We start from the raw sequence: 72,089 nt of genomic DNA on the forward strand, positions 1-72,089 counted from the left end.
CCTCCCAGCCTTGGGGAAGGAAAAAATTTCCAACTGGGGGGAAAAGATCATTTGCTAGCTCCATCAACTGCGGGAGCTCAGGACAGAATCGTCTCCTGTCCAGGCATAAACCGTCCGTGGACCTTGAGCACCTTTCCCTTCTGCATGGACCTGTGTGGGCCTATTTCAGGAGAATAGGCCCTTGTTGGCAAACTCCAACCGTTTCAGCGGTGCGGTGGAGAGGTGGGTGTTTGACGTTTGACATTGCTTTGCCTATTAAACAAGGTCCTCACCTACACAACAGGGACCTAAAGACTGGTGGCTCCACTTGGGTCACCCAGCCACCTGTGAAAGGGGTCCAGGGATAACTGATACGTCCCAGTCCTTACAACAAGATCTTTGGGTGCCCGTGGTACCTCTGCAGAGCCTACCCACCAGCATGATCTAGGGAACAGAGACGCGTTTTCCTCAGAGACACCTGGGGGTTGGTTCTCAGCCCCCTGCCTTGTTCAGAGCGTGACCCCCTGCTGCAGTCAGATACGGGTATATACGCCAACCACCCCTGCCCCTCTAAGACTGTAGGACAGAGCCTGTACCACACACTTGATATCGGCTGCCTGGAAACCTGAGCTGAATTCATACAAGAAAGCCGAATGGACTCCTAGACTGATACACTTGATAACAGCTCTAGCCAGCTGGGAACAGGATACTAGACCTCCAAAGGCAAAAATAATCAAGCTAGCTAACTGAAGAAACCCAAAGGGGTATACCAAAAGAAAACAAAGCAAGCAGCTATGACACAGTAAGCAACAATAAACTAATACAATAACTTATAGATGGCTCGGAGACGACAGCCAATAACAAGACACATAAAGAAATAGGCCACGATCACCTCAACAGGCTCTCAAAGAATCCAGGGATCTTTTAGATGAAAGTGCATTCCTGGAATTACCAGATGCAGAAAATACAAAAGTTCAATATACAGAACCCTTCAAGACATCAGGAAGGAAATGAGGCAATACGCAGAACAAGCCAAGGAACATACAGATAAAGCAACTGAAGAACTGAGAAAGATTATTCAGGAACATAATGAAAAGTTTAATAAGCTAGAAAAATCCATAGACAGACAGCAATCAGAAATTCAGAAGATTAACAATAAAATTACAGAATTAGATAACTCAATAGAAAGTCAGAGGAGCAGAATTGAGCAAGTAGAAGCTACAATTTCTGAACTTGAAGATAAATCACTTGGCACTAATATATTTGAAGAAAAATCAGATAAAAGAATTTTAAAAAATGAAGAAACCTTAAGAATTATGTGGGACTCTATCAAAAAAAAAAATTTTTTTTTTCTATCAAGAGAAATAACCTATGAGTAATTGGAGTACCAGAACAGGGAGGGATAATAGAAAACACAGATAAAATTGTTGAGGATTTGTAGGCAGAAAACTTTCCTAATATTGTGAAAGATGAGAAGATATCTATCCAAGATGCTCATCAAACTCCACATAAGGCAGATCTTAAAAGAAAGTCACCAAGACATGTTATAATCAAGCTTGCCAAAACCAAAGATAAGGAGACAATTATAAGAGCAGCGAGGAATAAAACAAAAGTCATCTACAAGGGAGAGCCAATAAGAATAAGCTCAGACTACTCAGCAGAAACCATGCGGGCAAGAAGGCAATGGGATGACATATTTAGAAAATTGAAGGAAAGAAATTGCCTGCCAAGAATCATATATCCATCAAAGCTGCCTCTTAAATATGAAGGTGAAATTAAGACATTTCCAGATAAACACAAGTTGAGAGAATTCGTAAAAACCAAACCAAAACTACAAGAAATACTAAAGGGAGTTCTTTGGCTAGAAAATCAATAATATCAGGAATTGACCCAAGACTAGAACACTGGGCAGAGCAACCAGAAGTCAACCCAGATAGGGAAATCAAAAAAAAAAAAAGCCCAACACACGGTAACGGCGATGTTATTATATATATAAAGAAGACAACATTAAAATAATAAAGAGGGACTAAGAAATGTAATCATACACCTTCCCTATGGAGAGGAAGATACGGCAATACAACGAAATAAAAGTTAGTTATAAATTTAGAAAAATAAGGGTAAATAATAAGGTAACCACAAAGAAGACAAACTATTCTACTCATCAAAATAAAATACAAGGGAAAAATACAGACTCAGCAGAAACAAAATCAACAACAACAAATATGAGGAAAGGACAACATACAAAGAAAATCTACTCAGCACATAAAATCAAGTGCGAAAAAGAAGCTGTCAACACACAAAAAGAGACATCAAAATGATAGCACTAAATTTCTAGGTATCCATAATTACCCTGAATGTAAATGGACTAAAGGCACCAATAAAGAGACAGAGAGTGGCAGAATGGATTAAAAAACAAGATCCGTCTATATGCTGCCTACAAGAGACACACCTTAGACTTAGAAACACAAACAAACTGAAACTCAAAGGATGGAAAAAAATATATCAAGCAAAGAACAATCAAAAAAGAGCAGGAGTGGCAATATTAATTTCTGACAAAATAGACTTTAAAGATAAATCTATCAGAAAGGATAAGGAAGGACACTATATAATGATTAAAGAGACAATACACCAAGAAGATACAACCATATTAAATATTTATGCACCCAATGACAGGGCTGCAAGATACATAAAACAAACTCTATCAGCATTGAAAAGTGAGATAGACAGCTCCACAATAACAGTAGGAGACTTCAACCACCACTTTCGGTGAAGGACAGGACATCCAGAAAGAAGCTCAATAAAGACACGGAAGATCTAAATGCCACAATCAACCAACCGGACCTCGTAGACATGTACGGAACAGTCCACTTAACAGCAACCAAGTATACTTTCTTTTCTAGTGCACATGGAACATTCTCTAAAATAGACCACATATTAGGTCATAAAGTAAGCCTTAGCAGAATCCAAAACATTGAAATATTACAAAGCATCTTCTCTGACCATAAGGCCATAAAAGTGGAAATCAATAACAGGAAAAGCAGGGAAAGGAAATCAAGCACTTGGAAACTGAACAATACCCTGCTCAGAAAAGACTGGATTACAGAAGACATTAAGGATGGAATAAAAAAATTCATAGAATCCAATGAGAACGAAAACACTTCCTATCAGAACCTTTGGGACACAGCAAAAGCAGCGCTCAGAGGCCAATTTATATCAATAAATGCACACATCCAAAAAGAAGAAAGGGCCAAAATGAAAGGACTATCCCTACAACTTGAACAAATAGAAAGACAGCAACAAAAGAAACACACAGGCACCAGAAGAAAACAAATAATAAAAATTAGAGCAGAACTAAATGAAATAGAAAACAGAAAAACAATTGAAAGAATTAACAAGACCAAAAGTGGGTTTTTTCAAAAACTCAACAAAATTGATAAACTGCTGGCCAAACTGACAAAAGAAAAACAGGAGAGGAAGCAAATGACCCGAATAAGAGATGAGATGGGCGATATTACAACAGACCCACCTGAAATTAAAAGAATCCTATCAGATTTTTTTTTAATTAATTTTTATTAAGCTTCAAGTGAACATTTACCATTCCAATCAGTCTGTCACATGTAGGTTTACATACATCTTACTCCCTTCTCCCACTTGCTCTCCCCCTATTGAGTCAGCCCTTTCTCGTTTCGTGACAATTTTGCCATCTTCCCTCTCTCTCTATCTTCCCATCCCTCCTCCAGTCAAGAGTTGCCAACACACTCTCCAGTGTCCACCTAATTTAATTGGCTCACTCTTCATCAGCATCTCTCTCCCCCCCGCTGACCAGTCCTCTTCATGCCTGATGAGTTGTCTTCGGGGATGGTTCCTGTCCTGTGCCATCAGAAGTTCTGGGGAGCATTGTCTCTGGGATTCCTCTAGTCGCATTCATATCATTAGGTATGGTCTTTTTATGAGAATTTGGGGTCTGTATCCCATTGGCCTCCTGCTCCCTCAGGAGTTGTCTGTTGTGCTCCCTAGCAGGGTAGACATCGATTGTGGCCGGGCACTAACTAGTTCTTCTGGTCTCAGGATAATGTAGGTCTCTGGTTCATGTGGCCCTTTCTGTCTCTTGGGTTCTTAGTTGTCGTGTGGCCTTGGTGTTCTTCCTTTGCCTTTGCTCCAGGTGGGTTGAGACCAATTGATGTATCTTAGATGGCCGCTTGTTGGTATTTAGGACCCCAGGCGCCACAATTCAAAGTGGGATGCAGAATGTTTTCATAATAGAATTATTTTGCCCGTTGACTTAGAAGTCTCCTCAAACCATGTTCCCCAGATCCCACCCCCTGCTCCGCTGACCTTTGAAGCTTTCATTTTATCACGGAAACCTCTTTGCTTTTAGTCCAGTCCAATTAGGCTGACCTTCCTTGTATTGTGTGTTGTCTTTCCCTTCACCCAAAGCAGTTCTTATCTACTGATTGATCAATAAAAAACCCCTCTCCCTCCCTTCCTCCCTCCCCCCTTTGTAACCACAAAAGTATGTGTTCTTCGCCGTTTTTTCTATTTCTCAAGATCTTATAATAGTGGTCTTATACAATATTTGTCCTTTTGCCTTTGACTCATTTCGCTCAGCATAATGCCTTCCAGGTTCCTCCATGTTATGAAATGTTTCAGAGATTCGTCACTGTTCTTTATCGATACGTAGTATTCCATTGTGTGAATATACCACAATTTATTTACCCATTCATCCGTTGATGGGCACCTTGGTTGCTTCCAGCTTTTTGTTATTGTAAACAGAGCTGCAATACACATGGGTGTGCATATATCTGTTTGTGTGAAGGCTCTTGTATCTCTAGGGTATATTCCAAGGAGTGGGATTTCTGGGTTGTATGGTAGTTTTATTTCTAACTGTTTAAGATAACGCCAGATGGATTTCCAAAGTGCTTGTACCATTTTACAATCCCACCAGCAGTGTATGAGAGTTCCAATCTCTCCGCAGCCTCTCCAACATTTATTAGTTTGTGTTTTTTGGATTAATGCCAGTCTAGTTGGTGTGAGATGGAATCTCATCGTAGTTTTAATTTGCATTTCTCTAATGGCTAATGATCGGGAGCATTTTCTCATGTATCTGTTGGCTGCCTGAATATCTTTAGTGAAATGTGTGTTCATATCCTTTGCCCACTTCTTGATTGGGTTGCTTGTCTTTTTGTGGTTGAGTTTTGACAGAATCATGTAGATTTTAGAGATCAGGTGCTGGTCTGAGATGTCATAGCTGAATATTCTTTCCCAGTCTGTAGGTGGTCTTTTTACTCTTTTGGTGAAGTCTTTAGATGAGCATAGGTGTTTGATTTTTAGGAGCTCCCAGTTATCTGGTTTCTCTTCATCATTTTTGGTAATGTTTTGTATTCTGTTTATGCCCTGTATTAGGGCTCCTAGGGTTGTCCCTATTTTTTCTTCCATGATCTTTATCGTTTTAGTCTTTATGTTTAGGTCTTTGATCCACTTGGAGTTAGTTTTTGTGCATGGTGTGAGGTATGGGTCCTGTTGCAGTCTTTTGCAAATGGATATCCAGTTATGCCAGCACCGTTTGTTAAAAAGACTATCATTTCCGCAATTGACTGACACTGGTCCTTTGTCAAATATCAGCTGCTCATACATGGATGGATTTATATCTGGGTTCTCAATTCTGTTCCATTGGTCTATGTGCCTGTTGTTGTACAAGTTGCCAGGCTGTTTTGACTACTGTAGCTGTATAATAGGTTCTGAAATCAGGTAGAGTGAGGCCTCCCACTTTCTTCTTTTTCAGTAATGCTTTGCTTATCCGGGGCTTCTTTCCCTTCCATATGAAATTAGTGATTTGTTTTTCTATCCCTTAAAATATGACATTGGTATTTGGATTGGAAGTGCATTATATGTATAGATGGCTTTTCGTAGAATAGACATTTTTACTATGTTAAGTCTTCCTATCCATGAGCAGGGTATGTTCTTCCACTTAAGTATGTCATTTTGAATTTCTTGTAGCAGAATTTTATAGTTTTCTTTGTATAGGTCTTTTACATCCTTGGTAAGATTTATTCCTAAGTATTTTATCTTCTTGGGGGCTACTGTGAATGGTATTGGTTTGGTTATTTCCTCTTCGGTGTTCTTTTTGTTGATGTAGAGGAATCCAAGTGATTTTTGTATGTTTATTTTATAACCTGAGACTCTGCCAAACTCTTCTATTAGTTTCAGTAGTTTTCTGGAGGATTCCTTAGGGTTTTCCATGTATACAATCATGTCATCTGCAAATAGTGATAGCTTTACTTCCTCCTTGCCAGTCTGGATACCCTTTATTTCTTTGTCTAGCCTAATTGCCCTGGCTAGGACTTCAAGTACGATGTTGAATAAGAGTGGTGATAAAGGGCATCCTTGTCTGGTTCCTGTTCTCAGGGGAAATGCTTTCAGGTTCTCTCCATTTAGAGTGATATTGGCTGTTGGCTTTGCATAGATGCCCTTTGTTATGTTGAGGAATTTTCCTTCAATTCCTATTTTGGTAAGAGTTTTTATCATAAATGGGTGTTGAACTTTGTCAAATGCCTTTTCTGCATCTATTGATAAGATCATGTGGTTTTTATCTTTTGTTTTGTTTATGTGATGGATTACATTAATGGTTTTTCTGATATTAAACCAGCCTTGCATACCTGGTATAAATCCCACTTGATCAGGGTGAATTATTTTTTTGATGTGTTGTTGGATTCTATTGGCTAGAATTTTGTTGAGGATTTTTGCATCTATGTTCATGAGGGATATAGGTCTGTAATTTTCTTTTTTTGTAATGTCTTTACCTGGTTTTGGTATCAGGGAGATGGTAGCTTCACAGAATGAGTTGGGTAGTATTCCGTCTTGTTCTATGCTTTGAAATACCTTCAGTAGTAGTGGTGTTAAGTCTTCTCTGAAGGTTTGGTAGAACTCTGCAGTGAAGCCGTCTGGGCCAGGACTTTTTTTTGTTGGAAGTTTTTTGATTACCGTTTCAATCTCTTTTTTTGTTATGGGTCTATTTAGTTGTTCTACTTCTGAATGTGTTAGTTTAGGTCGGTAGTATTTTTCCAAGAATTTATCCATTTCTTCTAGGTTTGCAAATTCGTTAGAGTACAATTCTACGTAGTAATCTGCAATGATTCTTTTAATTTCATTTGGCTCTGTTGTGATGTGGTCCTTCTCGTTTCTTATTCGGGTTATTTGTTTCCTTTCCTGTTTTTCTTTAGTCAGTCTGGCCAATGGTTTATCAATTTTGTTAATTTTTTCAAAAAACCAGCTTTTGGCTTTGTTAATTTTTTCAATTGTTTTTCTATTCTCTAATTCATTTAGTTCAGCTCTAATTTTTATTATTTGTTTTCTTCTGGTGCCTAATGGGTTCTTTTGTTGCTCACTTTCTATTTGTTCAAGTTGTCGGGACAGTTCTCTGATTTTGTCTCTTTCTTCTTTTTGTATGTGTGCATTTATCGATATAAATTGGCCTCTGAGCACTGCTTTTGCTGTGTCCCAGAGGTTTTGATAGGAAGTATTTTCATTCTCGTTGCTTTCTAAGAATTTCCTTATTCCCTCCTTGATGTCTTCTATAACCCAGTCTTTTTTCAGGGGGGTATTGTTCATTTTCCAAGTATTTGATTTCTTTTCCCTAGTGTTTCTGTTATTGATTTCTAGCTTCATTGCCTTGTGGTCTGAGAAGATGCTTTGTAATATTTCGATGTTTTGGATTCTACCAAGATTTGTTTTGTGACCTAATATGTGGTCTATTCTAGAGAATGTTCCATGTGCACTAGAAAAAAAAGTGTATTTTGTAGCAGCTGGGTGGAGAGTTCTGTATAAGTCTATGAGGTCAAGTTGGTTGATTGTTGTAAGTAGGTCTTCCGTGTCTCTATTGAGCTTCTTACTGGATGTCCTGTCCTTCTCCGAAAGTGGTGTGTTGAAGTCCCCTACTATTAATGTGGAGATGTCTATCTCGCTTTTCAATTCTGTTAAAATTTGATTTATGTATCTTGCAGCCCTGTCATTGGGTGCGTAAATATTTAATATGGTTATATCTTCCTGATCAATTGTCCCTTTTATCATTATATAGTGTCCTTCTTTATCCTTTGTGGCAGCTTTAAGTCTAAAGTCTATTTTGTCAGAAATTAATATTGCTACTCCTCTTCTTTTTTGCTTATTATTTGCTTGATATATTTTTTTCCATCCTTTGAGTTTTAGTTTGTTTGTGTCTCTAAGTCTAAGGTGTGTCTCTTGTAGGCAGCATATAGATGGATCGTGTTTCTTTATCCAGTCCGTGACTCTCTGTCTCTTTATTGGTGCATTTAGTCCATTTACATTCAGCGTAATTATAGATAAATAAGTTTTTAGTGCTGTCATTTTGATGCCTTTTCATGTGTGTTGTTGGCCTTTTCATTTTTCCACATACTTTTTTGTGCTGAGACATTTTTCTTAGTAGATTGTGAGATCCTCATTTTCATAATGTTTAACTTTGTGTTTGTTGAGTCCTTACGTTTTTCTTGAGTTATGGAATTGATATTCCTTTTTGTGGTTACCTTATTATTTACCCCTATTTTTCTAAGTAAAAACCTAACTTGTATCCTTCTATATCGCCTTGTATCACTCTCCATCTGGCAGTTCAATGCCTCCTATATTTAGTCCCTCTTTTTGATTATTGTGATCGTTTATCTATTGATTTCCATGATTTCCTGTTATGTGTATTATTTCGTTTATTTATTTATTTTTTTGAATTAATCTTACTTTGTTTGTTTTTGTGCTTTCCCTATTTGAGTTGCGTTGATATCAGGACGTTCTGTTTCGTGACCTTGTATTGTGCTGGTACCTGATATTATTGGTCATCAGGCCAAACAATCTCCTTAAGCATTTCTTGCAGTCTTGGTTTAGTTTTTGCAAATTCTCTAAACTTGTGTTTATCTGTAAATATCTTAATTTCTCCTTCATATTTCAGAGAGAGTTTTGCTGGATATATGATCCTTGGTTGGCAGTTTTTCTCCTTCAGTGCTCTGTATATGTCGTCCCATTCCCTTCTTGCTTGCATGGTTTCTGCTGAGTAGTCTGAACTTATTCTTATTGATTCTCCCTTGAAGGAAACCTTTCTTTTCTCCCTGGCTGCTTTTAAAATTTTCTGTTTGTCTTTGGTTTTGGCAAGTTTGATGATAATATGTCTTGGTGTTTTTCTTTTTGGATCAATCTTAAATGGGGTTCGATGAGCATCTTGGATAGATATCCTTTTGTCTTTCATGATGTCAGGGAAGTTTTGTGTCAGGAGTTCTTCAACTATTTTCTCTGTGTTTTCTATCCCCCCTCCCTGTTCTGGGACTCCAATCACTCGCAAGTTATCCTTCTTGATAGAGTCCCACATGATTCTTAGGGTTTCTTCATTTTTTTTAATTCTTTTATCTGATTTTTTTCCAGCTATGTTGGAGTTGATTCCCTGGTCCTCCAGAAGTCCCAGTCTACATTCTAATTGCTCAAGTCTGCTCCTCTGACTTTCTATTGCTTTGTCTAATTCTGTAATTTTATTGTTAATCTTTTGGATTTCTACATGCTGTCTCTCTATGGATTCTTGCAACTTATTAATTTTTCCACTATGTTCTTGAATAACCTTTTTGAGTTCTTCAACAGTTTTATCAGTGTGTTCCTTGGCTTTTTCTGCAGTTATCCTAATTTCATTTGTGATATCTTTAAGCATTCTGTAAATTAGTTTTTTATATTCTGTATCTGATAATTCCAGGATTGTATCTTCATTTGGGAAAGATTTTGATTCTTTTGTTTGGGGGGTTGTAGAAGCTGTCATGGTCTGCTTCTTTATGTGGTTTGATATGGACTGCTGTCTCTGAGCCATCACTGGGAAACTACATTTTCCAGGTAATCAGCTAAAAAAAAATGCAGTCAGATCCATATCTGAATTCTCCTTCTGGCTCAGGGTATTCGGATGTTAATGGAGCCTCCTGGGGAGGGTGGGGGAGGGATCAGAGAGTTAGGCGTGTAGCACCACAGAATATAGAGCTGATCCCCGTGTTCACGCTCCGCCCCTGTCCGCCAGAATCCCGGCAGGACGGCTCCCCGGGTGGGACGCTACTCTCCCCGCTCCAAGATCAGTCACTTCCTCCCGGGGATTTCTCCCTCCGGTGCACCGCACCGCTCGCACGAACTGAGTGAGCGTGGCCCTCATGAACAGCTGGGCCCGCCCCCGGGGTCTATTCAGGGGAATGTGCTCACACCCCGCCCGCTCTCGCCAAGATCCCAGCGGGACGGCTCCCCGGCTGGGACGCTACTCTCCCCGCTCCGAGACCAGTCACTTCCTCCCTGGGATTTCTCTCTCCGGTGCACCACACCACTTGCGCGAACTGGGTGGGCGTGGCCCTCAGGAACGTCTGGGCGCCCCCCCCCCCCGGTGTCGCTTTAGGGAAATATAGGTGATCCCCACGCTTGCGCCTCGCCCGCCTCCCACCAAACTCCCGGCGGGACAGCTCACCAGCTGGGACGCTGCTTTCCCCACTCCAAGATCAGTCACTGCCTCTCGGGTGTTTCTCCCACTGGCTGGGACGCTGCTCTCCCCGCTCCAAGATCAGTCACTGCCTCTCGGGTGTTTCTCCCACTGGCTGTGCCGCTACGCCGCCCGCGCCAACCAGCTAGACTCCCTCCCGGGATGGGTTCGGGGGGGTAGGGCTGGGCCCCTTGTCTATGCCATCTGCCCCCCTGGGCTCTGCCCTAGCCGGGGCTCCAAAGGTCACCTGCCTGGTACGCTGGCTCTTAGTTCTGAAAACGATCGCTGTCTGCCCATATTTGTTCGTTCTCCGTCTCTAAGTCTGTGTTTGTTGTTCAGAGTTCGTAGATTGTTATACATGTGATCGATTCACTTGTTTTTCTGAGTCTTTGTTGCAAGAGGGATCCGCGGTAGTGTCCACCTAATCCGCCATCTTGGCCCCCCAGATTTTTTTTTATCATGAAAAACTATACTCAAATTTGAAAACCTAGAAGAAATGGATGAATTCCTACAAACACACTACCTACCTAAACTAACACAAACAGAGGTAGAACAACTAAATAGACCCATAACAAAAGAAGAGATTGAAAAGGTAATCGAAAAACTCCCAACAAAAAAAAGCCCTGGTCCGGATGGCTTCACTGCAGAGCTCTATCAAACTTTCAGAGAAGAGTTAACTCCACTACTACTAAAGGTATTTCAGAGCATAGGAAAGGATGGAATACTCCCAAACTCATTCTATGAAGCCACCATATCCCTGATACCAAAACCAGGTAAAGACACCACCAGAAAAGAAAACGATAGACCTATATCCCTCATGAATGTAGACGCAAAAATCCTCAACAATATTCTAGCCAATAGAATTCAACAACATATCAAAAAAATAATTCACCATGACCAAGTGGGATTCATACCAGGTATACAGGGATGGTTCAACATTAGAAAAACAATTAATGTAATCCACCACATAAGTAAAACAAAAGACAAGAATCACATGATTTTATCAATTGATGCAGAAAAGGCATTTGACAAAGTTCAACACTCATTCATGATAAAAACTCTCAGCAAAATAGGAATAGAAGGAAAATTTCTCAACATAATAAACGGCATTTATACAAAGCCAACAGCCAACATCACCTTAAATGAAGAGAGCATGAAAACATTCCCACTGAGATCGGGAACCAGACAAGGATGCCCTTTATCACCACTCTTATTCAACATTGTGAATAGCCAGAGCAATTAGGCTAGATAAAGAAATAAAGGGCATCCAGATTGGCAAGGAAGAAGTCTAAGTATCTCTATTTGCAGATGACACGATCTTATACACAGAAAACCCTAAGGAATCCTCCAGAAAACTACTGAAACTAATAGAAGAGTTCAGCAGAGTATCGGAATATAAGATAAACATACAAAAATCAGTTCGATTCCTCTACACCAACAAAAGAACATGGAAGAGGAAATCACCAAATCAATGCCATTTACAGTAGCACTCAAGAAGATAAAATACTTAGGAATAAATCTTACCAGAGATCTAAAAGACTTATTAAAAAAAAACTACAGTACACTTCTGCAAGAAACCAAAAGAGACTTACATAAGTGGAAGAACATACCTTGGTCATGGATAGGAAGACTTAACATTATAAAAATGTCTATTCTACCAAAAGCGGTCTATACATTTAATGCAATTCTGATCCAAATCCCAACGACATTCTTTAATGAGATGGAGAAACAAATCACCAATTTCATATGGAAGGGAAAGAGGCCCCGGATAAATAAGGCGTTACGAAAAAGAAGAACAAAGTAGGAGGCCTTACTTTACCCGATTTTAGAACCTATTATACCACCACAGTAGTCAAAACAGCCTGGTACTGGTACAACAACAGATACATGGACCAATGGAACAGAATTGAGAATCCAGACATGAATCCATCCACATACGAGCAGCTGATATTTGACAAAGGCCCCAAAACAGTTAACTGGGGAAAAGACAGTCTTTTTAACAAACGGTGCTCGCATAACTGGATGTCCATCTGCAAAAAAATGAAACAAGACCCATACCTCACTCCATGCACAAAAACTAACTCAAAATGGATCAAATACCTAAACATAAAATCCAAAACGATAAAGATCATGGAAGAAAAAATAGGGACATTAGGAGCCCTAATACATGGCATAAACAGTATACAAAACATTAAGAATGCAGAAGAATAGATAACTGGGAGCTCCTAAAAATCAAACACTTAGGCTCATCCAAAGACTTCACCAAAAGAGTAAAAAGACTACCTACAGACTGGGAAAAATTTTTAGCTATGACATTTCTGATCAGCGCCTGATCTCTAAAATCTACATAATACTGCAAAAACTCAACTACAAAAAGACGAATAACTCAATTAAAAAATGGGCAAAAGATATGAGTAGACACTTCACTAAAGACATTCAGGTAGCTAAAGGATATATGAGGAAATGTTCACACGATCATTAGCCATTAGAGAAATGCAGATCAAAACTACAATGAGATTTCAGCTCACTCCAACAAGGCTGGCATTGATCCAAAAAACACAAAATAATAGATGTTGGAGAGGCTGTGGAGAGATTGGAACACTTCTACACTGCTGGTGGGGATGTCAAATGATACAACCACTTTGGAAATCGATTTGGCACTTCCTTAAAAAGCTAGAAATAGAACTACCATAGGATCCAGCAATCCCACTCCTTGGAATATATCCTAGAGAAATAAGAGCCTTTACACGAACAGATATATGCACACCCATGCTTACTGCAGCACTGTTTACAATAGCAAAAAGATGGAAGCAACCAAGGTGCCCATCAACAGATGAATGGATAAATAAATTATGGTATATTCACACAATGGAATACTACGCATCGATAAAGAACAGTGAGGAATCTGTGAAACATTTCATAACATGGAGGAACCTGGAAGGCATTATGCTGAGTGAAATTAGTCAGTTGCAAAAGGACAAATATTGTATAAGACCACTAGTATAAGAACTTGAGAAATAGTTTAAACTGAGAAGAAAACATTCTTTTGTGGTTACGAGACGGGGGAGGGAGGGTGGCTGAGAGAGGGGTATTCATTAATTAGATAGTAGATAAGAACTACTTTAGGTGAAGGGAAAGACAACACACAGTACAGGGGAGGTCAGCCCAACTGGACTAAACCAAGAGCAAAGAAGTTTCCTGAATAAACTGAATGCTTCGAAGGCCAGCATAGCAGTGGCAGGGGTCTGGGGACCATGGTTTCAGGGGACATCTAAGTCAACTGGCATAATAAAATCTATTAAGAATACATCTGCATCCCACTTTGAAGAGTGGTGTCTGGGGTCTTAAACACTAGCAAGCAGCCATCTAAGATGCATCAATTGGTCTCAACCCACCTGGATCAAAGGAGATTGAAGAACACCAAGGACACAAGGTGATTACGAGCCCAAGAGACAGAAAGGGCCGCATGAACCAGCGACTACATTATCCTGAGACCAGAAGAACTAGATGGTGCCTGGTTACAACCAATGACGGCCCTGACAGGGAGCACAACAGAGAACCCCTGAGAGAGCAGGAGAGCAGTGGGATGAAGACCCCAAATTCTCATAAGACTAGACTTAATGGTCTGACTGAGACTGGAATGACCCCGGTGGTCATGGCCCCCAGACCTTCTGTTGCCACAGGACAGGAACTATTCCCGAAGCCAAATCTTCAGACAGGGATTGGACTGGACAATGGGTTGGAGAAGGATGCTGGTGAGGAGTGAGCTTCTTGGATCGGGTGGACACTTGAGACTGGGTTGCCATCTCCTGCCTGGAGGGGAGATGAGAGGGTGGAGGGGGTTAGAAGCTGGCGAAAAGGACACAAAAAGAGAGAGTGTAGGGAGAGAGTGGTCTGTCTCATTAGGGGGAGAGTAATTGGGAGTGTGTAGCAAGGTGTATATGGGTTTTTGTGTGAGAAACTGACTTGATTTGTAAACTTTCACTTAAAGCACGATAGAAATTATGTAAAAAAAAAAAAAAAGAAAAGGGAAGTGAGCAGAGATGTGGGGATCTCGCACCACCAAGAAGGCAGCGCCAACAGCAGAGCATGTCCTTTGGACCTGGGGTTCCTGAGCAGAGAAGCTCCTAGGCCAAGGAAAGAAAGATGGCAAGGACCTTCCTCCAGAGCCAACAGAGAGAAAGCCTTCCACTGGAGCTCACGTCCTGAATTTGGACTTCTAGACTGTGAGAGAATAAATTTCTCTTTGTTAAAGTCACCCACTTGTGGTATTTCTGTTATAGCAGCACTAGATAATGAAGACAAACACAAATGACTGAAGATCAGACGAGTTGTGGAATGACATCAAGGACATCATATATGAAGAAACCAAGAAGGTCATTAAAAAGACAGGAAACTAAAAAAAGACCAAAATGGATGTCAGAAGAGACTCTGAAACTTACTCTTGAACGTAAAGTAGCTAAAGCAAATGAGGAAATGTTGGAGTAAAGAACTGAACGGAAGATTTCAAAGGACTGCTGGAGAAGACAAAGCAAAGTATTATGATGAAATGTACAGAGACGTGGAGATAGAAAACCAAAAGGGAAGAATATATTTGGCCCTTCTTAAGCCGAAAGAACTGAAGAAAAAATTCAGGCTTTGAGCTTGCAATATTGAAGGATTCTATGGGGAAAATATTAAATGACACAGGAAGCATCAAAAGAAGATGGAAGGAATACACAGAGTCATTGTAACATAAAAAATTGTTTGACGTTCAACCATTTGATGAGGTAGCATATGAACAAGAACCTATGACACTGAAGGAAGAGGTCCAACCTACACTTAAGGCATTGGCAAAAAACAAGGCTCCAGGAAGTGCCAGAATACCAATTGAGATGTTTCAATAAACAGATGTGGTTCAGGATGCACCCAGTCATCTGTGACAAGAAATTTGGAAGATAGCTACCTGGTCAACCAAATGCAGAAATTATCTAACAATATCAGTAATATCACACACAAGTACAATTTTTCTGAAGGTCATTCAAAAGTGGTTGCAGCAGTACATCTACAGGGAATGGCCAGAAGTTCAACCTGGATTCAGAAGAGGACATGGAACCAGGGATATCATTGCTGATGTCAGACGGATCCTAGCTGAAAGCACAGAATACCAGAATACCTGTGTTTTATTCGCTCTGCAAAGGCATTTGACTGTGTGGATCGTAACAAATTATGGATAACATTTTGGAGAATTGGAATTCCAGAACACTTTATTGTGCTCATGAGGAACCTGTACTTAGACCAAGAGGCATTCGTTTCAACGGAACAAGGGAATACTGCATGGTTTAAAGTCAAAAAAGGTGTGCATCAGGGTTGTATCTTTTCACCATACTTATTCAGTCTGTATGTTGAGCAAGTAATCGGAGATCCTGGACTATGTGAAGAAGAACGGGCGATCAGAATTAAAGGAAGACTCATTAACAACCTGCCTTATGCGTACGACACAATCTTGCTTGCTGAAAGTGAAGAGGACTTGAAGCATTTACTGATGAAGATCAAAGACCACAGCCTTCAGTATGAATTACATCTCAACGTAAAGAACACAAAAATCCTCACAACTGGATCAATACGCAACATCATGATAAACAGAGAAAAGACTGAAGTTGCAAAGGATTTCATTTTACCTGGATCCACAATCAACACCCGTGGAAGCAGCAGTCAAGAAATCAAACGAAGCATTGCATTGGGGAAATCTGCTGCAAAAGACCTCTTTAAAGTGTTAAAAAAGCAAAGATATCACTTTAAGGACTAAGGTGCGCCTGACCCAAGCCATGGTGTTTTCAATTGCCTCGTGTGCATGTGAAACGTGGACAATGAATAAAGAAGATAGAAGAAGAACTGACACCTTTGATTTATGGTGCTGGCGAAGAATATTGAATATACCATAGACTGCTAAAAGAATGAACAAATCTGTCTTGGAAGAAGCACAGCCAGAATGCTCCTTAGAAGCAAGGAAGGTGAGACTTTGTTTTACATACTTTGGACATGTTATCAGGAGAGACCTGTCCCTGGATAAGGACTTCATGCTTGGTAAAGTAGAGGGTTAGTGAAAAAGAGGAAGGCCCTCCAGAAGATGATTGACATTGTGGCTGCAACAATGAGCTCCAGCATGGCAATGATTGTGAGGATGGTGTGGGACGGGCATTGTTTCATTCTCTTTTACATAGTGTCAATGTATGTCAGAACCCACTCGACAGCACCTAACAACAACAACGATGATGACTCTACATGAAAATACTTATCTAGGAGAGATAAAAATGACTGAAGTTTTAAAGAAATACCAGTGGGGAAAATTTTTTGAGTTAGCTGAGCATGTGGCCATCCACCGCTGTGTCTGACGTTGTTGTAATGCTGTGAAACATCTTAAGACTTTCCCTGACAATACCCTTTGCCTTCTGGGCTCATGCTTGCATGGCAGTTAGATTTTATCCATCTTTCACCTTTGAGTGGTTATAAACATGTCTTAGTAATGGGTAGAGGCTTTTCCCTGCTTTTGTGTCAAAGAAGATCCTTAAAAACATAATATCTACTTGGGGAACACCCAAAATTCTTTGCAGTGATCAGGGATCTCATTTTACTGGACAAGTTATTCAGGGGTTATGCCAAGTTTTCCCCATATATCAGAGATTGCATGGTGCTTATCACCTGCATTCTTCTGGACTTGTAGAAAGATCTAATGGTACAATAAAAACTCAACTTGCCAAGCTTTCTGAGTCCCTAGGTTTATCTTGTACCAAAGTTCTCCCTTCAGTCCTTTTAAATTTAAGAAGCACTCCTTTTGAATCTGATAAACTTACACTTTGTGAAATAGTTACTGGAAGGCCTATGAACCTTCCTTACACTTCCTCTACTGATCTTAACTTGGTATAACCTGAGTTATTAAAATATCGTCAATCTCTGATGCAGTAGTCTAAGAAATATTTTTCACAAGTTAAAGAGGCATTTGAAGAGTATTAACCTGCTTCTTCTACCTCAATTAATATTACCACAGGAGATTATATTCACTGGAAAAAGGTAATGACTAAAATATTCCTTGCAACTCTTTCTGCCTTATTTAGTCATTTTAACCAACCCTTGCTCAGTTAACTGGAAAGAATTAATGCTTGGATTCATATATCACAGCTAAAGAAGGCTAAAACGCCTATTTGGACTTGCCAGCCAACTGGATATTTGAAATTCAGACTGATGCAAATCCCCAGCAGTAAGAAGCAAGCAACTTCAAAGCCAAGTCGCTGACTCCAAAATCATACAGTGAGATCATATGCAAGCTGCTGAAATCTATGAACTCTGGCTCTTAACTGTTAGTATTTTAATAGTCTTGACTATTTTTGATCACTTGTGGAATTATTATTTTTATTAGCTTATGTATAGGGTCGCTATGAGTCGGAATCAACTCGATGGGAACGGGTTTGGTTTTTTGGTTTTATGTAATCATTGAATATCTTTAACTTTAAACCCAGAAGTTAAACTTTTTTGTTCTTTATTCCAGTACCTGAAATTGTTTAATGCTTATAACTTTTTGAAAGAATTTTATTTTACCTGCTTAGGTTCATTTCGTAGTGAATTACTAGAAAAAACAAAGAACATGTTTTATACTCATTAATTTCTCTTTTCTGTATTACTTTGGTCAAGCTTTTCTCAATTATGAAGCTTATAAGTTTTCTCTTTCTGTTTGTTATAACCACCACGGATGTCTGGAAAGAAAATGCTTTCATCAGGTTAGCTCAATCAGTTCCCAGCACCAGCAATTTAACAGACTTTTGGGTATGTCATTTGGCCCCATGATAGACACAGGACAATATTGAACCTCTTGCTGTTTCAGTCCTACACTATAAGTTCACACATAATTTTACTTTTGATTTTGGAAAACAATTTAAACGAGCCATTTGGATCAAACTATTGCTACCCTCAGTATTGTCCATTTATCCATAAGCTCACTGCTCCAATCTTACCTGCGCATAGATGGAATGTTCTACTCTGTCCACACCATGTGAAGCTTTTGTTAAAGATGCTCAATGTTATCACTTAATAAAATAAAACTGTATTAGAATTAATCCAAATCTCCCTATTGGTGCCTGACTCCAAGACCCTCTAAATTTTGGAGAATTATCCATTTGTGATGATTTGCTAACCTCAAACTGACTGAAAAAAGCCAATCTGTATATTCTTTTTTTCAATATTCTAGCCAGAAAAGGCATGTTATGTAGTCCATCTGGATATGTCTTTTTATTTTTTATGTTAGAATCTACTTATTTAAGTAATAAGGCTGGTGACTCACCTATACTTGGGTTTTACCATGTTTAGACAGTTGGAATATGATAGGCCGACATACTTTAAGGACCCTAGGAGTTCCCACGAGTATCTACTCATACAATGACAGCTTGATATGGAACAGTGTTTTGAAATTAACATCCATACAGAAGAGAGAATTTGTCCTTTTAGGCAATTCCATAGCTGATTACTCAGGATGGAGATGGTCCTTCTTACACTCTACTATACCATGGTTTGGCATTGGGCCGTTAGAAATGTCCATTCATGATCTATCTGTCACTATGGCTCAAACTGCTGATAGTGTTACTGATGGAATGGCTGCACAACAAAAATCATTAGAATCTCTTGTAAAAGTTGTATCAATTTATATAATTGCTCTAAATTTTATTTTAGGTCAGCAAGGAGGGGTTTGTAATGTCACCAATACTTCTTGCTGTTCATGGATAAATACTTCTGGAAAAGTAGAACAAGATATTTCTTAAATACACCAAAGGCCTCTTGGTTACATACCATTCCTCCCATGACTGTTCCTTCCTTCCTTGATATTTTTAACTAGTTACCCCAAAGCATCGGGTCTGGGATATGCTCCTTTCTAGTAGCCTGTCTCCTTCTTCTAATCAGTGTAATTACTACAACGCTTGTTAAATGTATACCACATTGTGTTTCTCATTGCCACAGTCAACAGTCAGGGAATATGACCATGAAACAAATTATGTATTTAGAAGACACTGATTTTACTGAAGAAAATGAAGTTTAGTTCTGGAATCAAACCCTTTTAAAACTGTCAAACTGCTCCCCTAATGTGACTCTGTTTGCAACATTTACCCTGACCAGAGACCAACACGACCTAAAGACAAGACCTCAAGCAATGGCAGGGTGAAATTGGACAATGCTTGGCTGCTAAAAAGTCAAATGGTGCCTGGCTTTTAGAAGATGGGGGTCTTGAGATATTAAAGACTGTCTAAAGAAATCAGCCACCTAGAAATTGTAACACCTAAGGACTTAAAGGCTCATAAAAGGCAGCAATTCCAGTGACTCCAGAAACTCCAAGTCTTTACAGAAGACAGGCAACTTCATTGTGAATATTATTTTAAGTGATTTGTGCCCCCTAGTGATGGCTTGATCAAAAGGGGGGAAATGAATAAACAAACCTTAAAACTGGTGCTGCTTGGCATGAATGAAATGGTTAACCTCAGACCTAAATTGGAATTCTCTCTTAAATTATGCTACAACTAGGTTAGAAGCCTGCCTCTGCCTTCTACTAAAGACAAATAAGCTTCCTGTAAGAGTTTTGATTGCTTGTGACACAAAGAATGTAGATATCTGGGCCTTAGCTTCTGTAAATAACCTTGATAACTGAGACAGAGAGAGATGTATCTCAAGGATATCGCTCACATGTTTGTAGAGGCTGGCAAGCTCCCAAGTCCATGAGTCAGGTGTTAGACTGGAGGCTTTTCCTGACTAACATAGCAGCAGGGGCTGAAGAACCTAAGAGTGACAGGTCTGACAAGAAGCTGCTGGCTCACAGGCTATGAAGGCTGACAAATCCAAGATCAGCAGGAAAGAAGACAAGCTTCTGGCTCAAGCCCTAAGAACTGGAGGCCAGATGTTGAGCCAAATGCAGGATCCAGAGCAGAGCAAAGACCAGTCAACTTTTCCATAAAGTCCACATATATTAAATATAGGTCGCATTTCCAAGGAAACTCCCTTTCAACTGATTGGCTACTCATAGCAGATCTCATCATGGAAATAATTACATCATATGGAATATCATCATGGAGATGATTGCATCATTACACAACTGCCAAACTGCATCATAACTGCCAAGCCACTGAGAATCATGGCCCAGCCAAGTTGACACACAACCTTAACCATCATAATGCCATACTCTACCTTTCCCCTTTACAGCAAAATGAAAATCCTTCCTGCCAAAGCTGGAAGGCTAGTTATGAAAGACTTCTCAACATTATTCTAGATTTGTGGATGCTGTCCATGGACCGTGGAGGCCCAATACAGAGTGTGCAGCCAAGTGCCACTTGTGGGATGGTGGAGTCTTTGGACATTAAGGGTAAAAATTTCAAACAAGATGCAGCTGAACAATATAAAATTAAGAATTCCCAAATGATTGGTTTTCCAAACAACACATATATATGCCTCACTGATTTTGCTTCTCTAGATAACCCAGCCTAAGACATTTGATACCAAGAGTTGTTCTAGAGAAACAAAATTGTAAGGATGAGTTTTCTAAATTGGTTCTCAAGTCTGGCTAGTCTTAAAGATGTTGATGACACTGCTTCCAGTAGTAAAGAGGGCACTCCTAATCTATGGTGTTAGGTGGCAATAGAAATACAGAAAATATCACCACCAGTGGATCAAGTATTGGCGAGAAGTGAGGCTCTGGGTGATCGCATGTTTCATACTTTTCTACAATTTTGTCAGAATGAGAAGCATAAGGAAGTTGGTTGGCTGGTCCTACTTTTACTAGACAAAATGGTGAAAGAAAGAGATGAGCTCAGGCTTCAAAGCTCAAGCGCCACATAAACGACCTAAAAGTTGCCACTTGTGCCCTGAAAGAAAGTCTTTATTGTAGTAACAGAGTTGATATTGCCAAAAACCAAACTCAGAATCTTATCATAAGAGTGGCTGAATTACAACACCACTTGAATTCCCAACCTTGAATGATGTCTGAAACTAGAGGGAAGGCACTGATCAGGAAGAAATGAGATCTTGAAACTTGGGATGGGGACACATGGGCAGATCATTAGGAAGCTGGGGACACAAAGTCCCTGAATTCAACTGAATCTCTCCTGCAAACAAAACCATTAGCCCCTCCAACCTAATCTGATGAGATTAACCCAGCCGTGTCTGAAAAGCCACTGTCTCAACTATTGCCTGAGGTAGCATCTGAGTCATCTCCTGGGGAGGCGTCTGAGTCATTGCCTAGGACATCATCTGAGACAGATGCCTTAGAATATAATTCTGAATGTTCTCAAAACACATCCCCACCACCCACTTTTTCTTCTAGACCTATACTTAAGTTCCAGCAAGCCCCAAAATGTCAAGTACAAAGTATAAGCCAGGAGGAGGTATCCTACACTCCAAAATAACTGCTTGACTTTTGTAATATGTACAAGCGTAAACCTGGGGAATATGTCTGAGAATGGCTATTAAGGGTGTGGGATAATTGTGTAAGGAACACAAAGATGGGTCAGTCTGAATTTATTGATATGCGCTTACTAAGCACAGATTCTTCATTCACTATTTCAGCTCGAGAGGTTAGGAAAGAGTTTAATAGTTTATTTGGTTGGGTTCCTGAAGCATGGATTACGTGGTGGCCTATACTAAATTACATTGAAGTGCCAGACCTACCTTGGTATACTGTAGAAGAAAGTATTGAAAGACTGAGGGAAACTGGCATGTTAGAGTGGATTTACCAGGTTAGACCCACAGACTCACACATGGAGTGCCCACAGGACACACCTTTTACCACAATGATGAGAAACAAATTTGTGAAGATAGCTCCAGCATCCTTGAAGACTGCTGTGATTGCTATTTTATTTAAGTCAGATTTGACAGTGGGAATTGCCCTAACTGAATTAAGACACCTAACTACAATCGGTCTGATTGGATCCTGTGGTGGTAGGGGCCAAGTGGTGGAACTCAACTTACAAAGACAAAGTGGGTGTGGTTACTGTAATGGACAGGGGCGTCAAAGCAACAATCAGAATAGTCTGACTTGAATGGGCTTATGACATTGATTACTTATTCATGGTATCCCTAGGAGTGAAAATAGATTGGAAGTCTACTAAATATTTACTTAACCTGCTCAAACAGAATTCTAGGTCAAGCGTATTCTAACTAGAATCATCAGAACAGAGAGTCATGGCCCCTTAATAATTCCCAAACTTGAGCTAGTTTATAGACCCATAACCCCTTGAATGCAGGGGAGGCTGGGTCCCCTTGAGGAAAGATTCCACTATGCTGCCAAAATTTTTACTGTTAACCTTTCTCCCAGCCTTCTCCAAAGGGATCCACAGCCTTTTATGACATTGACTATTCATTGGGGAAAAGGGAGTAATCAGGCTTTTCAGGGTTTACTGGATACTGGCCCTGAACTGATACTAATTGCAGGAGACCTAGAACATGGTGGCCCACCAGTCAGAGTGGGGGCGTATGAAGTTCAGGTTATTAATGGAGTCTTAGCTCATGTCTGTCTCACAGTGAGTCCAGTGGGTCCCTGAACCCATCTTGTAGTGATCCCCCCAGTTCCAGAATGCATACTTCAAATAGATACACTTAGCAACAGACAGAGCCCCCACATTGGATCCCTGACAAATGGAGTGAGGGCTATTATGGTAGAGAAAGCCAAGCGGAAGCCATTAGAACTGCCCCTACTTACGAAAAGAGTAAACCAAAAGTAATACTGTATTCCTGGAAGGACTGCAGAAATTAGCATCAGCATCAAGGATTTGAAGGATGCAGGGGTGGTGATTCCCACCACATTCCCATTCAAGTTGCCTATTTGACCTGTGCAAAAAAAGATGGATCTTGGAGAGTGACAGTGAATTATTGAAAACTTAACCAGGTGGTGACTCCAATTACAGCTGCTGTTCTAGATATAGTTTCATTGCTTGAGCAAATTAATATGTCTCCTGGTACCTGGTACGCAGCTATTGACCTGGTTAATGTCTTTTTCTCCATACCTATTTCGAAAGACCATCAGAAGCAGTTTGCCTTCAGCTGGCAGGGCCAGCAGTACACCTTCACTGTCCTATCTCGGTGGTATATCAACTCTCCAGCTCTATGTCATAATTTAGTCCACAGGGACCCTGACCACCTTTCCCTTCCATAAGATGTCACACTGGTCCATTACATTGATGACATTATGCCTATTGGACCTAGTAAGGAAGAAGTATCAACAACTCTGGACTTATTGGGTACCGGAGGGAGTAAATTCAATCTGACAAAAATTCAGGTGCCTTCCAACTCAGTGAAATTTCTAGGGGTCCAGTGGTGTGGGGCATGTCGAGATATTTCTTTGAAAGTGAAGGATAAGTTATTGCATCCCACAACTAAAAAGGAGATACAATGCCTAGCAGGCTTCTTTGGATTTTGGAGGCAGCACATTTCTCATTTGGGTGTGCTACTCTGGCCTATTTATAAAGTGACTTGAAAAACTGCTGGTTGTGAGTAGGGCCCAGACCCAGAGAAGGCTTTGCAACAGGTTCAGGCTGCCATGCAAGCTGCTCTGCCACTTAGGCCATATGATCCAGCTGATACAATGGTGCGTGAAGTGTCAGTGGCAGATAAAGATGCTGTTTGGAGTTTTTAGCAGGCCCCTATCAGTGAAACACAGTGCAGACCCTTAGGATTTTAGAGGAAAGCCCTATCATCCTCTGTAGATAACTACTTTCCATTTGAGCAACAGCTTCTGGCCTGTTACTGGGCCTTAGTAGAGACTAAATACTTAACCACAGGACACCAAGTCACCATGCAGCCCGAGCTATAACATGAACAGGGTGTTGTGTGGCCTACAGACCCATAAAGTTAGACGTGCACAGGAGCACTCCATCATTAAATGGAAGTGGTATATACATGATCGGGCCCAAGCAGGGCCTGAAGTCACATGTAAGTTGCATGAGGAAGTGGCCCAAATACCCATGGTTTCCACTCCTGTCACATTACCTTCCATCTCCCCGTATGCACCTATGACCTCATGGGGAGTTCCTTACAATCAGTTGACTGAAGAAGAGAAAGCTTGTGCCTGGTTTACAGATGGTTCTGTGCAATATACAGGCACCACTCAAAAGTGGACAACAGCAGGACTACAGCCTCTTTCTGGGACCTCCCTGAAGTACAGTAGTAAAGAAAATCCTCCCAATGGGCAGAACTTCTAGTAGTGCACCTTGTTGTCCACTTTACTTGGAAGAAATGGCTAGATGTGCAAATTGTATACCGATTCATCAGCCGTGGCCAGTGGTTTGACTGGATTGTCAGGAACTTGGAAGGAACATGATTGGAAAATTGGAGACAAGGAGGTATGGGGAAGAGGTATGTGAATAGACCTCTCAGAGCTGGCCAAAGGAGTGAAGATATTTGTGTCTCATTTGAATGTTCACCACCTTGGCAGAGGAGGATTTTAACAATCAAGTGGATAGGATGACGCGTTCTGTGGAAACCAGTCATCCTCTTCCCACAGCCACTCCTGCCGTTGCCCAATGTGCTCATGAACAATGTGGTCTTGGTGGCAGGGATGGAGGTTATGCAAAGGCTCAGCAACATGGACTTCCACTCACCATGGCCAACTTAGCTACAACCACTGCTGAGTGGCCAGTCTGCCAGCAGTACAGACCACACTGAGTCCCCAATATGGCACCATTCCTTGAGGTGATCAGCCAGCAACCTGGTGGCAGGTTGATTACATTGGACTACTTCCATCATGGAAAGGGTAGTGTTTTGTTCTGAGTGGAATAGATACTTATTCTGGATACAGATTTGCCTTCCCTGAATGCAATGTTTCTGCCAAAACTACCATCCATGAACTTACGGAATGCCTTACCCACCATCATGGGATCTCACACAGCATTGTCTTGATCAAGGGGCTCATTTCACAGCAAATGAAGTGTGGCAATGGGCCCATGCTCATGGAATTCACGTACCATGTTTCCCATTATCTTGATGCAGCTGGTTTCACAGAACAATGGAATGGCCTTCTAACGACACAATTATGGTGCCAGCTAGGTGGCAATGCCTTGTCGGTTTGGGGCAATGTCCTCCAGGAGGCTGTATATGCTCTAAACCAGTGTTCAGTATATGGTGCTCTTTCTCCATAGCCAGGATCCATGGGTCCAGGAATCAAGGGGCGGAAATTGGAGCGGCACCACTCACTATTACCCCTAGTGACCCACTCACAAAACTAATGTTTCCTGACCCTGTGACCCTATGCTGTGCAAGTAGAGGTTTTAGTTCCAAAGGAAGGGATGCTCCAACCTGGAAAAAATCATTGATTCTATTCATCATTAAGTTAAGAATGCAACCCTGCCACGTTATGCTCCTTATGCCTTTGGATCAACAGGAAAGAAGGGAGTTACCATATTGGCTTATATGATTGATCCTGATTACCAAGAGGAAATAGCATTGATATTACATAATGGAGGTAAAGAAGAGTATGTGGGGAATAGAGGAGATCCCTTAGGATGTCTCTTAGTACTACCATGCCTATGATTAAAGTCAATGGAAAACTACAGCAAACTAATTCTGACATGACTACTAATGGCCCAGATCCTTCAGAAATGAAGGTTTGGGTCACTGAACCAGGCAAAGAACCATGACCAGCTGAGGTACTTGCTGAGGGTAAAGGGACTACAGTATGAGTTTTCAAAGTAGGTAGCTATAAATACCAGTTATGACCACATGACCGGTTGCAGAAATAGGCACTGTAATTATTATATTTCTTCCTTGTATGTGTGCACCAAATATTTTTGTCTTTAATTATAAAATAAGACGTAAACAGGGCTAGTGCATTTTCAGTTGTATGCATGTTAGTGCTATGTTAGACACAAATATGATTTTATAATGGAGTTTATTCAGAGATTATGTATGCTTTAAAGAGATGTGCGCAGGTGCCACATGGATAAGGGATGGACTGCGAAGGTTAAGATTATGGGTCAACTTGGCTGGGCCATGATTCTTAGTGGTTTGGGTTGTAACATATTTTGGCAGTTCTGTAATGATGTAATCACCTCCATGATGATATCTTCTATGAGCAGCCAATTAGCTGAAAGGGAGTTTCCTTGGAAGTGTGATCTATATTCAATATATGTGGACTTTATGGCAAAGTTGACTGGTCTTTGCTCTGCTCTGGATCCTGCATTTGGCTCAACATCTGGCCTCCAGTTCTTGGGGCTTGAGCCAGCAGCCTGTCTTCTTTCCTGCTGATCTTGGATTTGTCAGCCTTCATAGCCTGTGAGCCAGCAGCTTCTTGTCAGTCCTGTCACTCTTAGGTTCTTTAACCCCTGCTGCTATGTTAGTCAGGAAAAGCCTCCAGTCTAACACCTGACTCATGGACTTGGGAGCTTGCCAGCCTCTACAACCATGTGAGCCATTTCCTTGATATAAATCTCTCTATATGTTTCATTGGTTTTTCTTCTCTAGAGAACCCAGCCTAAGACAGGCATAGAGTGGGATGTCTCAGGGGCATCACCCTACTGCACTATGGAGGAAGGAATCCCTGGAACTGAACCACAGCAGTGGGTCTGGCAACAAAGACAACATAGGAATTCACGATGGGGCCATGTGCACCAAAACACAGAGATCTTTTTCCTGTATAATTTCAGGCACTGGAGTGACATTTTTATGCTCAGACTAGTGTTAAAGATTAAATAAAAAATTAAGAAAAAAGATGCCCAATGTCATTAGCTATTACCAAAAACAAACAAACCGGTTGCCATTGAGTCAATTCTAACTGAGCTGCAAATCAAAACCACAATGAGATAACATCTCACAACTACTGGAATGGCAATGATCAAAAAGCAGAATACCAAGTGCTGACAAGGTTGTCTAGAAACTGGAACCCTCATCCACTGCTAACAGAAATGTGAATTTGCTAGCCACTTTGAAAAAAGTTTGGTGGTTCCTCAAAAGTTGAACATAGAACATGAACGTAGAACCATATGACCCTGCAATCCCAATCCTTGGTATATACTAAGAAGTGAAGGCAGGAATGCAAACAGAAACCTGTACAACAATCTTCGTTGCCACGCTTTTCACAATAGCCAAAAGGTGGAAATAACCAAAATGTCCATCAACAGATGAATAGATAAACAAAAGGTAGTATAGCCACACAATGCAATAATACTCAACCATCAAGAGAAATGAAGTCCCAATACATGCCACGACATGGACTTTCAAAACATCATCCTGAGAGAAATAAGTCAGTTACAAAGGACAAATACTGGACTGTCTCACCTATGTGAAATAAGCAAATACATAAAAACCAATCATTAAATGATTTCCAAGGGATGGGGAAAGTCTTTGCTTACGGGCCACTGAGGCTGTTCATGGTAGGGGAATGATTTGGAAAAGGATAGTGTGAATGTAATCAATGTTACTGAATTGTATGTGTAGCAATCGTTGAAATTCTCTGTTTTTGTGATAGGTTGAGATTGTGTGTGCACTTGGCTAGGCCATGATTCTGTGTTTCGGCAATTGTGTAATGTGATCCCTTCCCTGTTGAGATTTGATACACAGTCACCCCCATGATGGGATCTGCTGTGAGTGGTACCGGTGAGGACAGGACCTGTGGCGGCTCACCGCCCCCTCAATCTTCATCTCTCCACTCTCCCCCACCTAGTCCTTACTGTTATTCTTGCTGAGGATTTTGTTTGTTCTGGACCCTGCAGCTGGCTCCTGTTCATCTGACCTTTAGTTCTTGGGACCTGAGCTAGCAGATTACCTGCGGTCTTGCCTGCTCATCTTGAGATTCGTCAGTCTTTACAGCCTGTAAACAACAGTCTTGCTTTCCAGCCTGCTGATCTTGAGTTCACCAGCCCCTGCGGCTACATGAATCAGGAGAAGCATCTTTCCTGCTCTATGGACTTGGGACGTTATAACTTCTAAAAACCGTGTGAGCCATTTCCTTGATGTAAATCTCTCTCTCTCTCTATATATATGCTTTACTGGTTTTGCTCCTGTACAGAACCCAGCCTAAGACAGCTGTTATGTATATTTTCACAATTAAAACAATGACAGAAAGACCCCTGGTTCGTAAGACCCTCCTTTCATTAAAGACATACCCAAGATTCAATAATTATACCTTCTCTACTAGAAATCCCCTGCTATTAAAAAGCCTGAACCTGTGCTGCTTAAAGGAACGCCTTGTGGGTTTTCTGTTTGGTGCTTCTTGTTCTTGAACAGCTTATTGCTCAATAAACCCTGTTAACTCTTACTGGCTAACAAAATTTTTTTTCCTTTTGACAACAGTTAATGCCAATAAATTACAGGGATGACAAAGACCAAATGAACAGAAATGATGGGGTCTATTTAAAGTATTGAAGGAGCCAGAACTTTTAATAACACATAATTTAAGGGTAGTATGAAACCTTTCTGGTGACTACATAAGTGAGTGCAAAGGAGGATACAGTAATGCGGGTGTTATGGCATTATTGAGGAAACACTGAACATATTCAGTAGAAATGATATCCCTAATATAAGATGTTAGAGATTTTTGCTGCAGAACAGTTGACCACGTGAGGTAGATTCTTTTGGAATATCAACACAGGCTTCAACAAGTTCTAAGAACTTTCAGAAGGGTCAGCCTAAAATAAGTGTCAAATTCACATCAGATTAATTTTTAATGTAGATCTTTGTTTACATTTTGAAAATGTGCTATGTATGGGTACTCAACCCTATATTGATTTTAAATCTAGTGAAGATTAAGATAACATGATGTGTAAGGTTTCCTCACAAGGGTATAAAAAAAAAATACACAAGATATTTACATAATATGTACATTTTTACAAAAAAAAAAGGAGGGGGTAAATAAATGTGACAATTTGGGAATTAAGGTTTAAAGGCTCATATTTCGTAATAAAATAAATTCTATTGGCTTTCAGGAGCCCTGGTGGGACAGTGGTTAAGAGCTCAGCTGCTAACCAAAAGGTCAGCAGTTAGAATCCACCAGCTGCTTCTTGGAAACCCTATGTGGCAATTCTATTCTGTCTTATAGGGTTGCTGTGAGTCGGAATCGACTCGATGGCAAAGGGCCTGGTTTTTTGGCTTATTGGCTTTCAAGGTTCCTGGGTGGGGCAAACTGTGCTTGATTACTAAGCAGCACCATGGAAAAAAGGACTGGCAATCTGCTGTCATAAAGATTGCAGCCAAAAAAGCCTATGGAGCAGTTCTACTGTGTAACAGAAGGGGTAGTCATGAATCAGAAAACACATAATGGCAACAGGTCTGGTTGCTTTTGTTTGCTTGTTTCTGTAGAAGGGGATTAAGTTCCCTTAAAGGCTCAGACTACTCATGATTTCCTCCAGGGAAGGGCGATAACACAGCTGTGTGCCTTGCCTGAGCAAACTGGGGTGACTAAGGATGACTGAGAACCTGCAAGATGGTAGAGGTGACATGGTTTCTGCCATACAAACTGACAGTAATACAACTCTGAGGCAGGTCCTGGAAGTGTACAGTGTGCAATGCAGTCATGAAAGCTTCGCACAGGCCTGGAATTTCAGGATTCTCACCACTCTGGACATTCAGAAGCCAGAGGTTCAACTTCCGGCAGATGGATCCCTGACAAAGCCTCTCTAGGGCCAATATATTGAACAGAGAGGGAGGACACTCTCTGCAGGTGCAAAGTCTTTCTGGTTTGCGAACTTTCTTTTGTGAGCATTAGCCCTTGGAATGAGGGCTTTCACATCTGCCACTCTCCTGAGGCTTTTCTCTGCTACGAAGATTTCAGTATTGAATGAAGCTGGAGCTTTGGCTAAAGGATTTCGCACATTCGTGACACTCATAAGGCCTTGTTCCTGTGAACTCTCTGATGTTGAGTAAGTGTGGAACTTTGGCTAAAGGATTTCCCACATACACTGCACTCATAAGGCCTTTCTCCGGTGTGAATTCTCTTGTGTACATTAAGGTGAGAGCGACTGCTAAGGAACTTTCCACATTCGCTGCATTCGTAAGGTCTTTCTCCAGTATGGACTCTGCGGTGTTGAATGAGGCCAGAGCTTTGACTAAAGAATTTCCCACATTCTTTACACTCGTAAGGTTTTGCTCCTACATGACCCCTCTGGTGCTGAACGAGCCCAGATCTTTGGCGAAAGGATTTCTCACATTCACTGCACTTATAAGGCCTTTCTCCCGTGTGAGATCTCCTGTGTTGAATGAGGGTGGAGCTACGGCTAAAGGATTTGCCACATTCGTCGCACTCATAAGGCCTTTCTCCAGTGTGAACTCTCTGGTGTTGGATAAGGGTGGAGCTTTGGCTAAAGCATTGCCCACACTGAATACACTCATAAGGCCTTGCTCCTGTGTGACCTCTCTGATGCTGAATGAGGCCGGAACTGCGAATAAACGATTTCCCACATTCACTACATTCATAAGGCCTTTCTCCAGTGTGAATTCTCTGGTGTTTTATGAGAACTGAGTTGTGAGCAAAGAATTTTCCACATTCGCTGCATCCATAAGGCCTTACACCAGTGTGAATTCTCTGATGTCGAATAAGACTGGACATTAGGCTAAAAAATTTCCCACATTCACCACACTCATATGGCCTTTCTCCAGTGTGAATTCCCTGCTGCTGAACAAGTCTGTGCTTGCAGCTGATTGCTTTTTCATATCTGCTACCCTCACAAAGCCCCTCTCCAGGACAGACGCTCTGGTGGTGATTAAGTGTGTGTTTGTGTCTAAAACCTTTCCCGCATTCTTCCCACTTGTAATGACCCTTTCCACAGTGAAAGGCCTCCCCACACACAAGGCCACTTAGTGGCTTCTCACCATTGGGAATGACCTGGTGCTGGAAAAGACCTAAGGGGACAGTAGAGTCCTTCCCAACTTCCCCACGGATGAAGTGCTGCCATGACTCTTGGCAACTGCAGCTCTTTACAAACAAGGCCCCGTCCACATCCCTCCTGAAGGGTTTCTCTCCACTGTGATGCTTTTGGTGCTGGGGAAGTTTTGTACTGAGCCAAGAGGCTCTCACATATGCCCCACCCAAGTACAGGTTCTGCCCAGGGTTTGTTGCTTTGTGCTCAGCCACAACGTCTTTCAAGGCAGGGACACGTATCGCCCAGGGCTGAGTCTTCTGGGTGGATGAATCTGCCTGTGGAGTCCTGACCTGTGACACTCGTTCTAAAGAAACACTGTGCTCAGAAGATGTCTCCTTCTCCTCCGTTCCATGCCAAAAACCTGAAATCAGAGAAATGCTGATAATTCAAGTTGACAACAGTGAGAGGGAGAATTCCCATCATAGGTGTGTGTCACACACAAATTGGAAAGAGTCCACAGGATTGTTCTGAGGATGAGGAAGATGGAGGCAGGTTCAGGAAGGGCCTGCCTTGTCATACTGGTCATCTAACTACCACAGAATGGGGAAGGGCTCACAAGAGAAGGGACAGAAGGATGGGGTGCAGCTCGGGAAGAAGAGGCAGGGTAAGAGGATCAATCAAATCCACTTTTTCCTGAAACCACTTTTTACTTCTCTGTTCAGTTCTGTTCCACTTCTGTTTTGACACCAGCTGCACATAAGCACTTCTCCCTCTGACCCTAACCACTGAAGCTAGGTCAGACCTCACTAGTTAAAGAACGCAGTCTTCCAAACTGCCAAGTAGGCCTAAGGCTACTGATGCTAACTGCAAGTTTGGAAGTCCACACAACACATTAACTTGTGACTTGCTGGCTACAAATCTGGGGTTTTCTCATTATCCCTTAAGGATACCAGTCACAAGCTGAAGGGCCTCCCCTGGGCTCTCTCACTTCTGACCTGTTGGCTACAAATTTGGGGATGCCCTCTACCCCCTCAGAATAACTGCCATAAGCTAAGGGGTTCCCAGCTCCCTGTCAACCCATACCTGCTGGCTCCCACCACTCCCTTGGGTTCAATAATTCACTGGAGGGACTCAGAGCCATGGAAAGTGCTATACTTACAATTATAGAAAAAAAGGATATAAACCAAGAAACACATAGGACAATGTTTATAAGGGTTACAATGCCAAGCTTTCATGTCCCAAAAAAGGTTGAGATACCCTCCCATGTCCATGGATGTCTTTCACCAACCAGGAAGCCTAAGGAGTTCCGTGTCCAGAGTCTTTATTGCGGCCTCATTATGAAATACAAACTGCAGCCTCTCTCCTGACATCAGCCAATACCACAAGGTGATCATGAGATATTACACAGTGGGTCTTTCCAGCCCCCACCCCAGAGTCACCTTATTACATCACCAGCATAACCAGTTAGTTAGGTGTGGTCTGGAATACTTATCAAAGATACTTACATTCCAAGGTTTTTTGTTTTGTTTTGTTTTTACAGATTATCTCTCAGGAACAGAGGGTAAAGATCAAATTCTTGGGGTAAAATTAATGTATACCCCATGAGTCTCCAACACATTCCTCTGCTATCAGCCTTCATCAACACCTTGTCAACTCATGACACATGCATGATTTACAGATGGTGTACAGGCCCAGGAAATTTCAGCTGAAATTCAGTAGCTGGTATTGAAGGACTATTTAAGAACATGAACAAACTTCACAACATATTATGTTTCAGTTGTTGTCGGAGAACATTGAAGAGGGAGCAATGGAGAGGAACAGGTTAACAGATAGAGGCCAGAAAGTTGGAGACAGAATGGTGTGCAAGTCAAAATTCAAATGACAAGACCTCAAGTGTCAGGTATAGACAAAAAAACAAAAGGTAGAAATGAGGTATGGCCACTGGCATTTACACCAAAACACTGGTGGACACAGGATAGGTTTCTGGTATGATCTGATCACATCTCTGCTGTCGTTCCCTCCCCACCTGTGGCTCAGCAGGACCAGGCCTCCTTTGACACCATGTGCTATATCCACCCTGAGAAGCAACAGGGCTCTCCCTCAACTCCCATCCTCATTATGTGTCCTGCATGAGGCAAGTCATAAAAGAAAGACAGGAGAGGCATGGCCAGCACTGGCCCAGAGCAATTCAGCATAAAACTGATCACAAGAAAAAAAACTAATAGTACAAAACAACATGGAAGAAGGTTCATGTAAGAATAGTGCTAGTTCATGTAAGTCATGATCATGAAAATACCTGCAATTCCTGTCATAGGCAGGCAGGAGGAAAAGTCAGCTAGAGGAAGGGGGCAGAGTCTGGGGCACAGAGGCGGTATGGATATGAACACTTCACCCAGGCAGGGAGAGGATAAGCAAGGTGGGGTCCACTTGGCTGAATGGAAGATTCCTGACTTCTGGACTCTTCCCTATATACTGTGGAGATGCAGGTGTTAGGGCTTGGCAGAGAGTAAACTGTTCAGGGCAGTATGTAGTTCACCACTGGCACTCACAGCACATATGCCAAACAGTCTACAAGTTAGCAATACTCATGGTTTGGCTGTGTCTGGGGAAAAGATGGAAGAAAGAAACCAGTTTGGCACACTGAAGTAGATGTGAGGATCTTACCCAATGATGTTATGATTGCAAAGTTCTCCAGCATAACATCACAGTAGAGCACCCTCTGAGCCTCATCAAGGAGCCCCCATTCCTCCTGGGAGAAGACAATGGCCACATCCTCAAAGGTCACACAGCCCTGCCATGATGGGGACAACAGTTTATTCTATGATTAGCTTTTCTCCTAGGATTCTACATATCCTCCACGTATCAATCCCCTACTCACCCTCCTCCTCAGTTCCCCACCCCAAAGGAGATACCAAGCCTTGGTGCTACTGACACCTGCTCTCTCCTCATGGTCCCACTGATGGCCGTGTCAGCCAACAACAACAGGCACGTGGCCACAAAATTGATATCTAAGCTTTGGGCCTGGCATGCAGGGCCACGTGTGTACCCTCTTGTCAGGTAGTTCCCTGTGATCTGCAAGATCATGCCTCCCAGATACAACCAAATATGGGGCTTACCTTCAGCCTTAGGTCTCCATCACTGGGTTCTGGGATCATCAGTTCACATTTCTCTCCATGTGCATACAACTCTTTGTCCCATACTCTCTTCCCCTTCCTGTTCCCACACCATGCATCTATCTGATCTCCCCACATTACTATACACATGGCATCCAGAGAGAGCTTGGCACATTCAAACAGGATCCAGTACTACCCTAGACCTCCGACGGTCTCCACTGCCAGGGGCAGCCACAAATCTGCTGTGAAGGCCTCTCTGCCTGCCTCTGTTCCTTGCTTCAACTTCAGCCAAGCAGAACCACCTGTGGAACTAGAAAACCTATGGCTCCTACCCTTTCTGAACCACACCAGTCACAGCATTCCTCTCTCCAACTAGGCCTCCTTCAAAACTGTGCCACAATGACCCTCCACCACTTCAGGCCAAGTAACTCTACAGTTGACCACTTATGCCTCTGAGCTAATCTACCAGCCTGACTACAACAACTCAGACCCTACCAAGAGTCACAACAAAATCCTGGTGAGTCCACAGAGAGGTAAGTCCTAGCTGCAAACTCAACTGTCATCTTGCCTCTATTACTTTTGTGCCTCCACATCTGTCTCATGCCCACTCATCTCTTGGAAGCCTTAGCCACCTGCCCTACATGCTGCCCGCCACCTTTTGCAGATGTTTTCATCCTGAAACTCTTCCCAAGAGTTCCAGACCTGTGTGTCTAGCTGCCCACTTGATACTTCCACTCATTTGTTCTCTGAATATCTTACACTCATAATGGCTAAAAGGAAACACCTCAGTTCCCCAATCAAAATTACTCCTACTACCAACTCTTCATCTAAGTCAATGAACCTTACATCTTTCCAGGTGCAGAAACTAAAAACTACATAGTTACCCCTGGCTCTTACCTTTTCTCTATCTCACTCAAAATCAGAAAATCCAGGCAAGCCTACTTAGAATCCAGAATCCAACCATTTCTCTCACTGCCACAGCCACCACACTGGTCCAACCATAATCAACACGCACCTAGACTATTGCAGTAGTCTCCTCCCTGGTATTCCTACCACCCTCTCACACCTACAGTCTGGTCTCTATGCTGTAGCATCAGGAAGCCTGATACTCTTCCAGTCCCTAAGCCCGGGGACTCTGAACATACCTCCAGTCAGATCATCTCTCTCCGTGCTCCAAAACTACCACGGTTCCCATCACCTCCAGAATAAATGCCCAACTTCTCAGGAAGCCATTCCAACCCTGACTCTGCCCCCTGGTCTCCCTTCCAATGAGAAAGAATGGAGACCTAACTAATGGAGACCCTGAACTGGAAACTTCCAGCTCAGCCTCACCTCCAAGTATTTGCACATGCTGGTACCTATGCTTGGGACAACCTTCCACACCTCCCCAACTCCCTTGGTTAGCAACAACAGGAACCACTCCATACAGCACCTCAGCTAAACTTTGTACTCTAAATTTGGAGTGTGTTCAGGGTCCCAGGCTCAAGGGCTAGAAGAGTTGCAGGCAAGTAGTTCCAGGGCAGCACAAACTTAGAGACCGTATGAGTGACGTCAGGAATAGTGGGGCTCTGGGACACCTGCTACTCACCGGTGTAGGGTCCATAAGCACTTCTTCAGCCATGGGAAACTGTCGGAAAAGGGAGACGTGAGAACAGGTGACCATGGCTGGACTCCAGGGGCTGAGCCTCCCTCTACCCCTCCCTATACTTCCTATGCCCAGGAGTCAGGTGACCCAGAAAATCGTTGCGTTTATCGCAGGTCCTCATATCTCAGTGCTGTTTTTACCTTGGAGAAGGACTCAGCCTCCATGGGCCTCACTGTCATCATCCCCCTTCTACTCTTCCTCTTAGCACCTTTTGGAACACATTTAAAAGCTTAACTCAGACCATCTCCCTGTTGTTCACAACCCTCCATGGCTCTCAGCGTCCTGAGAATGAAAGCACAACTCCCCCAGCCTACCATTCAGGCGCGATTCCTAACACTCTCTGATCCCTGCTGACACACGACGTATCCCAGGTTTCCCCGTTGCTCCGGCTCAGCTGCACCTCCAGTCTTTATCTTTTGTCGGAGGGTCTCCTTCACCCCTCATCTCACGAGTTCTCAGAAAACCCAGTCCCCAGGAAACCGAGTCCCCACTACAAGCGCCCTCTTGTGCAGGACCAGGGCCTGGGCTGCCGGTATCTGAGCAGAGGCCTCATTCGGGCTCGGGGATTGGGAGATGTTCAGGACGGGGAGGGCCTGGGGGACGCTAACTCACCTGAGCCAGGTCCCTCAGCGCGGGGGCCTGAAGGCGGAGAATGGCCGCGCCTCTGTAGATGGGATACCGTCACCGCCCAGCCTCAGACCCTCCTCTGTGTGGTCGAGACCACGAGCGCTCTCGCCGCTTCTCGGTTGCTTCACCACCATACCCGCCCGGCACTCAAGAGCAGCGAAAATGATCACTATGACGCCGGAAGTCCCGCCCAAGCAGCATGCGCATGCGCTTAATGCCTTTTTTGGTTTTCCATTGGCTCAAGCCGTTGCTGTTAGTCGCACAGAAGCCTGGGTAGTGTAGTTTGTGCGTTTCCACAAGCCGCGGTTTGGGGCGACCATTGTTTAGATTCTCTGGAGTGAAGGCCCAAACGCACTGCCAAGGGCAGGGAAAATGGCTTATCCAGCCTCTCGGGACGGGCGAGGGGCTTCCTTCCTTCTTAAACGGCCGAAGGTAGCTTTCTGGGGAATGTCGTCTACACTTAATCACCAATGTTTAGAGAGATTATTTCACATTTCAGATGCATTCCAAGGCCACAGATCCGATTACACATATCATTCCCAAGTATGTAGATACAAGATGCTTTCACTCAGGGCTGAAAACATAAGACATTATTTTATTGTTCTTAAATTACTTGCAGCCTGAGGCTTCAGAATAAATTTTGTGAGTTTCAGTGTGTTGGGTTAGGGACAAAAGAGACTCCAGACAGGGCCATGGGAGGTAGAGGGGAAATAGAAAAGCGGTGGTGTACTACCAGCCTGAAGCAGGTGGACAAAAGTGGAACTCTGCCTTTTCTTCCCACATCTCTATGGCTTGTATAGTCAGTGACTGTGTCCAACCCAGTGAGAAATATTAGAATATTATTTCTTTCTCCATACCCTAAGATCAATTCTTTTTAGGAATCTGACACCTATCTCAAAGTTCAATGGTCATCTCAGAGAAAGACTATCTTAACAACTTATATTTTGAGGCACAAATTGAAATTACAAAAATCTTATCCATTCTCTGCAATAAAATTGTTCCATTGTTCTACAATTTTTTTTACAAAAATATTATATAATTTGGAAGTACAGCCAGAATGCTCATTAGAAGCAAGGATGGTGAGACTTCCTCTCATGTAGTTTGGACATGTTATTAGAAGGGACCAGTCCCTGGAGAAGGTCATCATGCTTGGTGGAGTAGAGGGTCAGCGAAAAAGAGAAAGACCCTCAATGAGGTGGACTGACACAGTGATTTCAACAATGGGCTCAAGCATAACAGCGATTATGACGATAGCACAGGACCAGGCAGTGTTTTGTTCTGTTGTACATAGGGTTGCTATGAGTTGGAACCGACTTGTTGGCACCTAACAACAACATATATTTAAATGAGTCAATGTAAAAATTACCTGCAAGTTTCTCACTGTTAACATGTAAATTGAGGAAACAGCGAAAGAGGAGGGCCCCTCACAGACTGTTACAGGATTAAAGCACAAAAATATTCATGTGTATTTTTGAAAAAAAAAAAAAAATAGGTTCACCAAAAATGTGGTGGCTGTTCAATTAAGCAAGGTTTTAGTGCTCATAATTTTGTTCTGGAAGCATTCAAACAATTCTATATTCCCCTGTAATGGAGCCCCACTCAAGTGGCTCTTTAGGGAAGGCACTGAGGGCTTAGGTAAAACCTTGCACTCCATGAAGAATATTAACCCGACAAAATACACCCCTAAAGAAAACAGGTAGATTTTCAAGAGCTTACAGTCCTCTTACAGACTAATTAAGAAACAGGTCTTATGAGATACAATGTTGCTCTCAAATTTATTAGAGGCCAGAAATTGATGTTTCATCTTGATTTTTCATTCATTACAACCATGTTACCTAAATATACTGCATTAAAATGTTAAGACAACGTAGATACAGGTTTCATATTTATACACATTAAACAGTATTTTTCAGGATTCAATTTCAAAATTTATAAGCAATTTGGATAATTCCTCCGGCCCAATTCAAATTCTCAGAGGCCTATTATCTCTCATGAAAAGTTACCATTATTATTTTTGTGGTAAATATATATCAACAAAACATTTGCCATTTCAACAATCTTCACATGAACAGTTCAGTAACACTATGTTCATAATCCATTATCCATTCCCAAATTATTCCATTCCCCTTAACAGAAACTCAGTGTCTTCCTTTCTCCCGCCCTCCTACCCACTCCTAAAACACTAATAAACTTTGCTCTCTACGTAATTGCCTATTCATAGGATCATACAATATTTGTCCTTTTGCAACCTATTTCACTCAGCATGTTTTCAAGGTTCATCATGTTGTAGCATGTATCAGGACTTCATTTCTCTTTATGGTCGAGAAATATTCCATTTATTTGCAGCTAGACCACAGTTTACCTACTCATCTGTTAATGGATAAGCAGGCGGTTAAAACTTATGATTTCTTAAAAATTGTGGTGCAAATATACACCAAAACATTAGTCAACACAATTTCCACATTTACAGTTCAATGACATAGATTACATTTTTCATGTTGTTCCACCATTATCACTACCATTTCTCAAAACATTCCACTACCAATGCCCTCCAAACAAAAACTTCCTTTCCCCCCTCCCAACCACCCCCAATAACCATTAATAATCTTTGGCTTCTATATATTTGCTTAGTTCACGTAAGTAAAATCATACACTATTTGTCCTTTTGTGACTTATTCTGCTCACAATGTTTTCAAGATTCATCACGTTGTGCCAAGCATCAAGACTTCATCCCTCTTTACAGCTGGGCCTACGTATGTCCATTGTATGTATATACTACCTTTTCTTTATCCATTCATCTGTTGATGGACATTTCAGTTGTTTCCACCTTTTGACTACTGTGAAAAGTGCTGCAGCGAATATTCAGGCACAAGTAAAACGTCTCATCTTTGATGTAACTTCCAATACTTGCCAGAAGACACCACCTATATTCCTTGCTTCACCTCTACCCAGTCTCCCCACCTCACACTAGAAACATGTTGTACTTCCTTCGGTTCTTTGAAGTCCACATGTGCCTTCCCAACACAAGGTGTTCCTAGGTCATTTTCTCTCACCTTGAAACATCCCTCACTTGATAAATCTTTTGGTGTCACCTCAAATTTTAAGTCATTAGTGTAGTAGTAGCATTTAAATCAATTGAATAGCAGTAGCATCAGAACCTGTCTAACTTCAGGGAGGATAATGAGAATGAAGATCAGCACAAAGCTGATCCCTTTGAGGTGGAGATCAGACATACCTTCACTCTCCAAACATTTTATCAATTCTGATACCAGCTGTCCTCCCCATGGCACTATTTCTCTGTTGGGTTCGATTAATTCACAGTCCATACTTATAGTTAAGTGGTTTATTAAGGAAAAGTGTACAACTCGGGATCAGGATGAACAGGCTACAGCTCAGGATCAGGAAACATGTAGGCAGTCTGGAAGGTTTCCCCAAAGTGGAGAGCACATCCCTCCCTTCTTCAGTGCAGGACTGCTCTCTCCAGTCCTCTGGGCCGTTTAAGCAAGCAGGCCCTTCTTTCTGCCATGCAGCCTCCTCTCAGCCCCCTCAGAAGTGGTTTCTTTCCTGCCCCTTGGAACAAGCCTCCTCTCAGCCCCCTCAGGGCAGGATTCTCTGCTGTCAGCCTCCCTACCACTGGCCACTCCACTGCTAACTAACCCAGTTCATAGCCAGTACAGCAGTTTTGTTCGGGTCTTTTAGCTGCATTCCTAGCAGCTGGTTTGTCATCATAACTGACTCTGCCCCAGGGCCCCTTCCGGGCCTACTGTGGCTGACTTCACTGCAGGCTCTGACTCAGTGCCCCTTCTGGGCCTGTTGCTGTCTTCAGTGTCACAGCCCTTAACCTTTGTTATATGTCTTTTAGGAGGTTCCGTGCCTCCTCTCTCTCTGCTTCTTGCCTTTTCTCATTTCCTGCATCTTTCTTCCTTCTCTGTCTGTATACCTCTGTGGGGTTGGCTACATATATAAGCAAACTCCTGGTCAATTTCAAGGTGTGGCCCTCCCACCAGGGCCATGAAATGGCCAATCCTCTCTTGGTAGGCCACAATCACTTCATTTGCAGAAGTATGGTATAGTCACATCATTTGCCTAAGTACACTGACCAATCCCTACAAGGCTCATAAAATAGACCAATCGCAGGGTAGGCTGCAGCCCAGGCCCAGCCAAAAAATACAAAACCATCAAGTTTACAGCTTACTCAGGAAATGCCAATCAACTTGGACGAAAGTATTAAACCCTCTGGGGTTGAAAACTAGAGCAAAGGTAACTCCTCAGGGCTTAGGGAAAAATTCTCTCTAGCAATTTTTCCAAAGAACCAAGGCAAAAGGCCACAAAAAGAAACTCATTTCACAACAAAAGTAAGCTTCTACTCAGGAACTCCCAAACACTGAAAATTCCCGTTATCCGCAACACCATTATTGCTTGACGTTCTCTAATGAATAACATTATACAATTTAAGAAAGTTGTCTTTGAAGCATTATTTGCACCGTGTTCATTTTCTGGAAATCCTATAAACAGTACGAAGCCAGGCTTATTTTTGCTGTTATAACATACTGTCTCCAAAAGTCCTGGCAGATTATGTGTCACAAAATACGAGCCTGTTGTTGTTGTTAATCAAGTCAGCGCCAACTCATGGCAACCTTAGGTAAAACAAAATGAAACACTGCCTGGTCCTATGTCTTCTTCACGATCGTTTGAATGTTTCAGTCCATTGTTACTACTATTACGTCAATCCATCTCATTGAGGGTTTCCCTCATTTTCTTTGACCTTTATTTTACCAAACATAACTTGCACTGTTGTGTGCCATCGAGTTGATTCTGACTCAAAGCAGATCTATAGGACAGAGTAGAAATGCCCCAGAGGCTTTCCTAGGCTGTAATATTTGTGGGAGCACATCACCATGTCTTTTCTCCCAGGGAGTGGCTGGTGGATTCAACCACCAACACAGCTTACAAATACAAAAAAGAAGTGATTAAATAATGATAGAATTTCTGGAGGGAATAGTCCTGAGACAACACATAGTAAAACTGTATTTCCTCCCCAAAAGCATATGTGATAGGCACTGGCGTCACTGCCAAAAAGCACAAAGGGGTGCAATGTCAGGAAGTCTGAAGACACCGGTGCAGAGATGTTCATCAGCTAATGGCCTGAATTTACAACCAGGGCTATCCAAAAGGTCAGAATGGAAGAGGGAGAGTAAAACGAAGACAACCATGCTGTTTTTGTTAGATGCCATCGAGTAGGTTCCGACTCATAGCGACCCTATGTGTAACAAAAGGAAACGCTGCCTGGTTCTTCATCTTCACAATCATTGCTATGTTTGAGCCTACTGTTGCAGCCACTGTGTGAATACATCCTGTTGAGGTCTTCCCTTTTTTGCTGACCCTCTACTTTACCAAGCATGATGTCCTTCTCCAGGAACTGGTTCCCCTCATAACATGTCTAAAGTGCGTGAGACGAAGTCTCACCATCCTCGCTTCCAAGGACCATTCTGGCTGTACTTCTTCCAAGACAGATTTGTTCACTTTTCTGGCAGTCCATAGTATATTCAATATTCTTCACCAACACCGTAATTCAAATGCATCAATTCTTTTGTTTTCTTTCAACACTGTCCAGCTTTCTCATGCATATGAGGTGACTGAAAAGACCATGGCTTGGGTCAGGCACATTGTAGTCCTCAAAGTGACATCTTTGCTTTTTAACACTTTAAAGAGGTCTTCTGCAACAGATTTGCCCAATGCAATATATCATTTGATTCTTGACTGCCGTTTCCATGGGCATTGATTGTGGAGCCAAGTAAAATAAAATCCTTAACAACTTTAATATTTTCTCTATTTACCATGATGTTGTCTATTGGTCCAGTTGTGAGGATTTTTGTTTTTTTTCTGACTAGGACAGGATATTTATGAAGTTTGAAAACAAAACCACAAACCAGATATTTTCTCCACACTCATGTTTCTTCTCTTACTTAAGCCTACCACATTCACAGCAATAAAATTATTAAAGAGAAGATACAGGATCCAGCAGAAGAAACAGCAGAAGCCAATGCACTCTGGATATCTCATTCTGAGCTCCATCTACCTAGAAGGACTGGGGCAAAACTCAATGGCCTGGAGGCCACTAAGGAGGCAGGCAGTGCTGAGGGAAACCCCCCTGCCAACTCCATGAAAACAGAAGACATGTTTACATCCAGGATCATGCAGGAAATATTTTAAATCAAAAGCTGCCATTGTCCAAGGGATTACTTTAGAGGCAAGAACCAAGTTGTTTGCTATGACCAGTTAGTTGAGAATCAAGTCTGTGGGTCCCCACATGTGCCAGGTGAACAAAGGTAACATATAAAGACAGAGAAGAGAGGAATTTTCAAGGATCCCAGCCCTACTCTGAGAAAGGAAGGTAATACTACATTTAATTTAATATAAATCAACCAATGGGTCATGGTACATCTTTCCAACATAGCAGTAGGCAGCTCTGATGAGTTAAGTTTTGTACTGCAGCACTTCCAGGAAGAAAATGTCAGAATACTGTGTGCAGCTTGCTGTATTTTCCTAAGAAATGGTATAGATATATTTATGCATTGCTCTGTGTGTATATGGTTATATATTTTAAATAGCAGAATACATTTTAAAAATATAAAAATGGGTTTCTGTGAACAATGAAGGAGACAGGGCAAAGGAGAAATCAGGAAGTTAAACTATTCTACATTTATCTGGTTTGTGGCTGTTTTCAAACATTATAAACATTTACCCTGTAAATATGGTAACAAAATTATTTTAAAACATAACTCATTAATATATAAAGAAAAAAATAAAGGTGTACCAAACTCATATTTAACCAAAAGGAATTACTTCCATTATATCTGAAGCACAATTTGAATATCTTATATAAACAAAATAAAAGCAGAGCGTCTCAGCAGTAATGTGTAAAAAAAATGAAATTATATTTACATTCATATGAAATGGGAGCAGTGGTGGTTCAGTGGTAGCATTCTCCCTTCCATGCAGGAAAACTGAGTTTGATTCTTGGCTAATACACCTCAAGCCAAGGCAGCACCTGTCAGTGGAGGACTGCACGTTGCTATAATGCTGAACAGGTTTCAGCAGAGCTGCCAGACTAGGACAGACTAGGGAGAAAGGCCTGGTAATCTACTTCCAAATATCTGTCAATGAAAATCCTACAGATCACAACAGTCTGATCCTGTTGTGCATGGTGTCACCATGAGTCAAGGGCCAACTTGACAGTGGCTAACAGTATATTAAATACACTGTCTCTAAATGTACAGCCTCTACACTCCACTAAAAGAAACTAGAGATTCCTGAAAATATGGGTGATTCCACATTTTGGAAACCCCGGTAGCGTAGTGGTTAAGTGCTACGGCTGCTAACCAAAGGGTCTGCAGTTCAAATCCGCCAGGTGCTCCTTGGAAACTCTATGGGGCAGTTCTACTCTGTCCTCTAGGGTCGCTATGAGTCGGAATTGACTTGACGGCACTGAGTTTTTTGAGTTTCCACATCAAAGGTAGAAGCTATAAAAGATGACTCCTGAATTCCTTATTGTGTAAGACAGCAAAGAAGCCACCAAAAACCACTGAGGTTATGTCAAGAGGACATAAGACCTAACATGAAAAATTCCAAATGGTGCTGTGTGTGATATTTTCAGCATCAAATAATTTAGATGAATTAAAACATATAAATATGTAAAAATCTGACATTTTAAATACTGCTAAAATAAACCCTCACATTTGGAAAATGGTACAGGACCAAATCAACATATTTGAAGAGGGAAAATAAAGTGAAAAATTAAGATCTTTCTTTTCTCTCTAAATGCTTCCACACGAAACTTTTCTTTGTAGAAGTTTCTAATTTTTTTATTAAAAAGGGGAGCTAGAATTCATTTATATTGGAACATCACCTATATTGAAGATAAAGTCAATGATCATTAACGACCACAGACCTCTCAGGTTGATGGTTGACGTCATTATGCCTGGGTCCAGTGGTCAACACTGTACATTTGACATATGCACAATCTACTGAAACACAATTATATTCAATAAAGCTGTTTAAAAAGCAAAGGTAATACTCAAAATCTGTCACATCTTCATTATTTGACTAATATATACTATAGTAAAAGGTCTGCGAAAAAGAGGAAGATCCTCAGTGAGACAGACTGACAAAGTAGCTTCAACAATGGGCTCAAATATGCCTACTACTGTGAGGATGCCACAGGACCAGGTAATGTATTGTTCTGTTATACACAAAGTCGCTATGAATTGGAACCAGCTTGACAGCACCTAACAACAAAGGCATACTGTATCATGCTAGAAATTGGCCTCTGTGGAGTATTTAAATCAGGGAAACTGATAATTGCTACAAACTAGAGCTTGTTTGTTTTATTGACTGTATAGCCTTAAGAAATTGATGGAGATGATGTTAATAATGCAGATTTAAAAGTATATACTCTGTGGCTGTTACATTACAAATAGCACAAAACATTGAGGAAATAGTCTTCAGTATTCAAAAATAATTATTGTACTTAGCAAGAAATCTCTCACATCACTGAAGAATGAGTGATATTCCAGCAAGTACCTTTGTTATATATATGTATTCTTATGTATCAATGAAAAGGGAAATATTAGTCAACATCTATTAAAAAAAAAAAGTAGGCAAAAATATATGAAGAAATATTTCACCAAAGATAACAGGAATCAAATAAATACATCAAAGAATTCCCAAGATCACAAATCATTAGAGCAATGCAATGAAAAGCATGGCCAGACACCATTACATAATCTATCTTGCTGTTGTTGTTAGCTGCCACTGAATAGGCCCCCAAATCATGGTAAACCCATGCGCAACGGGATGGGACAATTGTGATCCCTGGGTTTTCATTGCTTGTATTTCAGATGTAGATGACTAGGCCTTTCTTCCTGGTCCGGAAGTGCCACTGAAACTTGCTCAGAATCATGGAATATGTAAGTCTCCACTGACAGGAATCGAACACACATTTCCCACATGGAAGGCAAGAATTTAACCACTGAACACACCTATTAAAACAAATAAAACTAAAAAGACCAACCATACTAATTATTAGCAAAAATGTGGAGGAACAAGATGTCTCATATCCAGTGTGAATGCAAAAGGGTACAACCACTTCATAAGACAATTGGGCAGTTTCTTAATAAGCTAAACATTCTCCTATTCTGAGGTATTAAAACACATATCTATAAATTGGGGTTTAACTGTATCCCCATATAGGTATTTTGAAGTCCTAACCCCTAGTATTGATGAATATGACATTACTTGGAAATACAGTCTTTGCAAATGTAATCAAGTTGCAGTCATACTGGATTAGGGCGGGCACTAATACAATGACCACTGTTCTTATAAGAAGGAAATTTAAACAGACAGAAGATGCCCATGTGAAGATGGAGGCAGAAACTGGAGTGATGCAGCCACAAGCCAAGGTATACAAAGGAATGTAAACGATAGCTGGTAACCACTACATGCTAAGAAGGGGCAAAGGATTCTTCCCTATAGCCTTCAGAGGTAGCATGGCCCTTCTAATACCTTAACTTGGGTCTTCTAGCTTCCAAAATGGAGCAATGGCAGTACAACGGTTAAGCGCTCAGCTGCTAATCAAAAGGTCCACAGTTAGAACCCACCCAGTGGCCCTGAGGGAGAAAAGACCTGGTGATCCGCTCCTGCAAAGATTACAGCCTAGGAAACCCTATGGGGCACTTCTACTCTGTCCTATAGGGTCACTATCAGTTGGAATTGACTCGACAACACACAACAGCAGCAATAGCCTCCAGAATTGTGAGAATAAATTTCTGTTGTTTTAAGTCACCCAGTTTGTGGTACTTTGTTACGGCAGCCATAAGAAACTAATACATCTATAAAATGTATTATTCACATTTAAGAAATGTGCACCTATGCTCATAGCAGCTGTTTGTAACAATCAAAAATTGGAAACACAAATGTCCATTAACAGATGAATGATAAACAGTGGTATAGCCATAGACAGAATAACACTCAGGAATAAAAATCAACTATTCGCGTAAGTTAACAATGACAAATTTCAAAATTATTATGCAGTATGAAAACCAGAAAACCCAGTGCCATCGAGTCAATCCCGACTCATAGGAACCCTACAGGACAGAGCAGAACTGCCCCACAGAGTTTCCAAGGAGCACCTGGTGGATCTGAACTGCCGACCCTTTGGTTAGCAGCCGTAGTGCTTAACCACTTCGCCACCAAGGTTTCCTGAAAATCAGAGGGAGGGGAAAAAAGAATAAATTTTGTGATTGCACTAATAAAATTTTAGAAAATGCACACTGATTTATTGTGAAAGAATGGAAATCATGTTTGCCTAGATGAAGTCAACCCTTCCCTGAGGAGGGCAGGGAAAGATTTTTAAATGGTAGAAGTTAAATATGGGAGTGACGGATATTTTCATGATCATGATTATGTCAGCTTCATGGGTGAATATTTATGTCAAAACTGACCAAACCGCACACTTTAAATATCCCAAAATTTTCAAAAAACTAGAAGGTTTGGCAACCATATACTGGCTCTCCCATCTCTTCCCTCATGACAAGAGAAGGGGAGCCATGCCTCAGTGGCAGGAAATATGGGTGAGCAGAAGACCATTTTCATCTGAGACAACAGGCACGCTGGCTGGTTCACAGAGCCACATCCCAGACTGCAAGATATTTCTCTCCATCCTTGTTTTCCTGCCTGCATAGTAATGGACTTGGAGTTAACAACCCAAAGAGGATACAAGAATCCACAAAACCTTTGCTCCGACAATGACCACAGCCACAGCACACACGTGGGTCTGGAGGTCCTGAGAATGTCTGCCCATGGGGATCCTGCTCAACCAGTGATCGGAACATTTGTGGATGCACATCTCACAGCACATTGTCTGGAGTTTGCTGCAGTCTCCACCACTCCCTATTATCCACACTCAGCGTTTCAGTACCAATTATGGTTCCCATCTGGCCTCTGTAGTCTTACAACCAGAAAAACTCGCTTCCTGAATTCTGGACTTCAAGGCACAGGGCTCTCTTATTGAACTGGGGAAATGTTTCTCTCACCCCAACAAGGGGAAGAGACAACCCCTGGGACAAGTGAACAAATTCATGGTGTTCCCAGAAACACTAGAGTTGTTACAATTCTCCCACCTCTAGTCTCACAAAAAAAAGAAAAGAAAATTCAGACATCCAGGTCACAAATTAGGACAAAACTCCACCGCACTCTTTCCTAGGAGGTATTGGTCAGCAATGCATTTTAGGCCACACCTGCAGGGAGGGTTACCCTGCCATCATACTGTCTCCACTGAGGAACACAAAGTTGTGGGGCCCATGAAAGCTGTTCACCCTTCACAGTAACAGAGCCAATTCTGTTTTCAACTGACTTCACATAGCGAACAGAAGCCCCAGGGTTGCTGTTGTTGCTATTAGTTGTCATTGAACTGGCTCCAACTCATGAACCCCACATACAGCAGAAGGAAACATTTCCTAGTCATATGCCATCCACACGATCAGTTGTGAATCAGACCATTATGATCCATGGAGTCTTCACTGGTTAGTTTTCAGAAGCAGATTACCAGGTCTTTCTTCCCAGCCTGACACAGTTTGGCAACTTCACCAAAACCTGTCCAGGATCATAGCAACACACAAGCCACCATAGTACAACAAGCTGACACACTAGTGGTGGCTATGCATTTGGTGCATTGGCCGGGATCAAACTGAGGTCTCCTGCATGGGAGGCTAGCATTATACCATTGAACCACCACTGCCTCACAATCCAAGATTAAAGATAGATTAACAATAAGGCCTTTACTGCTGCACAAACCAGAGGAATATGAAGCAGGTAGTTACTAACTGGTGATTTACAGGCTGGGAAAAAAAAAAAAATCACAAGTATTATGCAAGACCAACAATGTCTTGAAGAATGTGAACTTCCTATGCCAGCTGCTAGCAGAACCCAAACTGGGTCCTCCTGGCCAAAACTGTGTCTAGTCTGTGCTGTATACATTCAGGGAAGGGAATGAAGCCCCTAAGGGCTCACACTACTCATGATTTTATCTAGGGAACTGGCAAGAACACAGGTGTCTGCCTTGTCTGAGCATTCCAGGGTGCGTGAAACACAGTGTGGGAACCTGCAAGACAGTAGAACTAAGATGGCTTCTGCCATAGAAAATGTCAGTGATATAAATCTGAGAGAAGTCCGGGGGAGGATATAATGTGCAATGCAGCTTACAAAATCTTTGCACATGCCTGGAACAAGGGGACTCTCACCACTCTGGATGTTCCAACATATGCAATTCAACTTTAGGCAGATGACTCCCTTATAAAGTTTCTATAGGGCCATTATACTGAACAAAGAGCTAGCACATTCCCTGCACGTGCAAGGCCTTTTCTATTTGTGGACTTTCTTGTGTGGAATGATGTCAGACTTTGGGCTGAAAGCTTTCACATTTGCTGCTTTGATGAGGCCTTTTTCTGCTGTGAAAACTTCAGTACTGAATGAGGCTGAAACTTTGGCTAAAGGAGTTCTCATATTCGCCACAGTCATATGGCCTTGCTCCTGTGAACTCTCTGGTGTTCAATAAGCGTGGAGTTTTGGCTAAAGGATTTCCCACAGCCACTGCATTCATGAGGCCTTTTTCCAGTGTATATTCTCCAGTATTAAATGAAGGTGAAGCTTTGGCTAAAGGATTTTCCACATTCACATTTGTAGCATTACTCCTGTGAATTTTCTCATGTTGAGTAAGGATGGAGATTTGGCTAAAGGATTTCCCACATTCACCACATATATACAGGCTTACTCCAGTGTGACTTCTCCAATGTTTATTAAGTCCGGAGTTGTGGCTAAAGCATTTCCCACATTCTGCACACTCATAAGGCCTTTCTCCAGTGTGGACTGTCTGGTGTTGACGGAGGGCAGAACTTTGTCTAAAGCATTTTCCACATTTGCTGCACTCATAAGGCTTTTCTCCAGTATGGACTCTCCGGTGTTGAATGAGGCCAGAGCTTTGACTAAAGGATTTCCCACATTCATCACACACATAAGGTTTTACTCCTATGTGACTTCTCTGGTGTTGAATGAGTCCAGATCTTTGGCGAAAGGATTTCTCACACTCACTGCACTTATAAGGCCTGTCTCCAGTATGAGATCTCCGATGTTGACTGAGAGTAGAGCTACGGCTAAAGAATTTGCCACATTCACTGCACTCATAAGGCCTCTCTCCAGTGTGAACTCTGCGGTGTTGAATGAGAGTAGAATTTTCACTAAAGGTTTTCCCACATTCGACACACTTATAAGGCTTTGCTCCTGTGTGAAGTCTCTGGTGCTGAATGAGGCTGCAACTTCGAATAAAGGATTTTCCACATTCACTGCACTCATAAGTCCTTCCACCAGTGTGAACCCTCTGGTGTCTACTAAGGGAGGAGTGGTGGGTAAAGGACTTCCCGCATTCACCACACTCATACGGCCTTTCTCCAGTGTGTATTCTCTGGTGTCTACTAACCGAAGAGTGGTGGGTAAAGGATTTCCCACATTCTCCACACTCATAAAGCCTTTTTCCATTATGAATTTGCTGCTGCTGAACACGTCTGTAATTGTAGCTGATGGCTTTCCTGCATTTGCTATCCTCACAAAGTCCCTCTCCAGCACAGATACTCTGGTGGTGAACAAGTGCGTGTTCGTGGCTGGAAGCTTTCCCACATTCTCCTCTCTTATAATGACTTTCTCCATTGTAAAAAGCCTCCCCACACTCGGTACTGCTGTCTGTCTTCTCACTGTTGGGAGCGGGTAGGTACTGGAGGACTGCTGGGACCGGGGAGTCCTTTCCAACCTCGGCCACAATGTCTTTAAAGACAGAGACACACGTTTCCCAGGGGTAAGTCTTCTGGGTGGATGAACCTGTCTCTGATACTTCTTCTACAGAAACACTCTGCTCAGAAGATGCCTCCTCCTCCTCCATTTCATGCCAATGACCTGAAAGCAGACAAAGGCTGATAAATATATGTTTATATTGGTGGAAGGGAAGTCCCATTATGAATGTGTGCCAGTCATGTTAAGAAATGAGTCCATGGGATTGTTCTGAGGATGAGGGGCTTGAGGCCCATTTAGGAAGGGGTTCCTTGCAGTATTGGTCATCTATCAGAGAATGGGGGAGGCCTCATCAGATGAAGGACAGAATAAAAGGGTGCAGCATGGGAAGAAGAGGCAGGGTCTCTATCTCATTCCTCTGCCATTAGCCTTCAGGAGGACCTTCTCTGCTGCTGACATACAAGTGCTGTGAGAAGGTTGTTGTGTCCAGGCCCAGGAAAATCCAACTGCAATTAAGCAGCTGTTGTTAAAAAGCTATTTAAGAATATGGGCAAATTTCACAACATATTATGTTCAGGTTGTTGTTGGAGAGCACTGCAGAGAGAGTGGTAGACGGCAACAGGTGACAAGTAGAGGCCAGAGAGGTGGGGCAGCCAGAGGCCAGAAGTCACAATTGAAATGACAAGGCAAAGTGTCACGTATGGGGAAGAAAAGGTAGAACTGAGGTGTGGCCAGTAGGATTTACACCAAAACAGTGGTGGACACAAGGACAGGTTTCTGGTATGGCTTGAACATAGCCATGTTGTTGTGCCCTTCCCTAGAAGTGGGTCAGCAGGGCCAGGCCTCCTCTGAGACCATCTTGCCATGTTCACCCCGTCGGCAAATGAGATGCTGCCCATAATACCCACTCTATGACTACATAGGACTTGTGTGAAACAAATCCCATGGGAAAGACAGGACAGGTGAATAGCCAGCACTGGCTCAGAGCAGGTCAGCACACAACAGACCATAATTGATACTAAGAAAAAACCATGAAGGAAGGTTTTGAAAATAATGTTGTAGGACCACATCAGTAGTGACTATGACAATGCCTGTAATTCCTGGCACAGGTAGGCAGGAGGAAATGTCAGCTAGAGGAAGGGGGCAGAACCTGGGGCACAGAGTGGTGTGGATGTGGATATATCACCCAGTCAGGGAGCGGACAGGCAGGGTGGGATCAATTGAGCTGAATGGAAGACACCTAACGCCTGGACTCTTCCTTGCACACTCAGACCATGGGGCTGCTCTGGAAGTGCACTGTGTAGAGCAGTGTACACAGCTCAGCACTGACCCCCACGGCATACATGCCAGGAAAAGTGAAGAAGAAGCAGAGGCCATGATCTGGATGTAGAAGGACAGAGCTGTCTCTGGGGAAAAGTCAAAAGGCAGAGACCAGCTTGGGACACTGGCATGGGTTTCAGTGCCTTACCCAATGATGCTATGATTGCAAAGTTCTCCAGCATCACATCATTGTACAGTATCCTCTGAGCTTCATCAAGGAGCCCCCACTCCTCCTGGGAGAAGTAAATGGCCACGTCCTCAAAGGTGACACAGCCCTGTCATGATGGGGACAACAGTTTATTCCATGATTAGTGTCTCTCTTAGGACCCCAGGTTCATTACCCCCACATCCACCCCTGCTCACTCTCCTCCCCAGCTCCTACCTGAGAGGAGATGCTGGCCTTGGTGCAGTGACCCCCACTCTCCCATCATGGTCCCAGTGATCACTGTGTTAGCCAACAGCACCAAGGGGCAGATTGTCAGACAGACAAGATCTAAGCTCTGTGCCTAGCATCAAGGCCACTGCACACTGTGTTATCAGACAGTTCCCTGTGGTCCTGAGATCGCACCTTCCAGACACAACCAAATATAGACTTACTCTTCACCATCAGGTCCCCAAAACAAGATCCTGGACCATCAGTTCACTCTCCTCGCCAGGTGTACAACACTCTTTGTCCTATACGCTCTACCATAGCCTCCACCCCCTTCCTCCACCACCTGGCTTCTCCACGACACCCAGCGAATGCTTGGTACATTCAAAGACGATCCAGTTCTACCCCAGACCTCCACTGCCAGGGGCAGCCCCTCACCTGCTATGAAGGACTCCCTGCCTGATTCTATTCCTAGCTTTAACCTCAGTCAACCAGTGTCACCTGTATCCTTCTCTACTTGTGCTGCATTTGCTGTCCCCTTACCAATCAGCCTTCCTCTTTCCACCTACATCACCCTCTGCCACACAAAAATATGTATTGCGGGGTCCCAGTGCCCCTTTACCTTAGCCCTAGTGACTCTCCCAGAGACCATTTGTGCCCCTGAGTTTATCTACCAGCCTAACTAAAACACCCTAGACTCTGCCAAGGATCACAGCAAAATCCTATTAAGTCCGCAGAGTGCTGACTATGTTCCAGCTGCAAACTCACTCTCCTCTTGCCTTTATTACTCCTGTGTCTCCACATCCATCTCATGTCCATCCTTCCCTTAGAAGTCTTGGCCAATGTCTTAGTAAGCTAGTGCTGTTTTAACAGAATACCACAGGTGGGTGGCTTTAAGGAACAGAAATTTACTTTCTCACAGTTCAAGATGCTAGAATCTGAATTACGGCCAGGGTTCTAGAGGAAGCTGTCTTTCTGTTGGCTCTAGGGTTAAATCCTTGCCTCAGTTTCTCTAGCCCCAGTGTTCCTTGATTTTTTTGGCAATTTCCACATGGCATCTATCTTCCCCCAACTGTGCTGGTTTGTCTCTGTGTCTATGCTGCTTCTTATAATTCAGCAGCGATTAGGTTTAGGACACACCCTACACTGATGGGACGTATTAACATAACAAAGAAAACTCTATTCCCAAATGGGATTACATCTACAGGTACAGGGGTCAGGACTCTAACACATATTTTTGTAGGGCACAATTCAACCCTGAACAGTCACCTGTCAGATCATCCCCTCTCCCACAATCTTCCCATAGCCACTTCTCCCCCTCATATGTATTTGTGACATACACTAACCTCACCAGTGGCCCTAGCTAGAAACCTAGTCCTCAGTCCCCACCTTGCCTTTCCTATCTTGCTATTAGTATTACCACCACAACCAGGATTCCCACTACTAGATGTGAACTCCAGGTCAATCTTGTCCTCATACTGTCCACCACCTTTGGAGATGTCTCCATCCTGAATCCCTCCCCAGAGTTCCAAACCTATGTGTCCAGCCCTCTTGTTGCTTCCACTTATTTGTTCTCTAAAACATCTCAGACTCTTGACATGATCAAAACAAAATTCCTGAGATCCCCAATCAAAATTACTCCTGCTACTGACTCCCCTTCTTAGTCAATGGACCTTCAATCCTTCTGGCTGTTGAAACTACTTACAGTGGGGTTATCACTGATTCCTACACCTTTGTCTCTGTCACTCTAAAAATCCGAAAATCCAGGCATATCTACTTAAAAGATAGATTGAGACTTTTATCAACAAAGTGAACAGACAACCTAGAGACTAGGAGAAAATTTTCAGGAACCATACACCTGGTCTAATATCCAAAATATATAAAAAACTTATACAACGTAACAACAAAAACACAAGCAACCCAATCAAAATATGGGCAAAGAGAACTAGATGGTGCCTGGCTACCATAACTGACCATTGTGATCAGGGTCGTAATAGAAAGACCTTGATAAAGTGGGGTAAAAATGTGGAACAAAATCTCAAATTCCTTTAAAAAAAATCTAGAAAATCAGACTTACTGGTCCGGTTGAGACCAGAGGAGTCCCTGAGACTATCGTCCTGAGATATTCCTTAAACTTTGAACTGAAACTAGCCCCTGAGGTCACCTTTTAGCTAAGTAACAGACTGGTTCACAAAACAAAGAATATCACCCATAAGCACAGCACTCCTTTAAAAAAGCATCTGTATGACTCTAAATGGTCAACAATCATTTTAAAACAAAGATGAGAACATAAGGGGGCAAGGAAACTAGAGTAATGGAAACAAAACTACTATTACAGAATGGAAATACTGAGAAGTCCCATATATTGTAAGGAATGTAACCAATGTCACTGAACAATATGTATAGAAATTGTTGAACAGAAACTTAAACTGCTGTGTAAAGCTTCACTGAAAACACAATAAATTATATATACATTTTTTAATGGGCAAAGGACTTGCACAGACATTTCATTAAAGAGGATATCCAAATGGATAACAAACACATAAGATACTCAGTGTCACTAGCCATAAATGAGATGAAAATCAAAACCACAATGAGAAAAACTACTCACCCTCATTAGAATGGCGATGGAAAAGGGCGCGGGGGGGGGGGTGGCAAAACAACAGATGTTGGCCAGATTGTGGAGAACCTGAAACCCTCATCCATTGCTAGTGGGAATATAAATGGTACAGCCACAGCAGAAAACAGTTTGCCAGTTTCTCAAAAAGCTTAACATAGAATTACCACATGACCCAGCAATCCCAATTGTAGAAATATTCTCAGAAGAAATGAAAGGAGAAATGCAAACAGAAACCTGCACAACAGTGTTCACTGCAGCGCTTTTCACAAATAGCCAAAAGGTGGAAAAAACCAAGATGTCCATTAACAAACGAATGGATAAACAAATGTGATATATACACAAAATGGACTATTACTCAGCTCTAAAGAGAAATGAAGTCCTGATGCATTCCAAACATGGATGAACCTTGAACACATCATGCAGAGTGAAATAAATCAGTTACAAAAAGACAAATACACTATGATCTCATGTATATGAAAAAAAAAGCAAGTATACAGATATCAAAGATTAATTGTGGTTACCAGGGGTGAGAGGGAGGGAAAAAGGGGGAAATTTATGCTTAGGAAGCCTTAAGGTTATGTTAATGGTGGTGGAATGATTTGGAAAAGAATAGCCAGTATGGGGTATGGGAAACCCGTACCTATAAGTCAGAATCAACTCGACGGCAACAGGTTTGGTTTTTGGTTTGGGTACCTATGCCTGGGACAACCTTCCAGACCTTATTCCATTGGTTAAAACAGGAACCACTCCAGAGAGTCCCACACCTAAATTTAATACCCTAAGCGTGGGGTGTGTTCAGGGTCCCCAGGCTCAAGGGCTGGAAGAGAGGCTGGCGAAGAGTCCCAGGACAGCACAAATCCAGAGACCATAAGGGTGGGGTCAAGACCAGTGAGGCCTAGGACACTCTCTACTCAACAGTGCAGACTCTATAGGCATGTTTGCAGCTAAGGGAAGCTGCGGGAAGAGGGAGGTGTGAGAGCAGGTGACCACTGTCGGACTCCAAGGGCTCAGGCCTCCCTGTCCAGCCCTGAAGCCAGATGACCTGCATTATCTCTGGTCCTGAGGCCTCAGTGCTGCTACTCCCTGTGTGACCTTGGAGAAGGACTCAACCTCCCTGTGACTCACTGTTATTATCCCCCTTCCAGTATGTTCTCCCTCTGAGCAGCTTTTGAAAAACTTAAAAGTCCAACTCATTATGCTTCTTCACAACCGCCATAGATCCCAGAGTCCTGAGAATGAAGGCACAACTCCCCACTCTGCCATCCAGGCGGGATTCCTAACACTCCTGTTCCCTGCAGACAAATGACGGACCCCAGGTTTCCCTGCTGGTCCTGCTCAGTGGCACCTCCAGCCTTTACCCTTCAGGTCCCTCTGCTGGGGGCTCTCCCCTACCTCTCATGATACTACCAAACCAAAAACCAAACCCGTTGCCGTCGAGTCAATTCCGATTCATAGTGACCCTACAGAACACAGGAGAACTGCTCCATAGGGTTTCGAAGAAGTGGCTGATGGCTTCGAACCATCAACCTTTCGGTTACAGCCGAGCTTTTAACCACTGTGCCACCAGAGCTCCCTCATCATACTAGTTCTCAGGAAACGGAGTTCCCACCACATGCGCCCCCTTGTGCAGGACCAGGGCCTATGCTGCAGAGGCCTGAGCAGGGCTCGAGGACTGGGAGATGCTGGTCAGGACGGAGAGGCCCGGCGGACGCTCACTCACCTGAGCCGGGTCCATCCGCGCGGCAGCCGCCATGGAGCCTGTGGGCGGAGGGGGCTGGGCTGCGGTAGACGATGAGAGGAACCCTGGCAAGGCGCTCCCCACTTAGTGAGACCCTGGGTTGGTTCACTCCTGAAAGCGCCGCCGCCGAGGCTCAGACCCTCCTTTGTGAGGACAGGACAACGCGCCCTCTCCTGACTCGCCGCTACGTCACCATGGTATCCACCCAGCTGGCGGGTGCTACCAGAAGGATCGCCACAAAGGGGAGCGAGAAGTCCCGCCCCAACATCGTTCGCATGCGCAGAAATGCCCTTTTCTGGGTTTTCAATGGTTGAAGCCGCTGCCGTTAGTCGCACAGAACTCTGGGTAATGTAGTTCTTGTCTCTCCACCGGCCGCGGGGAAGGGCAACCCCTTTCACCCCTCCCCCGCTCCCGCCCGCCCCAGACTCCCCGCAACAAAGGCCAAATGGCTCCGCACTGGCCACTGCAAAATGGTGTCTGTAGCCTCTCACGGCAGCAGAGGGGCTTCGCTCCTTCCTAACGGCCTGAGGCAGATTTCTGTGGCGTTATCTGCAATTGATCACAGTGTTTGGAGACGTTATTTAAGAGTCCTTGAAACTCACTATGCTCCCAGAGGCAAAAATATTATTTCAGATGTTCCTAAGGCTACAGATCCAATGCACGTATCATTCCATGGAATTATTCAGGTACAAAGTGCATTTACTCGGAGCTGGAGACTAATAAGCATTATTTATTGTTTTTCAAATTCATGTAGCCAGAATCCTAGGAGTCAGTGTTGTGAGTTTTTATATACTGGGTTAAAGACAAGAAAAAGAGGCTCCTGACAGGGCCATGGAGGGGCGGGGGGCCGGAGGGGGGGCGACGACACAATAGAGGGCTGTTACACTGTAAGTAATGAGTCCAGGCTTCTTTTTGTTGTTGTGTTGAATCCCCGAGTCCTTGCAAGATAATGCGTTCATAAAATATGAGCTTCTTCATGTTTTTAGTTGCCGTTGAGTTGGGTCCGATTCGTGGAAACCTTACGTATAACAGAACAAAACATTGCCCAGTCCCACCCTATCTTCATGATCATTCGCATGTTTGAATGCACTGTTGTGGCTATTGTGTCAATTCATCTCATTAGGAGTTTTCCTCATTTTTGTTGGCGTTTTACTTTACCAAACATGAGCTTACAAATAGAAAAAAAAGTTATTAAATAAATGATAGAATTTCTGGAAAGAGCTTATAATTTTGAGACAATACTTGGTAAAATTGTTTTTCTTCCGCAGCAGGGGGAACAGACATGAGAGACACGGGTGTCACTGCCAAGGAGCACAAAGCGGCTGGATGTTGGGCTGAAGACACCATTGCAGAGGTGTCCATTAACCAGTCACTTGCGTTCACAACCAGGGCTATCCAAAAGGACAAAATGGAAGACAAAGTGTAAAAGAAGAAGTAACCAACAGGGTTAAACTGTTCCCCCCCTCATTCATCAGACCCCAGGTCAGTGGTCAACTAGTTCCTGATAAGGCATTGCTATACCAGCCCAAGGCCACTCCACTGCTCCCCCCTCTATTTGGACATGCGTAACAAGCTGCATAGCTGTCCTTAGAACTTCATGCGTCACACCCTGAAAAACACACCGCCTAGCCACTGTGACACTGCATCCACACTGCACCCCCGCACATGTTAATCAGTTCCTGGAATTGCCCACCTATTCTCAGAAACTTCATGAATAATGCATACTTCCCTAACCCAAACACTATAACTACTCTGGAATCCCGAACCTTGCGGGGCTTGATTTGAGACTTAGCTTCTGAGCTCCTTGCTTGACTGGCTTGGAATAAAGTCTACTTTCTCTTCCTCAAAGGCCTGGTGTCTTTCAATTGACTCAAAGGGTCGCACCGGCAGGACCCACCCTCACTGAGTTACAAATTCTGGCAACCCAGACAGGACTTTTATTCCGCTTCTAATTTCGACCGCCAGGCTCCTGGGAGCACATCTGGCCACTGGCACAGCTGCATCCCCTCAGTGTGTACTGACTAACTTCTCCAGAAGGCAATGGTGGAACCAACTTTCACAGCTGGAGCTGCACCCAGACCCAGACCCACGCTGACCCGCATCTTTGAGATTGAGATATGGACTCTGGGTAGGGATCCTGACTTGGTGAGTAGTGTGTGAACAGTGTGACAAGCACATAAGGGCTTCTGAGGGGGTGAGTGACTTATGGGTCAAGTGCAAGCCCAAGAGAATTGCTGTTTCCATCAGAATCTCTGTGCTTGAGAGTTGTGCTGCTCCCACATAAAAAAAAACCCATGTTGCACCTTGATAATTGTAGTTCTAGTACTCCTGATTTTTCTGGTTTCTGGTTTTAGCCTAGGTTCAGGTACGTGGAACACACAAGATACACCAAAGTACAGTCCCCTAGGATGCATACTAGCTAATTGGGATTTTTTAAAGTTATGATCCTATGAAGAAAGATAAGAAGACATTTTTCTGCAATGTTGGGTGGCCACAATATCAGTTGGATGATGGGGAACCGTTGGCCTCAAAATGGTTCCCTGAATTATAATACTATTCTCCAGTTATATTTGTTTTGCATCTGGGAAGGTAAATGGTATGAGAAAATGTATGTTGATGCCCCGGTCACTGTTGAGAAGGCTTCCCCTAGGAGGTGCTTATTGTAAACAGGAGGGACACTGGAAGAGGGAATGTCCTGACTGGAAACCCAGCTGAAGCCCAGCTGCCCCTGAGATGCTTCAATCTGTCCAACTTGAGGATTCAAACTAACAAGGACCAGGAGCATTCACCCACCTCCAAGCTTCATCTGTCGAGTCCCTGCTTACATTAAAAGTGGGAAATAACCTTGTAGATTTTCTTGTTGATACAGGAGCAATCTATTCTGTCTTGAATCACCTAAGAAGATCACTTTCTCCCCAAAGTACACAATAATCAGGGTAATGGGAAAGTCTTCTACAAGACCCTTTCTACAGCCTATGTAGTGCCAAGTAGGAGAAAACTCCCTGACTCATAGCTTCCTATCATGCCAGAATGTCCTATTCCATTGCCCAGATGAGACCTGTTATCAAAACTAAATGCTCAGATTAGCTTTCCAGAAGGAAAACTGAGCCTATAGGTCCCACCTGAAAATGGATGGAGGCTCCAGGCCTTCCTGTTAAGTTTATCCCCTAGCCCCATGGATCTCTCCCCCAAAATACCGGAAGAAATTATAAATGCTGTCAACTTGCTAGTCTGGGCTAAAGGGGAGCCAGGTCGAGCTCAAAATGCAGATCCAGTTCAGGCAAAGCTTAAGCCTGGAGCCACACCCCCTCCTCTTAAACAATACCCTTTGAGGTTAGAAGCTAGGCATGATCTACGGTGCCAAATTAAAAGACTTCTACAAGCAGGGCTCATCTGCTGGTGTAAATCAGCTTTCAACACTCTGGTGCTCCTGGTAAAGAAGCCCAAAACAGGAGAATATGAGTTTGTGCAGGACTTATGCACAATCCTTCAGGTAACTGAAGACTTGCATCTGTGGTTCTGAACTCATATACTCTTCTAGCCTGCCGTCTCCAGACTATGCCTGGTTTACTGTCCTGGACCTGAAGGATGCCTTCTTCTGCATCCCTTTAGCCCCTGAATGTCAGGAGATAATTTGCCTTTGAATGGGAGGAACTTTATTCAGGGGAAAACAACAATATTGCTGGACTTTTCTCTCTCAGGGGTTCAAGAATAGTGCTACCCTGTTTGGAACAGCCCTGGCAAAAGAACTCTGAGCCCTGCAGATGATTTGGAGTCTTCCTCTTCAATATATAGAAGACCTCCTTGTCACCAGTCTTACCAAAGAGGATTCTGATAAAAACACAATTCTAACTTTGAACTTTCTAGCCCAGGCCATTTATCAAGTATCTGCTGCCAAGGCTCAGATCTCATGACAAAAGGTAAATTACCTAGGTTTCCAGATTCCTCAAGGTCACTGGGCACTGCTGCTGGAGTACTGGTATGGCTGGTTTGGGCAGGATTTGGATCCTAAACTTTGGGTTAATAACAAAGCCTCTTTACAAAGGACTCTGACCTCTTTGAATGGGCAGATGGACGTAAACAAGCCTTCTTGAAAATCAAGGAAAAGCTGTCCTCTCTCCTGGCACTTGGCCTCCCAGATCTCAGAAAGCCCTTCAAACTATACGTACATGAAATGAGGGGAGTCACAGCAGGGGTCTTAACTCAACAACTGGGTCATTGGAAAAGACCAGTAGTGTATTTTTCTAAACTCCTAGATCCAGTGCCTTAAAGATGGACAGCCTGTCTTAGGGTGATAGCAGTGAGTCCCCTACTACTGGAATCTGACATCAAGGACAGAGTTCAGGAGAAAATTGGCAAGTTGAATTCACTGACATGCCAAGAGCCCCTGGAAGTCATAAATTTGTGCTGGTGTTTGTCAACACCTTGTCTGGTTGGATAGAAGCTTTCCCTTGGAAAACAGAGAAAGCATCAGAAATTACAAAGCAGAACCTTACTGAGATCACTCCCAGGTTTGACCTGCCTGCAACAATCAGAAGTGACAACTAATCTCATTTCACCTCATAAATCACACAAGAAGTCTCTAAACTTTTAGAAATCAACTGGAACTTACACTCAGCCTGGAGACCACAGTCAAGCAGAAAAGATGAACAACATGCCGAAAAACCAAATTGCCAAAATCTGTCAAGAAATAAAGATAACCTAGCATCAAGCCTTTCCCTTAGCCCTCTTGCAGGTAGGGGTTGCCCCCAAAAACAGGCGCTAATTGAGCCTTTTCGAAATTATGTATGGAAAAATGTTTCTTAAAAATAACTTGCCTTTAGCAGCCATCTAAGATGCATCAATGAGTCTCAACTCACCTGGATCAAAGGAGAATGAAGAACACCAAAAACACAAGATAATAACAAGCCCAAGAGACAAAAAGGGCTACATGAACCAGAGACTACATCATCCTGAGATCAGAAGAATGAGATGGTGCCTGGCCACAACCGATGACTGCCCTGACAGGGGACACAACAGAGAACCCCTAAGGGAGCAGAACAGTGGGATGCAGACCCCAAATGCTCATAAAAAGACCAGACTTAATGGTCTGACTGAGACTGGAAGGACCCCGGTGATCATGTCCCGCAGATCTTCTGTTGGCCCACTACAGGAACCATCCCCGAAGCCAGCTCATCAGACATGGATTGGACTGGACAGTGGGTTGGAGAGGGTTGCTGGTGAGGCGTGAGCTACTTGGTTCGGGTGGACATTTGAGACAATGTTGGCATCACCTGCCTGGAGGGGAGATGGGAGGGTAGAGGGGCTTAGAAGCTGGCAAAATGGTCACGAAAAGAGAGAGTGGAAGGAGGGAGTGGGCTGTCTCATGGCAGGGGGGCGGGGGGGGAAGAAATTGGGAGTATATAGCAAGTTGTGTATGGGTTTTTGTGCGAGAGTCTGACTTCATTTGTAAACTTTCACTTAAAGCACCATAAATTTTTTTAAAAAATAACTTGCCTTTAACCAATACTCAGGTTTCTGTCACTGAGGAGCTCACTCTCCAGAAATATTTGTTGTCTTTATCTTATGTCCTATCTTGTATTCACAGGTGTGCTCTTGGCTGTCTGAGGTATCCTGTTCCTGCCCTGCTTCACCTGTTCCAGCCTGGTGACCAGGTTCTACTGAAAATTTGGAAAGTGGAGTTCCTTGAACCCCAGTAAACTGGACCATACGCTGTTCATTTAATCACCCACTTGGCAGCTAGACTCAAAAATGTCAAAGCTTGTGTGCATCATACTCACCTCAAGCCTGCACCACCCCCAGAAGATCCTTTGCAACAAGAACAACCTCAACGAAACAAATGGACCCGCAAGCCTGTGCATGACTTAAAATATCTCTTTAAAAAGAAAAAAAAAAAAGCTAATGCCTAAATGAGAATCTCTCCATCATGATTGTGCTCTTAATGTTTACATTGCCTTTACTATCTTGGCAATCATTCTGTTCTTCCTTCTCTTTTTATGGCAGCTGCAGATCATTTGTAATTTTTCTATGTTTTGACTTCATGCTGAGTAGCTCATTTACAGTTTTTACCTAAAATTAACCCAATCAGTCACCACTGGAGGCAATCTCACTGACTGTTGGGTATGTCAGCCTCTGCCCACCACCATGGAAAGTCTCTGGATCCCTTGGGCATTTCCAATACCTGATGTTACACACCTAAAGAAGGTACCACCTCCTATGTATAGTGACACTCTAGATAGCCCTGGGTTAGAGGTAAGAGCCAAGAAAGCGTTACCACTCCTTGCTTTAAAATTAAAAGCATATTTTACCAGGTTATAGATTTGAACACTGTAGACAATGTTTGTTGGAGTAATTACTCCACCTTCACAGAAGGAATGAAACACCTGTGGAATCTAACTGGTCTCATTCACCTGGGAACTCAGGTTGTGTCATCAATAACTATAGCATAACACAAAGTTGGAATAATTGGTTCAGTGACACTGACAACCCCTGGTTTTATTCAGAGAGGAACAACTCAAAAGTTGCAAGGCTTACTCGCCTTTGCATGCCGCCTGGGTATTCATTTATTTGTGGTGATCATACTAAATCTGGGAGTCAAACGTTCCTCTCTGCTACTTACAAATGCTTATTGCCCTGAGTCATGATTGGTACTTGCACCCTTGGAATAGCATCCTTCCCCACAGTAATCTTTTCCCCTTATAACCTCACTCTGCTAATGAAAGTGCCTACTAACTCCTGGATTAAAAAAAAAAAAAGAAACCTAATCCTCAGATGACTCTGATGAAATTGTATGGGATGTATCTGGAACCGGGTGTAATCCCATAACTGAAATTATCACTGGTTGGTTTATCATTTGAATGCTTACAATTTTCCCTCAGCTCTCAGCTCTTCAAGATGCCATATTGAACTTATCAGATACTGTTCACATCCTTTTCCAAAACTTCCAGCCAAGCTATAAAAGCCCAGCAAACCTCGTTAAATTCCCTGGTTAGGGTTGTCCTGGAGAATTGCATCGTACTTGATTATATTTTAGCCAAAGAAGGGGTCATCTGCACTATAGGCAAAACCTCCTGCTGTACCTGGATAAACACCAGCCATGAGGTAGAAGTCAGTCTCCACAAATTAGAACATATTGCCAATTGGATGCATCCTGTTCACCTACCTACAGCTGGAGAAAACCCATCTGATTGTTGGTCATGGATAACTTACCTGTTTCCCGGTTTCCACTGGCTCTGGTACCTTCTTACTCTGCTGATAATTCTATTATTAATCTGTCTGTTTTTGCCCTGCCTCTTAAACTGTCTTACCAGGTTCATTCAAGATCGCCTAACAGCTGTGAACATCATGACGCTCAGGTGTCCCCCTGTGTTCCACTTAACAAACCTCAGATTCTACACTGCACATGGTTTCACCAGTTAGTAAGCTCAAAACTTCTGGAGGTTTAGGCCACCACCTACATAAAGATCTATCTTCAAGATTAAAGACCCTGAAAACCAGAGGAGGGAATGTAACCAACAGGGTTAAACTGTTCCCCCTCCATCCATCACACCCCGGGGTCTGCGGCCAACTAGTTCCTGATAAGGCATGGGTGTAGCAGCCCAAGGCCACTTCACCGCTCCACCTCCATTTGGACATGCTCAATGAGCTGCAAAACTGACCTTAACATGAACTTCACGCGTCACACCGTGAAAAACACATCCCCTAGCTGCCATGACACTGCACCCCAACATGGTAGTTTCTGGGATTTCCCACCTATTCTTAGAAGCTTCATGAATTTTATGCATAACTTACCTATCCCAAACCTTATAACTACCCTGGAATTCCCAACCTCAGGGAGCTTGATTTGAGACTTAGCCTCTGAGCTCCTTGCTTGACTGGCTTGCAATAAAGTCTACTTTCTCTTCCTCAAAGTCTTGGTGTCTCTCAAAATTGACTTGAGAGGTTGCGCCAGGCAGGACCCACCCTCATCGAGGTACAAAGATAACCATGCTCACCAGGACAGGAAGGCTATGTGGTTCTGGCCTCATGGGAATTCTGGAGGGGAAAGGCTGTTGTTGTGAATATGTTTGATTCCGTTTGTGCCTGTGCAGGACAAAGAGCATGGAGCCACTAGACAAGATTATGAGACCCAAACACATAACGTCAATGAAGGAGAACATGACTGCATGTAGTGAGACTACAAATCTGTCTGGAAGGGGCGAGCGAGTAACTATCCATAAATCTCCACATTCATGTTTCTGCTCTTACTTGGGCCAGAAATATTCACAGCAATAAAGGGATTGTGTTGTAGTGTAATGAATTGTCTAAATTCATGAAAGATGAGAATCAGAATTGTCACAAAACTGGTTCCTATGAGGTGGAGGTCAGACATACTTACGCTCTCCAATGTCTTTACCATTTCTGACACGAGCTGCCCCCTCCTCATGGCACTCTCTAGTTCTTTGGTGGGTTTGATAATTAGTTGCAATGGCCATACAGAACTCACAGATCATACTCACAATTATGTGGTTTATTAGGAAAGGAACAGGCTACAACTTGGGATTCAGGATCAGGAAGCACACAGGCAAGGCCTGGAAGGCTCCCCTGAAGTGGAGAACACATCCCTCCCTTCTTCAGTGCAGGACAGCTCTCTCAGCTGCTCTCTGATGTCAGGACCCTCTGCCATCTGCCTCCCTGTTACCAGCCTCTACATTGCTATCTGGCCCACATCTTGGACAGTGTAGCAGCCAATGTACCAGCTTCAGGACTGCTCAGTTCCTACTTGGCATTGCTTTTCTGCCAGCATCTCTCTCAGCTGCAGCTTTTTCAGCTAACCAGCCCAGCTTTTAGCTGGGAACTTTTTCACCTGCAGCCTTTTTTTTTTAACCAGGCCTGAAGCGGGGGGGGGGAACCTCCATGTCCCAAAGGACACACCCCCTCTCCAGGCTCCTGTCAACCAGGAGGCCTTTTAAAATCTCTGCATTTCAGCCATTTATATATACCAAACCCAAAAAACAAACAAACCCGTTGCTGTCAAGCCAATTCCTATTCATAGCAACCCTAAAGAACAGAGTGGAACTGCCCCATAGGGTTTCCAAGGAACAGCTGGTGGATTCAAACTGCTGAACTTTTTGGTTAGCAGCTGAGCGCTTAGCTGCTGTGCAACCAGGGCTCCTTTATGTACACCAAAAATGAAAAACAAAAAAAACAAACATGTTACTGTCGAGCCGATTCTGACTCACAGCAACCCTATAAACCCGTCCTCATCAATTAAAAAGTGGGACTCCTTCACCAGACCAAAGTTCAGCCAATCCTCAATTACCCATGACATGTCAATCAACTTAGATATTGCTCAAAACTAACATTTTTTGCCAGGCATACACAGACTCCTCCCTTGGACAAAAGTAACAAACCCTCTGGGGTAGAAAGCACCCTGGGAGTAGAGGTCCCCCAAGTTGCTTTTCCAAAGAACTGGAGCAAAGGTAACAACTCTTCAAGGCTTAGGAAAGCTGTTTCTCCAAGGAAACAAAGCAAAAGGCCAGGCAAAGGAACTCATTGCACCACAGGTATTTAAGAGGAGCTGCAGGATCATGTAGAGGAAACAGCAAAGCCAATGCTCTTTGAGGATCTAAATATGAACTCCATCCACCCAGAGCTACTGCGGCAAATCTTAATAATGAAAAGTGGCCATCTTCAAACATATTTTGAAAGTAGAACCAACCAGGTTTCTTGTATGACCGAATGAGCCAAGAATGACACCTTGGATTTGGCTCACTGGAAAGATGGAGTTGGCATTGTCCGAATTTGGGAAGATTGTGGCTACAGCAGAATTGAAAGAAAACTCAGGAGAAATGCTTGAAAGTGTTGAGTCTATGATGTCTAAGAACAGGGCACAAGTATATTAGGCAGATTATCATACATGTTTTAAGAGAGGTTTATGATGGAGATATACATTTGCAAGTTTCGGGTTTATTTTTTATAGTGGTATTTACAAGTATGTCGCTCCATGAGATCACCAATAGAACTTGTGCAGATTGTGAGGAGAAAAATGGCTAATGATTGAACTGTTGTGCATTACAATGTGCAGTGCAGTGAATTGCAGAGAAACAGTAACAGCAGAGCCAGGAGACTGGCGCAAGATGGCATGGAGGGCCTGGCCCACAGAGCAAGAGACCTGAGTGCCTTCAGGCAGGAAGCTTCTTGGTGTAGTGGGTTGCCTCTGGGCACTTATCACAGGAGCTAAAGAGCTTTGTAACACTTGCCCAAGCAGAGCAGAGGCCAGGCTGGAGTGGGGGCCAAGGCTGAGGGTGAGGGCCTGGCAGCACTTGCCAAGAAGCTGTCTTGATTAAGAATGGTATCCTGAGTTGTACCTGTTATTTCCAAGTTGATCCTGATCCGGAATTGTGGTGTTACTTCCCTAATAAACCCCACAATCATGAGTATGGTCTGTGAGTTCTGTGTGGCATTGTCACGAATTATCGAACCCACCAGAGAGGTAGAGAGCTGTGTGAGGGATGACTGATGTAAGAATTGATAAAATGATTAGAGAGTAGAGGTATGTCTAATCTCCACTCCATAGGAATCAGCTTTCGGCTGACACTAATGTTGATTCTCCTCTCTTCACTGAAGTTAGACGAGGTCTGATCATGCCATTTTTATACAATGTTAAGGGAATGGATAAAAAAAATAGAACCAGTTGCCAGCGAGTCTATTTCTACTCATGATGACTCCATATGTGCAGAGAACTGCTCCATGGAGTTTTCAGGGCTGTGACCTTTTGGAAGCTGATTGCCAGGCCTTTCTTTTTGAGGCACCTCTGGGTGGGCTTGAACCACCAACCTTTCAGCTAGTAGTCAAGCGCTTAACCATTCGTGCCATCTAGGGGCCTCTGGACAAACCAATATGTGTTAATTCCTAAACCCTGCATGTAGTATGGGGCAAGTATCAAGTTGGCCCACAAGGTCTCACAGTGATTTCCCAGGAAGATCTGTAAAAGGGGCCAGGAGAATCTCTCCAACCACCTCCTGGGCACCCCCACCCCATTCTTCAGATTTAGAGGGTGGGGATGAAATTACACACTCTCTTGGTTTTGGGGCTCTGTGTTACTCCTCAGGTCCTGGTCGGTATAAGATGCTGTGTTCTCTGACCCCTGACCTTGTGTTTATGGTGAATGGCAAACTTTTAGGAAAAGAGTCTGTTTTCTGCCTAATAATACCAAGAGAATTTGAGCAGCAAAAACATTCAATAGCCCATAAAAATCTCTGTATAAGTGATACACAAATTGGGAGGTCAATATTTTTCCAAATAACCAGTGGACAATAAAGGCATCTTTTGTAATGGACAAAACAATATATATACCTCACCAGGCATGAGGTCAATGATCAGAGAACACGGCATTTCATGTTGCTTCATGAGTGTGTCTGTATGTCAAACCTTATCAAATTGCATACTTTAAATATTTATAGCTTATTGCATATATCTTAGGAAAACTTTTAAAAAATTGTTCAAACTAAAGACTCCCACAATTTCCAGAAAAACATTTTTTTTCTTATACCTGGGGAAGGGCAGCCCTGCATCAGTGGCAGGAAATATGGGTGAGCAATGAAGATAGTTTCCACCTCAGCCAACAGGCATGCCTGGCTGGATCACAAGACCACAACCCTGGCTGCAGGATCTGCATTCTCACCATTCATGTTTTCTTTGCTGTGCAGTAATGGTCTTGTGGTTGCCAGCCCAGAGAGGGCACAGGAATCCACAAAACCTTTAAGTTGTTTGATCTGACAATGAATGATCATAGCCACAGAACGTAGACAGGCCTGGATGTCCTGAGAATGTCTGTCCATGGGGATCGCACACAGCCATAGTTGCTGGAACATCTCTGGTTGCACTTTCAGAAGTACATTGTCTGGAGTTTGCTGTAGTCTCCACCACTCCCTATTACTCACACCCAGTGTTTCTGTACTAATTATGGTTCCCACCTGGCCCCTGTACTCTTAAAACCAGAAACACCTACCTCTCTAATTCTGAACTTCAGGGCACAGGATCTTTTATAGGACTAGGGAAATGTTTCCCTTCAACAAGGAGGACAGACATCCCTGGGGGAAGAGGGAACAAATTCCTGCTGTTCCCAGAAGCACTGTCCTCCCCTCAAGGTGACATCTAGTCTCACAAAAAATTCAGGCATCCAGGTCACAAAGTAGGACCAAAAATCCCCTGGATTCTTTCCTAGGAAGTTGTGGTCAGTAATGATTATTAGCTCAAACCTGGAGGGAGAGCTACTCTGCTATCACACTGTCCCTGTTGAGGCACACAGAGTTGTGGGGCCCACAAAAGCTGTTCACCCCTTCACTGTAACACAGCCTGTTTCTGTTTTGAACCAACCCCACAGAGTGAACAGAATTCCCAAGTTTAAAAAAGGATTAAACAACAAGGCTTTTATTATTACACGAACCAGAGGAATGTGAGGCATGTTTACTAACTGGTGACTTATAGGTTGAAAAAATTCAATCATGAGTATCACCTATCATGAGACCAACAACGTCAGGAGGCAGGTAAACCTTTTATGCCAGCTGCTAGCAGAATCCAAACCAGTTCTCTTGGCAAACAACTAGGTCAGGTCCATGCCCAAAGCAGTCAGTGAAGGGAATAAAGTCTGCCGAAGGGCTCAGATAACACATGATCTCCAGAGAATGAGTCCACCTTGCGAGAGTATTCTGGGGTAACTGAGTCACACGGTGGGAACTTGCAAGATGCCAGAAGTGACACTGCTTCTGCCACAGAAACTGGCAGCGGTCCTGGGAAATGTATAATGTGCAATGCAGGTCATGCAAGCTTTGCACATGCCTGGAACACAGGGACTCTCCCCACTCTGGATGCTGCAAAATATAAGGTTCAGCTTTAGGCAGATGGCTCCATAACAAAGCTTCTCTGGGGTCATTATATGGAACAAAGAATGAGCACATTCCTTGCAAGTGCAAGAATTTTCCCGTGTGAATTTTCTTGTGCCCAACAATGCCAGACCTTGGGCTGAACGTTTTTACATTTGCCGATCATACGAAACCATTCTCTGCTATAAAAATTTCAGTACTGAGTGAGGCTGGAGCCTTGGCTAAAGGAATCCCAAATTCACCACACCTGTAAAGCCTTACTCCCGTGTGAACTCTCCAGTGTTTAGTAAGGCTAGAGTTTTGGCTAAAGGATTTCCCACATTCACTGCATTTATAAGGCCTCTCTCCAGTGTGAATTCTCTTGTGTACATTAAGGTGAGAGCGACTGCTAAAGAATTTCCCACATTCACTGCACTCATAAGGCTTTTCTCCAGTGTGGACTCTCCGGTGTTGGATGAGGCCAGAGCTTTGACTAAAGAATTTCCCACCCTTATCACACTCGTAAGGTTTTGCTCCCATGTGATGCCTCTGATGTTGAACAAGCCCAGATCTTTGGCGGAAGGAGTTCTCACATTCACTGCACTTGTAAGGCCTTTCTGCAGTGTGAGATCTCTTGTGTTGAATGAGGGTGGAGCTACGGCTAAAGGATTTCCCACATTCACCACACTCATAAGACCTTTCTCCAGTGTGAACTCTGCAGTGTTGAATAAGGGTGGAGCTCTTGCTAAAGGTTTTCCCACATTCGACACACTCATAAGGCTTTGCTCCTGTGTGACGTCTCTGGTGGTGAAGGAGGCTGGAACTTCGCATAAAGAATTTTCCACACTCACTGCACTCGTCTTTCCTCCAGTGTGAATCCTCTGGTGTCTACTAAGGGAAGAGTGGCGGCTAAAGAATTTCCTACATTCATGACACTGATACTGCCTTTCTCCAGGGTGAATTCCCTGGCGCTGAACAAGTCTGTATTTATAGCTGATGACTTTTCCATATTTGCTGCTCTCATGAAGCCCCTCTCCTGCACAGATGCTCTGGTGGTGAACAAATGCGTGTTTATTGCTGGAAGCTTTCTCACATTCACTCCATTTGTAGTAACTCTTTTCATTGTAGAAGGTCTCACATACACTGCTGCTGTGTGTCTTCTCACCGTTGGGCAAGACTTGGTGCTCGTCCTTCCCAACCTCCCTACGAGTGAAGGGCTGCCCTAATACTCGGAATCTGCAGGTGTTCACAAACAATGTCCTGTCCACATCCCGTCTGAAGGGTTTTTCCCCACTGTGATGCTTCTGGTGCTGGGGAAGGTTTGTATTGAGCCAGGAGGCTCTCACACACACCCCATCCAAGTACAGCTTCTGCCCAAGGTTTGTTGCTTTGTGCTCAGCTACAATGTGTTTCAAGGCAGGGACACACATTTCCCAGGGGTGAGTCTTCAGGGTGGATGGACCTGCCTGTGGAGTCCTGACCTGTAACACTCCTTCCGAAGAAATGATCTGCTCGGAAGACGCTTCCTCTTCCTCCACTCCATGCCAACAACCTGAAAGCAGAGAAATGCTGTTAACACAAGGTGACGTCAGTGGGAGGGAAATCCCCATTACAGGTATGTTTCAGACAGGAAATGGGAAGGGTCCCTGGGACTGTTGTGAGGGTGAGGGAGCTGGAGACAGGTTCAGGAGAAAGCTGCCACGCAGTACTGGTCATCTAACTATAACAGAATGCAGGAGCAGATAAGGGACAGAAGGATGGGGTGCAGTTGGGGAGGAGATACCACATCTCCAACTCACTCCAGTTCCAAAGGCCTTCAGTAGGACATTGTCAGCTGGTGATGTGTGATGAGCAGAAGGTTGGTTGTGTCCAGGCCCAGGAAAATCCAATTTGAACTGAGAAGCTGGTGTTCAAAAACTATTTAAGGGAGTGACGTCTGGGGTCTTAAACACTAGCAAGAGGCCATCTAAGATGCATCAATTGGTCTCAACCCATCTGGACCAATGGAGAATGAAGAACACCAAGGACACAAGGTAACTACAAGCCCAAGAGACAGAAAGGGACACATAAACCAGAGACTACATCAGCCTGAGACCAGAAGAACTAGATGGTGCCCGGCTATAACCGATGACTGCTCAGACAGGGAACACAACAGAGAATCCCCGAGGGAGCAGGGGAACAGTGGGTTGCAGACCCCAAATTCTCGTAAAAAGACCAGACTTAATGGTCTGACTGAGACTGGAAGGACGCCGGTGGTCATGGCCTTCAGGCCTTCTGTTGGCCCAGGACAGGAACCATTCCCAAAGCCAACTCTTCAGACAGGGAGTGGACTGAACAATGGGACGGAGGGGAATGCTGGTGAGGAGTGATCTTCTTGGATCAGGTGGACACTTGAGACTATGTTGGCATCTCCTGCCTGGAGGCGAGATGAGAGGATAGAGGGGGCTAGAAGCCGGAGAAATGGACACAAAAAGAGAGGGTGGAGGAAGAGAGCAGGCTGTTTCATTAGGGGAAGAGGAATTGGGAGAATGTAGCAAGATGTATATAAGTTTTTGTGTGAAGAGACTGACTTGATTTGTAAATTTTCACTTAAAGCACAATAAAAATTAAAAAAAAACACTAAGGATATGTACAGACCTCACAATACATTCAATTTGGGTTATTGTTTGGAACATGCAGAGGGCACAGTGGAGAGGAACAGATGATGGGTGG

General features: G+C 43.1%; 2 protein-coding genes and 1 pseudogene across 3 annotated transcripts; all 3 read right to left on the reverse strand.

Moving 5' to 3' along the window:
• Positions 1-24,615: 24,615 nt before the first annotated feature.
• LOC100666523 (zinc finger protein interacting with ribonucleoprotein K-like) lies at positions 24,616-37,011 on the reverse strand. Its single transcript, XM_064294308.1, has 3 exons — positions 35,965-37,011; positions 33,928-34,054; positions 24,616-31,684 (listed from the first exon to the last, which is right to left on the reverse strand). The coding sequence occupies exons 1-3, from the start codon at positions 36,037-36,039 to the stop codon at positions 30,288-30,290; spliced, it is 1,599 nt and encodes a 532-aa protein (XP_064150378.1). The 5' UTR covers positions 36,040-37,011; the 3' UTR covers positions 24,616-30,287.
• A 1,192-nt stretch (positions 37,012-38,203) lies between these two features.
• On the reverse strand, positions 38,204-56,756 carry LOC135232833 (zinc finger protein 501-like). 2 transcript variants are annotated; one of them, XM_064294306.1, is made up of 3 exons: positions 56,515-56,756; positions 51,953-52,079; positions 38,206-50,649 (listed from the first exon to the last, which is right to left on the reverse strand). In XM_064294306.1, exons 1-3 carry the CDS (start codon positions 56,545-56,547, stop codon positions 49,166-49,168), a joined length of 1,644 nt encoding a protein of 547 aa, XP_064150376.1. In that variant the 5' UTR covers positions 56,548-56,756; the 3' UTR covers positions 38,206-49,165. The 2 variants fall into 2 exon arrangements, with proteins under 2 accessions (XP_064150377.1, XP_064150376.1); XM_064294307.1 differs by lacking the exon at positions 51,953-52,079 and having other exon boundaries at positions 38,204-50,649; positions 56,515-56,662.
• A 12,430-nt stretch (positions 56,757-69,186) lies between these two features.
• The window catches only part of LOC100666809 (zinc finger protein interacting with ribonucleoprotein K-like), a 6,926-nt pseudogene continuing 4,023 nt past the window's right edge, over positions 69,187-72,089 (reverse strand).

The sequence above is a fragment of the Loxodonta africana genome, chromosome 11 (genome assembly GCF_030014295.1).
Source record: "Loxodonta africana isolate mLoxAfr1 chromosome 11, mLoxAfr1.hap2, whole genome shotgun sequence".
In the NCBI taxonomy this organism is placed as follows: domain Eukaryota; kingdom Metazoa; phylum Chordata; class Mammalia; order Proboscidea; family Elephantidae; genus Loxodonta; species Loxodonta africana.

What these genes read in the sequence shown, in the direction of transcription:
- LOC100666523 (XM_064294308.1), bottom strand. Translation starts at nt 36,039, where the DNA reads ATGGTCACCTGTTCTCACGTCTCCCTTTTCCGACAGTTTCCCATGGCT. An exon ending in TGCTTATGGACCCTACACCG is followed by an intron (nt 34,055 to 35,964) that starts GTGAGTAGCAGG and finishes CCATCATGGCAG; the next exon opens with GGCTGTGTGACCTTTGAGGA. An exon ending in TGCAATCATAACATCATTGG is followed by an intron (nt 31,685 to 33,927) that starts GTAAGATCCTCA and finishes CTCTGATTTCAG; the next exon opens with GTTTTTGGCATGGAACGGAG.
- LOC135232833 (XM_064294306.1), bottom strand. Translation starts at nt 56,547, where the DNA reads ATGGCGGCTGCCGCGCGGATGGACCCGGCTCAG. An exon ending in CGCGGATGGACCCGGCTCAG is followed by an intron (nt 52,080 to 56,514) that starts GTGAGTGAGCGT and finishes CCATCATGACAG; the next exon opens with GGCTGTGTCACCTTTGAGGA. An exon ending in TGCAATCATAGCATCATTGG is followed by an intron (nt 50,650 to 51,952) that starts GTAAGGCACTGA and finishes GTCTGCTTTCAG; the next exon opens with GTCATTGGCATGAAATGGAG.